The sequence below is a fragment of the Gymnogyps californianus genome, chromosome 1 (genome assembly GCF_018139145.2).
Source record: "Gymnogyps californianus isolate 813 chromosome 1, ASM1813914v2, whole genome shotgun sequence".
NCBI classification, from domain to species: Eukaryota; Metazoa; Chordata; class Aves; order Accipitriformes; family Cathartidae; genus Gymnogyps; species Gymnogyps californianus.
In genome coordinates this window covers 214905939-214976834 of record NC_059471.1, presented here as the reverse complement: position 1 = coordinate 214976834, position 70896 = coordinate 214905939, and the positions used below count along the sequence as shown (strand labels likewise).

The 70896-nt window shown below is 46.0% G+C and overlaps 2 protein-coding genes across 4 annotated transcripts in view; one reads left to right on the top strand and one right to left on the bottom strand.

Moving 5' to 3' along the window:
• LOC127029458 (interleukin-2 receptor subunit alpha-like) overlaps positions 1-23 on the bottom strand; it is a 15279-nt gene extending 15256 nt beyond the window's left edge. Inside the window, exon 1 of the mRNA XM_050915093.1 lies at positions 1-23. This exon is cut by the window's left edge and continues 38 nt beyond it. Coding sequence (XP_050771050.1) covers positions 1-23 — 23 coding nt within the window.
• Positions 24-24512: 24489 nt separating this feature from the next.
• RBM17 (RNA binding motif protein 17) lies at positions 24513-40125 on the top strand. Of its 3 annotated transcripts, none has more exons than XM_050911563.1 (12): positions 24513-24540; positions 25286-25426; positions 26951-27067; positions 27998-28164; positions 30724-30818; positions 31821-31877; positions 34481-34622; positions 36578-36729; positions 37437-37513; positions 37886-37984; positions 38312-38384; positions 38529-40125. In XM_050911563.1, exons 2-12 carry the CDS (start codon positions 25304-25306, stop codon positions 38630-38632), a joined length of 1206 nt encoding a protein of 401 aa, XP_050767520.1. In that variant the 5' UTR covers positions 24513-24540; positions 25286-25303; the 3' UTR covers positions 38633-40125. The 3 variants fall into 3 exon arrangements, with proteins under 3 accessions (XP_050767520.1, XP_050767504.1, XP_050767512.1); XM_050911547.1 differs by having other exon boundaries at positions 30721-30818; XM_050911555.1 differs by having other exon boundaries at positions 24520-24540; positions 30721-30818; positions 37440-37513.
• The last annotated feature ends 30771 nt before the right edge of the window (positions 40126-70896 follow it).

The following is a 70896-nucleotide window of genomic DNA, read 5'->3' as shown; positions in this document are numbered from 1 at the left end:
ATCAAAAGGCACTTGAGCTCCATGGGACTTGTTCACATCTTTTCTCCGCAACACTGAGGATGGTGAAGTTTCTCAGAAGTGATGGGCTGATGCCGACCAAGCCAAGGAGCCGTCTACTGCCTGATTAGACCGGTGGGGAGCGTCATCCTGTGCGCGTGGCAAGGACTTTGCTCTCTGGTCAGCAAATCGTCATTTCGCTGGCTGGCTCCGCAAGACAGAAAAAAGGCTGCTCTCTGTTCAGGTATTAGTAGCTTTTATCCAGGAAATCAAACTTAATGCTTAGTGTGGTGGAGCGTGCCGTCGTGTGTAGGAAGTGGTTTGACACATCAGAGCTACTGACTCCAGAGCTGTTCCACTACAGCTGGGGTCAGTAGAAGGGGGCAAGATTTTAACGGGTTTGTGCACCCACTCGACCCCAAATCTGTGGTTGGACAGGCATTCGAGAGGGACCATCTCTGTAGGATAGTTATCTGGTGTATGACAGCGGACCTCAGGCACCATCTCTGGGCTCTGCCTACAAAGAAAAGGTCCCACGGGCTATCCTTTTGGCTTTTTGGAGGTCTTCATCTGCTGATGATAAAGCCACACTCCATTCGTTTTTTGAGGCATGCGTGTTTGCGGTTTCTCTGAGTGACAGCTGAGCTTCTGAAGGATGGACAGTTTGATCAAAAGAATCTATTAGCATGAGGCTGGCAGGTTTGGAAAGGGTTTCTCTTGTTCCTAAATTGTCTGGGCTTGCCATGCTTCAGTGAAATTTGTTCTTCCAAATGTCAGTGGAAAACTGGAAATGATCAAGGAATTATCGCACTTTATGTAGTTTTTATTCAGCCATTTCCACAGAAATTATTATCTGTTAGTACCTAGAGAATTAGTTGGGATAGACTATGGAAAAACAGATTTAAACTATTATGTGGTATTCTATCATGATTATTACATGCTGGACATTTACTTCTCCTTTATAAATCCTTAATGAATGAAATCTTCTTAACAGACATGCTAAGAAATAGATGTGATCTGTTTCTTCACTATGAGGGTGGTGAGGGACTGGAACAGGTTGCCCGGAGAGGTTGTGGATGCCCCATCCCTGGCAGTGTTCAAGGCCAGGTTGGATGGGGCTTTGAGCACCCTGGTCTAGTGGAAGGTGTCCCTGCCCATGGCAGCAGGGTTGGAACTAGATGATCTTTAAGGTCCGTTCCAACCCAAATCATTCTATGATTCTATGTGATACATGTTTAAATGTTGCTATGGCTGCATCCATCAGTCGTAGCCACAGACCCAGAGGATGCTGTGTTAGTATCTCTGTTCCTTACTGTCAGACACTCTCCTGTCCTCACAACCGTAAGGGTGATGGTTCTGTGAAAGGCAGCTGACACAAGGGAGCCTCTTTTGAGTGAGACCCAACATAGAGCTTTTTGGGGGGTGAATGATGCCATATCTATGGGAGGTTGCCCAAATGTGCATCTTCTCCCCCAGCACGTGAAAAGGTGCAAACAAGACTTTAGGCAGTGCTCACGAGAGCAGCAGACAGAAGAGATGCTACCGATAGCAGGTAGATAAATCTCCCGTTGCCCTTTTCATGAAAGCTTTTGTGCAGCTTCACCGATGCGGGTGACAAGTCCTCTTGGAGGGTCTGTTGGCAACGAGGCTTGGGCCGGGAGATTACTGCCCAAACTCAAATGCAACAGAGCACAGAGAACAAGTAAGACTTCTGGAGCAACTACTGTGGGTAAAATGCTGCTCACCCCGGGGCTGCTCCATGCTCCACAGATATTTACTGCCTTTGCTTTAGTACCAAATAATCTTCCATATGTAATAGCATAATAGGAAACACTCATGCCAAAGCCCACTGAAGAACTTGGAGAGATTTGCTCTTGAAACATCTGTCTGAAAGTCTTCGACCCCAATTCTTCCCCTTTTTCCAAGATACCGGGAGATATGCAACTGCATATGCAGAACTGCAGCCATCTGGGTTGGTAAAATGTTTTGTTACATATTGCTCAGAAAGAAATCCCAGACTTTTTATCACAATTTGTCCTTCCCCTACTAAACATGGGGTCTGTTCTTTGGAGGTGCAGGGATTTACTCTCCAACATCTCCTTCTATTTCTTGCCTGGTCAAACTATTTAATTTCATAGCTATTTGCATGATGGAGACAGAGATGGGAGACCTTTTCTGCAGTCCTTCAGCTCAGTCTGCCTCTCTCAGCTATTCAAAATCCTGCCTGTCAATTAATGATTGCAAACTCTGAGCAGAGGGCAGCAGTTTGGACTGCAGACGCAAATTCTCAACAAGGTGAATTTTACCTTTCGCTGAAAAAAGGTCTTTTTTCAGCGGGTGACCTGAGATGCGCTCCCTCTTTCATGCAGCCATTTGCTTTCAAGCAGCAAATGTCAGCGTAGGTGGATAATAGCCACTAAGATTTTATTAGAAATGGTGAGTTTCTATCCTAGCAAGAACATGCAATGTACAGTCAGTTGTATTGGAAGGAACGGTGACCCCAGGTGGCTAATTGCTACAAGCACAGTTTGCACGAGAAAGACCCGTAACTCGGCATTTAGACCTTTTAAAGGTCAGAAAAAAACGGTTTCCACTTGTGAGAGCAATTAGTTAGGTCAGCTTTGTGAAATAGGTCAGGTTGCTGAACGATTCCAGGAAAAAACAGTGCTGCTTCTGCAAGCGACTGACCCAAAGCAGAGCGAGGCAGAGAAGGGGAGGGTGAGAACCGAGAGACCCAGCAAAGGGGAAAGTTATCTAGGCACAGAAAAAACCAGGGTTTTATGAGAAAAAAACCCATAATTAGCATTATAATTTAGATGATTAACATTAGATGATAGCAACAGAGGTGTGTGGCAATAAAGGAGGGGAAGCACTGTGAAAACTCAGGGGAAACCTGGAAAGTGATGGAGGGAAATAGGAGCACCTTGAGCATCTGGGAAGGTGTAGGGAGAAAAGAAGGTGCTGGCGTCTCTGTTGCTTGCTGACTTTCTTCCACTGATCACCAGAGTTTTGCTGCTCAGAGAAGTCCTCTCTTTCAGCAGAGAGCTGGGAGGAAAAGAGCCTGTCACATGGCCCAGGTCACCACAGACAAGATTGTGAAGATTATTTTTATACAATGCCACAAGACCAAGAAAGATGCAGAAATGGAGTTGCCAGGGAGTCAAACACAGACACAGCTCCAGCCTTCTTTAGGTCTAGGTTTAACAAGGGCCTTTTGAAATCCTGCAAGTGCTTTTAAAACTCTTAGTGCACAAACTTGTTTGGTCTGGAGGTTTGAGTAGCAGAGGCTATAAGCAGATTTTACACTGTATCATCTGGTGCAGTTTTATCTGATGGAAAAAAGCAGAATCATTCAGAAGCTGGGGAGAAAACAGAAATTCGTAGAGGTCTGTATCAAGATCTCCCAAGACTTAGGAGACTTGGCCCCTTTACATCACCATCTCAACTAAAACTGAGCGGTATTAAATTTTCAGTTGGGCATTGCTTATTTTATAAATCCAATGATGTTGCAAGCAAAATTAAGAAAGATTAAAGAAAGGATAACATTATGATCTTATTGCAACCCTTCCCAGTTCAAAGCAGTGGTAAATATCCACATAACTCATTAAAATAAGCAAGCTTTGTGTTTTCTTTCTTTAATTCAACTTTTCTGCTGTGAATCACTCTTACATGAGCCCTCTATTCAAGGGAATAACAATTCATATGGACCTTGCCGGGAGGGTGTGGGAGTGGCTCTGATAGCTAAGTAAACTCTGTTAATCAGTATGTTGCTTATACGTCCTTGAAATTATGGTAATGGTGGTTGTAAAGTCACAGTATTTATTTTTTTACCTGGGAGGAAATGTATTGGGAATTTTACCTTAAGCATGGAATACAGTGCTACTCTGTACTGAACAGCTGAAGCTCAAATAGCTAGGTTTTGCACTTAAATACGCCACTCTTGGCTTTCTTTACAGATTGCTGAGAGGACTATGCTTAGTATTTTCCAGAAAAGTCATTAAAGATGCCATGCACAAGGGCCCTTTCTGTCCTCCACCATAGCAGCACCCAGCTCTGCTGCAAAGCAGAGGTATGGGGAAGCCCTAGTTATACCACATGCTAGAAATGATCATCAGAAATTTTTCACCCAACCTTGTTATTTATAACGGTCAAACTGTGTTTAACTGATTTTTATTTCCCATAAAACGGAGACAGAGCTGACGTGAGGCACACAAATTTTGCATCTTAAATGGAGCATAATTGCAAGGTCAACAAAGATTTAGGTTCGAGCCAAGAGAGAGTTGTATGGTCAACATATAGTTGTCAAAGTTGCCCCTTGAGTCAATGCGGAGAGTCAACAAGTGCATCTAGACGGTGATTCACCTCCTCTTCTGGACATCTACATCCACCAGATGAATCACCCATCTGAACTTATCTCCCTCCCTCCCATCTGCAGACAACCGTTAAACCAGCATAACTAGTTTAAGCCAAACACAGGTCTTTTAGGCAGCTACAGACAGATCCACCCTGAAAATCTATACTGAATTTGAAAAGAGAATTTAAATTGCTTATTTGGTGACTGAGAACAGTCTTCCCTGTCAAACATCCTGGATGTGGTTCATTATACTTAACTATTCCTTTCACTGATGCCAAGTTCTGTGATAAATACCTGAGGACCATAAAACTGAAAGGGACCTCGAGGGTCCAGTATTCAGTGTTGGGCTAAATCCATCAAACAAATCACTTTATGTCCTTTATCAACTGATGATGCTCCATCTCAAAAGTTGGAGGAGATGTGTGCATTGAAAGGTACCTGGTGTGTTCCTACCCCTCAGCAGGTACCAGAAGGGTTTCACCCTCCAGTCCAAAGTGGAGAGCAAGAATCTACAGCTCTCCTTCCTCTGTGTTTATCATACTTCTCACATAGCTTTCTCCGTGAATATTTGTTATACTATGGCTTACTGCTATCAAATTAAGTATATGGGCCTTTAGTTCACATCCACAGAGATATAAGAAATTCCCTGGTTTTCTGAAACACAAAATGCTTTGAATCAAACTTGCTGTTGGACAAACAGCTCTGAGCTGTGTATGCAAGAACAGACTAGTATGAAGACCCCAGTGCGATGCGGCGTCCCTAAATACCTTTCTGTGCGAAAAGAACAAAACACAAAAACCAGCCACCCTCCCAGGCCAGTGAGTGCAAGCTCCTAAACCTAAAGGTTTATACAAATTAGTACAAGAAACATGAGAACAGCCTTGCTGGATCAGGGCAATAGTGCCTCTATCCAAGCCTCTTGCCTCCAGCAATGGCAGCAGGAGATGCTAGTCCAGGAGAGCACTTGAATCAGGCTACTTCCAATCCCATCATTTCTCCAGGTGTCCACAGCTTTTGCATTAAAGGCTGCTCTCTGCCGTGCCTTTTATCTGCTGTCCATCAATGGTGTCATCCCCGTTTGAACCTGTGTGCTGGTTTTGGTTGGGATAGATAATTTTCTTCATAGTAGCTAGGATGGGGCTCTGTTTTGGATTTGTGCGGAAAACAGTGAATACAGGGATGTTTTCGTTACTGCTGAGCAGTGCTGGCACAGAGTCAAGGCCTTTTCTGTGTCTCACCCCACCCCACCAGCGAGGAGGCTGGGGGTGCACAAGGAGTTGGGAGGGGACACAGCCGGGACAGAGGAGCCTGACCGACCAAAGGGATATTCCATACCATAGGACGTCATGCTCAGCAATAAAACTAGGGGGGAGGTTGGCAGGGAGGCCGCTGCTCGAGGACTGGCTGGGCATCGGTCAGTTGGTGGTGAGCAATCGCTTTCATTTGCATCATTTGTCTTTCTTGGGGCTTATTTCTCTCTCTTTGTTATTTTCCTTTTCCTGACTTCATTATTATTACTATTATTATAATATTTCAGTTATTAAACTGTTTTTATCTGAACCCACGATTTTTCTCACTTTTACCCTTCCAATTCTGTCCCCCCCCATCCCGCTGTGGGGGGAGTGAGCGAGTGGCTGTGTGGTGCTTAGTTGCTGGCTGGGGTTAAACCACGATAACCTGCCAATACTATTGGCCTCCACAACCTCCTCTGGCCGCAAGCTAAAGGACCCATTGTGCAAACAAAGAACTCCTTTTATCTGTTTTAAACTGATGTTCTACTAAATGTCTCCTAGTTCTGTTATTCTGGGATTTGGTGGCTAATGGTCTGCATTCACCATATCCCTCACCTCATGATAGAGTTAACCTACCCACATCCTCCCTCTCTCCATGTTGTACAGTCCTAGACCTTTGCTGTCTCTCCTTGTAAGGCAACTGCTCCATCCCCATGATTATTTTAGTTGTCCTTCTCTGGACTTTCTCCAATTCCACTACATCTTTTTTGAGATGCAGAGACCACAATGGCACCAGCTACCCCACATGTAGGCCACCAAGGTTTTATGTGGCAGCAAAATTATCTTCTCTGTCCCATTCCCAGTGACGACACCCAGCTTTGCGTTGACTTTTTTGGCTGTTGGTGCTGTTCTCCAAAATCATCAGGTTAGTATGCAGCAACAGCCAAAACATCCCCTAGTATTTCCCTGTGGGAATCAAACACTAAGCGCATTGTTATTAAAATAAAACAGTGTCTAATGAGCAGATCTGGAGGAGACTTAATTTTTGAACTTATTCTCCTCAGACTTAGTGTCTGGCTGAGCTTCCGCTTACATGAAAAACTCTTGATATATTTAGTTTCCATGTAGTGAGTACTGCCACAACTTCATTAACACAGCGATGCCTAGATTAGGTTCTTTAATACTTCCCCACGAAAATACAGCTGCATAGTACAGATAACTTTCTTCTATAGATATTCTTATTTGCAATCATCATTCCTCTGGCCTGAGCAGAAAAATTTCAGGACCTTAAAATAAATTGATAAATGAAGTATGTTATTGTGTGATCATATTTGTTCCTTCCCTTCTCCTTTTTACTACCATCGAGTTATAGTTAATCCTGTAAAGTGCACAAGTCTTAAGACAGCCTCTGTAGTGACCTCCTTACCCAAGACACTCTGTCGCTTTGCTTGACTTTAGTAAGAATTTTTAAACTATCTGTCAAGTCAGGGAAATATAACCTAGTTGAATTACAGGGCGAGTACAAAATTGATTGGAAAATCCCTGAAAAGAAAGTGCCCTGCAAATGGTTCAAAACTGTGTCAAATGGAAGAGCATATTGAGTGGCACCGATTAACTGTCAGAAAAGAAGGATGTATTGAAAGGTGTTCCCCAGGTTATAATGTGGGACTTAGGCTATTCAGTATTTTCAAGTTATCTGGATGACAAATATAGACAATCTTTACTGCATTTGCAGAAGATACTAAGCCAGGAGAGACTATGCATATGTTAGAGGGCAGGAAGGAAATTCAAAGTGACCTCAATACACTGGACAAAAAAATTAGGATGCAGTTTAAAGAATAAGTGCAAGTATTATATGTAGGCAGAATAAAACAGCCTGTGAAATAGAGTAGTGGCATCACTGATCAGATGATAGCTGTTCTTCTGAAAACGAACTAGGGCTTACATGCAGAAGACAAATTGGCAATGACGATGTCACACATTGAAAATGTAAATCTAATTCTGAAATGTATAACACGTGCAAAGCAATCCCTTGTTTTATGCTGTGACAATAGAGCCATGGATAGGATGCTGTGCCCAGTTGCAGGCACTACACATTAAGAAAAACATGGACCAGGAGAAGACAGTTCAGAGGAAAGCAATGAGAATGACAAGGGGCTCTAGAAAACGTTCCTAAAAGGAAAGACTGAATAACTTGAGAGTGTCTGAGGAATGATGATGGAGAAGGGGACAAGATAACAGTCTTCAGCAGTGATAGAGGTGGAGCTGATTGTGCCTAGGCATGGACTAGATGACCCCTCAAGTTTTCTTCCAGCACTAGAGTCTAGGGTCTGATAAGGATTGTGCTCTTCCTCCTCACTTTCTAGACTCACAGCCCAGCAAGCTGCAACCAGTGCTCTAACCCTATAATTTATAGTCAGAGAAAGCCCTTCTGCATTATCATTAGCTCTTATTGTCATCTAACCCACCTCTCTGGGCAGTCTCAGAGTCTGACTGATTTTTGTACCAATTATACCTTCTTTAGCCCAGAGAAAGAGCTTCGCCTTCAGTTTTAAAGCAGTCTGTGACCGTACTGGGGTCTAAGACTAAATGAACAAATGCACATTTTGCGTAACATAATGGAATTGTTGCTGTAAAAGTCAGACAAAACTCTTCATTATATCCATCTTGGACATTGGATATGTAATATCTGCCTTTGTCTAACCAAGAAGGCTTTCTTCCCTGTCCTGGTTTCGGCTGGGATAGAGTTAATTTTCTTCTCAGTAGCTGGTACAGTGCGGTGTTTTGGATTTAGTGTGAGAATGATGTTGATAACACACTGATGTTTTAGCTGTTGCTAAATAGCGCTTATCTTAAGTCAAGGATTTTCAGTTTCCCATGCTCTGCCAGCAAGCAGGTGGCACAAGAAGCTGGGAGGGAGCACGGCCAGGACAGCTGACCCGAACTAGCCAAAGGGATATTCCGTACCATGGAGCATCATGCCCAGTATATAAGCTGGGGGGAGTTGGCCGGGAGGGGCAGATCGCTGCTCGGGCATCAGTCAGCGGGTGCAACTGCATTGTGCATCACTGGTTTCTTTCCTTCCCCACCCCCCTTCTTTTTTTGTTATATTCCTTTTCATTACTATTAGTATTATTATTATAATATTTCATTATTATTATTGTTAGTATCATACTTTAGTTATTAAACCCTTCTTATCTCAACCCATGAGTTCTACCTTCTTTCCCGATTCTCCTCCCCATCCCACTGGGAGCGGGGCGGGGAGTGAGGGAGCGGCTGCGTGGTGCTTGGCTGCTGGCTGGGGTTAAACCACGACGTTCCCTATCTGATAACTAGACACCAAAGGTGGGAGTTATAACACCTTTGGAGACTCACATGGGAGACAAACACCTGAGCTGGCTGGCTAGACTCCTTTTACCGTCAGTGAAGACAAGTAGGCTCAACTAGGGCAGGGCTGTATCTTAGAAAAGATGTTTTAAATAGGTCAGATGGAACGTGCCTTGTAAGTATTGGTTTTTCCCTGTTGAAAATAAAGAGGATCTAGATGATAAACTCACACATAGATACCCTGTATAATAGGCATCTAAAATCAGAGGAGACGAACCTGACCTCCAGCAAGTTTTAAAGCACAGACTGTTACATTATACTACTCCCATCCCACCTTTGGCCCTTATATTACCAAGTGAACTTCCCATGGTTGAAGACCACCATTAGAAATCTTTCTGCTGCATGTCATAAGGCAGCTGTCTACATCTTCTTTAGTTTTATGAGTGGGTTAGATGCTTCTGCTTAACAAGGCACAGCTCAGTGCCTTCCTTTAGTTCAGTGAAGGCACGGTTAATCTCAGCTGTATGAATTTTGTTGAGTCAGCTCTGAATTTACCACCTCATAGGAAGCTGTTGTAGATGTTCCAAGAACTGGGGCTAAACACTATGCCACAGAAAAAAATGTAAACAGTTGCATTTCAGTTCTTAGATGATCTTAATCTAGAGCCTTTTCCCTGGGAGTGAAAAAAACTTCTGAACTGTACAGATTTTGAGGATTCCTTACAGAAGTGCAAAAAGAAGTACTTCTAAATGCAAATAGTAGTGGTAGGAAATATTTAGAAAAGTTCTTCAGCTAGAGTAACTTGGAGGTTTCTAAGTCTAACCACTAACCAAGAAATGTTAGTGTGAGTGAGAAAATTGGTGTGGTCCTCAGGAAGGAAGTACAGAGTGAGAAAATGAAAAGCTGAATGTAGAAAGGTTAGGATGCATTTTGCATCAGCCAGGCTAAAGAAACAGAAAATGAGTTTTTCCTCCTTGAGCATACATTATTAAAGCTGACCCTTTTATTCACTGCAGAATAAGGGTTCATGCCTTGGTTTTTTGCTCCTAATGAGGCTCAGGAGTTCTTTACATCTTTTCGATGAGTCCCCAAGCCTCTTCTTACAGTATCAAGAGCAATCCTTCAAATTATTGCCGGAGTAACTCAGGCTGAGCTTATGTTACGAAAGTCAGACCTCATGATTCGGGACATGATTTTAAAATCATAATTTCCTGTGGTTGCTCTAGGATTTTCTCTGTAGGGTGTTTTTCTAATGCACATTCAGCCGTCCTCAAATACTGCAGTGACACCAGCATTCAAGGGATTGTAGATGAAGGCAATCTAAAATGGGGCAATTAAGCATTGCTCTGGCTAACAAGGGAGCACTGATGCTAGTCAACAGAGCTGGACATCTGAAGAGAGAAACTTATGGGTGAAATATTAAATAAAAAGCTAACTGGCGGGTATCTTTTCCATCGGGTTAGATTTCTGTGACCCATTTTGTTGCTGTTACCCTAGTACTGTTTTCATGGACCGAGCACTATTTGTGCAGTGGAGAAGGGTGGGGTTGGGATGGAGACCTTCGGATTAGCAAATGACCACGAGATGATGGATGTTTGAGGTGCAAAGCTCTGAGTAACCCAACAGGCCTGTTGAGGATTTCAGAGCACTCCATCCCTTTCTCTAGAGAGAAGCTTGACTGCCAGACAAGAAAACACTCTGGGATCAACAAGGTGGTTTTCACCTTTTCTCACTTAATATTAGATGTTGGTGTAGACGCAGACTTTTGAGCTAGTCACCCGTCTGCCGTCGCAGTCAACAGAGAGGAGTAGGAGCAGCTCAGATGACCTATTTTAAATGTCTGCATTGGAGTGAGACGAACTCCACCACAGAATTGTCTGCTTCTCCACACTGGCTACAAACAAGCCGAACACCCAAATGCTGCAGATATCACATTCGGTCTGTGGATACCCACCAAACCTCCCACCTGGTTTTCAACTGTCGCAAACAAACTCCACCTCCTGTAATTAGCAGTGAAAATTGCCCTGCGTTGTCTTGGTGTCTGTAACTGCCTCCCAGTGCTTAAGGACCTTGGCAAAAATAACATCCCTACCATCAGATTTATCCCCTTCGCTCAGATGAGCTAGGACATCTGTGAACAGTCCTGGAACCAGACCCTATCACCAACCCCACCATCTCTCTGGCTCTTGTGGTGTTGTGCACAGGTTATAAATACTGGAGCACGGCGGGTTTTGGGGCTGAGCACTGGGCAACTTCACTCTTGAAGGTGAATGCAATTAAAGGTGAAAGCAATGAACTGCAGCTGGCAAATCTGTAGTATTGAAGGGTCCAAGATGTCCACACCAGTCCTAACACTTGGGCTGTTCAGGGCCTCCAATGGTCAGTGCCTCTCCAGTGCTTGGGAGGAAAAGGAAGGAGAAAGGTGACCTAGACAGGATCAAGCTGACTGTAAAACATGCTAATGGAGTGCAGGAGTTATTTCCATAAAGCAGTTCACATTTCATGCCCTGTAGCTGTTCTTCAAAAAAAACAGCAGCTATTTATCAGGCTGTTCACCAGAAGTACGCTTACCCCGAGGAAGTTCTCCTCTGACCCTCATAAATTGAACTGTCCACACTTTACAGCCAGACCCTATTTCATCACCTGCATCCATCCAGCCAAGGGAACTGCCTCGTGGTTGGCTTTGGAGGTTGCAGAGGACTCACTCATGTGGGGCAAATGGCCTCAAATTTTCTCCCCGAGGCCAGGACAAAGCTTACTGTAACTAGAGAGCATTCAGTGCTGAAAAAGCGTCCTCACCACAAGACTCCGAGCTCGGACAGCGAGTGCAATTGGCTTTGAATCTGATTGCATTTCCCAACTGCACAAGAAATGTGCAAACTTTGCTGGAGACCACTTTCATCCAGCAGAATCCCATCATGTGTGGGGCGGTCTCGTGCTTCGAAAGGGTACGGCAACACTTACTGCAGGCAAGAAATCGGACGGAAAAGCAACATACGGGATCTTTTATATCTCGTCTGGACATACACGCACTCTCTTCTCTATTGATACCTCTGATTATCACAGTTCAGCCCTTCTGAAGTCCTGTCTATTTTGATCACTGCATGTTGATAACCACAGACAGCCGTATAGGAGAATAGGGTCCTATGAAGAAAGTATTAAACAATCTTATAATTAAAGGCTCTGTCCTAAGGTGCATGCTCCAAGCTCCTAAATTTCTTTATTTCTAATTCCCAGAAATCAACATTTCCTCATCTGGAGAGTTTGACTTGCAACTGTAGTTTTCTTCTAATATAGGAAATTATTCAAAAAAAATTTTATTTTCAAAGTAGAAGAAAGAAGGCTCTGAAAGTGAGGATTTGGGGGGGTGGTTTCACATGGCCTCATGTTACACAGAGGCTGATGTCACTTGTGTTGAAGCAGTGAAGAGAGGACAAGATTTCCCAGGGCTGATTTACTTCGTATCCGTCAGACTCTAACTGCCCCTTGCTCAGATGCCCTCATGACTGTCTCCATTGCATCTGTTACCTGCTTGATACAAAGAGTAGCACTCAACAAAAAATAATCTCATTAGCTGTTTTCATGGTAAGCAAGTGGAAAACCCGAAATATTTGATGTGACTAATAAAAGCCAGACACTGAGCCTCCTCAATTTGGAGTGTTTTGTCAGCTCATTTAAAGTTAGAAGAGGAAAGTACTCCAGATGCCATGCCAGATATGTGCAGCTCAGATACTATAGAAAGAACAGATAAAGGATAATATGAAAATATAAAGTATACTAGAAGGATAGTATCTACCTGCTTGACTGTTTAGTGTTCAAACCATATCCACCAAGATGATCATATCAGTATCATCTCTCTTAAGTGGAATTAAGAAGATTGAGAAACTAAAGATTTGCATGAAGACATTAAAATGAATGGTTTCTTTCCCAGTTCTTGGCCCAGACATTGTTATGTATAGCTTGCTCCTTTTTTCACCTTATCAAGTTTTGCAGTCTGACAGAGTCCAGACTTGGAGTCTTTCTGCTGTGTCTTCAATAGGCACTGCCCTAGAGCTTTGCTAAATCAACCATACAGGGAGGGGAGAGAAGAAAACATGGTGAAACTAGACAAGTACCAAGGATATAGCTTGCTTCACCTCGGCACAAAACCAGCACCCTCTTCTAACTGTGGCTCAGTGTGGCCAGCAGTGCCAGTTAGCGTTAACATACGGAATAATTTTTAGCAGGAGAAACTGAGAAGAAAAAATTCTCCTTTGGGTTTCAGGAGGGAGGAGGTAACTGCACCTGTTGTAAAGCAATTGGATTTGCACTCTGGTTGCTGTGGCATCCCAAACGGCCATGCACAGCCAAACCTCAGCTTCTCATGCTCCCCGAAAAGTGACATTGTCAGAGCAGAACTGCTGGTACTGACTCATCGCCACGAGCATTACCACGAGATCCACGTGGTGGGACAGCCTGGCTCTGCCCTTGGAAGGCTCCATCCAAGCAACATCCAGCTTCAACACGGGGCTTGAAAATAAGAAATCGTAACCAAGAAATGTAACTGAGAAACGAGGTGAGCTAAGAGAGGGAGAGCTTCATGAGAAGGACCTGCCGCTGAAGGCAACAAGCATCAGAAGGATGAGCCCAGAGGAGAAGGCTAAGAGCACCTCATCGTAATTTTGGCTCTTCCACTAACTCCAAATGTGGCCTGGAGAAGTCACTTCCTTGCCTTCCCCCCTGCCCAATACCTGTAAGCTGTTGGTAACAATAAATTTTTGATAACAATCTTGATTGTAACTGCAGAGATGTCTCTATGTTCTTCTGCTTAATGTCATGCAGTCTTTGAACAAAGACAGTACTTTAAAAGTCTTCATTTGGAGCATCACCTCCTAATTCTGAATAGCTAGAAAACAACTGAACAGAAGCTTAGTTGAAAAGTTTTCTAACTTATATTTAAAAAGAAAGAGAGAAGAGCTTCATTTGTTTTTGCTTCAGGAAGCTCTCCGTACCAACAGAGAAGAAAGTCCCTTTCTAAAATAACAAGAAATTCATTAGCACTTCTTGTACTTTTTTAAGGTCACCATTATAGATATTTTTGATAACACATCCTTTTACGTGCATGTGGTCTGCTCTGACGGTGGAGATAATGCTGTTTACAAGGCTGTTACCTGAAGAGCAGGTTGGGGTTTTTTTTCTGATATCTTCCTTGTTTTTCAGGAACAGAAGGATGGACGATGTCCACACCTGGCCCTTGCTTGCTTATGGTTAAGGTCTTGGTTTTACATAAATTGGGAAGAGTGTAGAAGGGAAAACAAGAGACATGGTGAACATTTTCATATTTAAAAAGATGAAAGCTCAGCATTCCATTTTCTTCATTTGCCTCCCATAATGCCGTGGGACCAGATCATTAAGGACTTTAGGGTACTCTATCTCTGGCTACAGTGCTTTTTCTTAAGAAATACAGCAGTTGACTGGCTGGGCTAGATTACCCATCGATGTAGTTCAGTATCAGGCCCTTTTCCGATAATCAGGATAATACCTCCAAAGGAAGAGGCAAGAAATCCTACCTAGAAAAATGCAGAATAATCGGTCCTTGTCCTTAATCTTGTCTTAACTTCCAGTCATTGGGTTGTTTTATAACATACAAGATGATAAAAGTTTTTCTCTCTTGCATGAGATGGCATACTTTGAATAAACACACAGCTCTCTGTTTCTTACTACAGCAGTATGTTGTGAATTGTAGAGTTACCAAAATGCTCAAGGCACACAAACTTTTTTATAAAATTAAAACTATGAACAAAAATAACTCCTGGGACATAAGGTGGAATATGGAAAGTGTCGCAGTAAATTAAGAAAGTGCTGTTCCATGGACTGTCTTCTAGAGATGATTCACCTCCTGGCCATAGCCCATGCTTGAAAACTTACTGGGCATCTCAGTGTTAGATAGCTAAAATTGGTTGAGCTGAATTACACTATAATTGTATAAGACACCTTGCCTGATCTTATATGTCCGTATAGCCAATATATACAGTCCTACTCTGGTCTGGGAAGTGTCATTGCTAAACAGCTGGAAAACGCTGCCTGGGGCTTGCTGAAGGCCTGAATCCTAAAGCAGAGTAGCACCATTTAGACCAGACTGGTCCATTCCCAACGTCAAGGATGAGGGTGTTCCAATATAGCTGTCCCTGTTTGCATCAAGCACCTCTGTGGCAGAGACAATCTTGAAGGGTTGATGTGTAAGTTCTCCAGGACTCTCCAAGTCCTCTAGGACTACTCCAAACCAACAGTCCTTCATTCAACAGATTCTGAATATCACAGCTTCATCTTAGCTTCAAAAATTCACCTCAATGCTATTTATTTGGACATACTTTAGGGCCAATGATACTGCACATTCCCCCCACAGGAAGAAAGCCATAGGAAAAACAGATCAGAACATGTCCCAGCACAAAAGGTTGTAACATGGAAAAGAAGTTGAACTTCTGTTTAAAAGTTGGCAATCCATTGCACAGTCTAGGTGAGATTTTGTGATACTCCTCACAAGAGCAACCTTTACATTATGTGAAATCACCAGCTTGGGTAATACATCCCATAACTGGAGACCAGCAATTCCGTAAGGAGACCTGAATCCATCCTAAAGACCACGGACATACTGGAGACAGTCCAGAGAAGGGCCACGAAGATGATGAAGGGACTGGAGCATCTCACATATGAGGAAAGGCTGAGAGAGCTGGGACTGTTCAGCCTGGAGAAGAGAAGGCTCAGGGGAGTATTATCAATATTTATAAATACCTGAAGGGAGGGTGCAAAGACAACGGAGCCAGGCTCTGTTCAGTGGTGCCCAGTGACAGGACCAGAGGCAATGGGCACAAACTGAAGCACAGGAGGTTCCCTCTGAACATCAGGAAACTCTTTTTTACTGTGAGGGTGCCTGAGCACTGGCACAGGTTGCCCATGGGGGTTGTGGAGTCTCCCTCCTTGGAGATATTCAAAAGCCATCTAGACATAGTCCTGGGCAACTGGATCTAGATGGCCCTGCTTGAGTAGCCAGTTGGACAAGATGACCTCCAGAGGTCCCTTCCAACCTCAACCATTCTGTGATTCTGTGAAATCATAACAGTTGGGCTTGCACTAGGGTGTTGGATTGTGTAAGATCAGTATTACTATGTTGGATGTAGGCTGAGGATCAGAAATGGGGGGACTATTTAGGTGGCCTACACCTTTTAGATGCCTGGGTAAGATAATCTGACAGGATATTTTAGGACAGCCATCTTAAGCGTTCGGGCTCTCCATGTGGTCACTAGCAAGAATGCAGGGTATTCCTAGAGTGATTCAAAGGGTTCAAGGGAAATATCCAGCTCTCTCCATTGACCTAACAGGTCTTATGTGGACATCTGACATGCTGCTCCTCTATGGAGAACAAGGTGTCACCTGGAATGAGGCAATAGGAAATTCACTGAGGTGAGGCTGAGCAGGTGGCTGATTCAGGGAACACAGCACGTGCCACTATCCACTTGCATTTTACAATACTCGTGCCCTTTCTGAGCTAAACCACTAATGGAGGAGGAGGAGGAGGAGAACTCCTTTTGCACATTTCCCCAATGATCAGAGCACTCGGTCAGTAATCCAGAGCAAGCTTGGATGCCAAGTCCTTTCCTTGGTCTCTGCTCTCTGGAGAGTTATAGCAAGTAACAAAACCATAGAAATAATCACAAACTCATAGAATAATTCAGACTGGAAAGGAGTGGTCCAACCTGCTGCTTAACATAAGGATGATTATGAGATCCGAACCGGCTTTATTCAGCTGGGTCTTGAAAACCTCCAAGGATGGAGACTGCACAACCTCTCTGGGCAACCTGTTACTATCTATGAACATCTTAGTGCCCATCAATGTGTTATTAATACCAAATAATTCTGGTTATGCCAAGAATGTCATGATGGCCATCATAATAGGAGCTCAGAGTATTCTCTTTGAACCTTAAGTTCTTGGATTCAGCTGTTTTGGACTGAAAACGGTTGTTCATAAGAATTTGATAAAATCTGCAGCAAGCAGAAGGGTAACCTCACCTATCTGTAAATCATCAGTACAGATGCATTTCCAGAGTGATGTCGTATCGCTCAGTAACAAACCAGAGTTCTTAGAATTTAATCTCAAATCCAGAATTGTATTTCAGTTCAAAAAACGTACCTGTAAATTTGGAGGGAGCTTTCATTCAGATGTTTCAACTGATGGTGAACATTGCTGTCTGAGACTCCTTCTGTTTTTGAGTACTCAACTCGAGATATTTTCATTTGCAGAGAATAGATGCCCAGAATCCCTCAAATGGTCTCAAGTTGGGCTCTCAAAACCATAGGAAATGCATTAGTGTCACTATTAAACCTGCAGTAGATTGAAGCAGTATTTTAGGATGGAAAATCGAAGGGGCTAAATGATTCTAAAAGGGAACCAGCCCTTTTACACGGCACAAGGTTCAGTGAATTTAACCAATGGTCTTTCCTGGCATAAAATCTTCAAACCTGGAGACAAGTCTAATAGCGAAGGATCTCCGCTGTTGCAGTTAACATCACCTGATCTTTAAAAAGGAGTGGAAGCTACTGAAATTTTTGAAAAAAATAATGGTTCAGCCAAAGTTTGGCTCTGATATAAGAGAAAACTAAAAGAAAGATGGTAACGCTAGAGTGAAAGCTTTCACCGCAGGCACGCACAGTAATGGTTGGGAAGGCAGGCAAGCCAGCTTGTAAAGCTGATTTTCTCCTTCTCTTCCAAATCCTCCCTCACTGTTTGCCTTGGCTTCCAAAATCTTTCTCAAAGCTATTAGTTTTAAAGCTGATGACCAATGCAATGGAGGTTTAACTCTTCCCCCCCCCCCCCCTTCATTTTTGTAAAATCATAGAATCGTAGAATATCTCAAGTTGGAAGGGACCCATAAGGATCATCGAGTTCAACTCCCAGCAAACACAAAACTCCTGAAATCCCTCTGATTTTATTGACGCCCCAGACAGTGGGATTTTAAGCTTGTAAGAAACCTGCATTTTTGGCACAAAGAGCCTCTTTATGGCTAACGCAGGAGGATCTGAATAACGTCCTATCCAAACCTTTCCTCTAGCAAAGCGGCACAACCATTTTTTTCTCTCAGTGACGGCAGACGTCCCATCTGTACTGAGTCTAGTCTTGTGTAATATTTTCACTGTTACATTTTCAACATGTTTTCTCAGTTCTTCCAACAAGCTTGAGACAGTGACAGTAGGACAAAATGGTCATTTCCTCATTCATAGCATTTCTTTCCCCATCACTGGCCAAACAAAAACACTCCACTGTGCAGTGTCAATAGCAACGGAGCTTTCTTTAGTTGTGATCAAAAATATTGAATTATGTGTGTCGGAAACTTCATCTGTGATGAAATATTTCTGTTCTGAGACACTTCTTACTCATTTTCGTTATGGAACTCAGCCAAAATATGAAACTAGGTAAAAATGTGAAGTAAGTAAAATCTGGGTGAAAAAAAGCCACAATTTTCTGGGGTTTTGGGTCATTCTATATATGGCAAAAATACGCCGTTTTCTTCATTGCTGTCATAGTGGCATTTTCAGCTGTTCCCTTCGCAGAAGAAAGAATATTTCAAATGCCTTTCTAACTATTTTCAATTCTTTCAGGTTGTTATGCCTTCAAGTTGTTTTTTTTCAAGCCAGCAAACCAAAGCCAATCTTCCCAAGTCTGGATAAATTTTCTTCTGGCACTTCCCTCTTCATATTTCATTTCGCCATGTGGGCAGTGCTGAAGGTCATTGGGAAGACGGCAGTGATAATCAAGCAGGTATTTTCGGGGGGGGGGGAGAGAAAAGAAAAAGAAAAGAAAAAAAAGTCCAGAAAGATTTGAAGGTGCTGCCAGGACCACCACAAAAAAATGTGGTGTGCAGCGGGATCGGTTCTCCGCTTGGGACCTCCACCATTGGCTGGAAACCACCATCTGATGGGATTTAACCACTTTTTAACGCTGGGATTTAACCACTTTTGAACTCGATCGACACTTCTCTGAGCAGTCCTGATGTTTTGCTTTCGTGCCACGTTGTGGTCCCCACCCTTTCCCACCTGCGTGGGTGGGAACCGCTCTGCTCTCCTGATCCCCAGTGGGTTTTGGGGGGGGTTTCCTGCAACCGCGATTGCCACCCCAAAGACCTCCCATTAGGTTGCGACGCACTGCCCTCTAATGCCATTTTGGCATATTAGCAACCCTCATCCTCAGTGGAGATCTGTAACACGTAATACAAATGATCCACATCCAGCAAAAACTGCTATCAAAGCTGAAAGGAAATTATATGAAATGAAGCATTCAAAAGGCTGCTTTTTTTCTCCAGCGTTGCTTCATTTTACACCTTCTTAGAGATCACCATCAGGGAGAAAAATGAGAGCTCCCTGTTTGCCTTTTCTATACCATTTTGGATGCTTGATGCTTTCAGGGTCCCCTTCAGCTGTCGCTTTTCAGCCAATACATCTGATTTCTTTAAGTTTTTGTATCGCACTGCTGCTTCTTGGAGGTGATGAGATGCCCAGGAGTGCAGATGGCCACTCAAAAGGTGCATGTAAATGTTGGATTTATACTGAGAATGTTTTCTGCTTTTTTTTTAATTTTAATGCTTCCTAGCAGCCTGTTTGCTTTCTTGCCTCCTTCAGAGCACTGAGTAGGCATTTCTAGAAAATTATCCACAATGAATGCAGCATCTCTTTCCTTAATGGAAGCAGCTGATTTAGAGCCTGCCGCTGTGTGTGTTTTGTTAGTGCTATTTTCTCTTGCGTGCATTGCTTTGCATTCATTAACACTGGGTCCCATCTGCCATCTCATCACCCAGCCAGCGTTATGCCATCCTTCTGCAACTTTTTGCTTTCAGCTCTTGGCTGATTACTCTGAATAATTTGGGATCCGCGGCAAATTTTCACACCTTGGCTGTTCACCTTTTCCAGGTTGCTTGTCGGTATGATGAGGTGTCCCAACCAAGGCTGGTGGCAGTTCTCGCAGCGTGAAAATCAAGAGTTTATTCACAGCCTTTTGGTCTTGCCTGTAACCCCATCTCCATAATCCGCCTCCTCTCCTCTCCCAGGAGTTCAGGAGACCCAGCTGCATCAAACTCATCTCAAAACTGCTGAGAAAATTGCTAAGTTGGGAGAAAGAGCTGCAAGAAAAGGTACAGAGCAGAGCCAGGCGAGATAAGAAAGACAGGTACAGAGGTAGGACTGCTGAGATGGCGATCTTTAGTGGGATTCAAGAGGAAAAACACCGACATGGAAAGGTTTAAAAACCTAAAGGAAAAAAATAAAGATAGTTGCAAGACCAGACTTCAGCATCATTGAGGGTCTGTTGAGGGCGCAGAGCTGGCCAATGCTTCCCCACGTTTGCAGATAAGCTGAAAAAGAGATTTCAGGCACAGTTATTACCTGCCTCCAAGATGTGTAGTGCTGGGGATGGCCCCGCAAATGTCTCCTCTGTTTCCAGTCTGTCTGGGACCTCTAGACTTGGCAGCTGGGTGAGATTTCTCTACCTGCCTGCAGCATTCCTGAATTTAATGAGATGGATTTTGTTGGCTTCTTTGCTCCTGTACAGGTGTGTACAAGTATATTGTGGTTATTATTACAAACAGTGATGGATAAATTTTGATCCATGCCTAACGCACTTTCCAGACTTAACCAAGAGCTGTTTCTCTTCTTGTGAATTATCTGATTCATTGCTTTAATAGGTAGTTATTTATGGGTCTAATAATTTAGCCTTTGTCCTCCCTGTTGTGACTTGTTCCTAGACGGAATTGAAATCTCCCATTATTATCGTGTTTTCCACCTTTGCAGAGTCTAATCTCGTTTCAGTTTTTCCCGATGACTGTCATGCTGTGATATTGCTCTGCGACATTTCAATCCACAGTGATTTCTCTCAGTCCCTTTTGATGCAATTAACTATTTGAATCCTTCCTTTAACATAGTATACCAGTCTTTTCTCAATGGGAATCTGTCACTGTAAAAGTAGCATTCAAGTGTCCTGCTGATTTTTTTTCTTCCACAAAGTTACAGAGGTGTGAATCGTATCAATCCCTTCCTTTAAAAATGCAGGCATTACGAAGGCAAGAAACCAAATGAAGATATTTGGGAGATCCTCCATAAATAAAGTGAAGAAAATTTCTTCTTACATTTAAGAAGCTTTCACTGTAACTATGAAAATAGACCTGTCTGTAAATGCACTGCCTAGAAAGATTGCCCTAGTAGAAAGCAGCATAACTAGGAGGGAAGAGTCTAGTATAGTCCAGAACTTGAAATCAGATCTTTATTAAGTAGTAACTTTACTTACTAACACCATTTTTTCAGCTAACCATGGGGAAATAAACTGCATAGCAGCACAGTCGAAAGCAATGCTGGAGATAAGGACTTTCTGATTAATATATAGTGCTTGTAGTATTTTGAGGTTGAAGTGACAATGCTATCTGCTTTGGGGTTGGAGGTTGTGCTTTGCTTTGCAGACAATGATGTTGCATGTTTATTTGCACCGCTTTATCATGCGGTGCAAGTGGCCATAATTCTCAGAAATGTCACCTCATCCGATTTGACATGCTTGGAACAAGCTGGAGATACATCTGCCCATTATAAGCAAAAAAGAAAATCCATTCTTGCCGCTGTCAAAAAGAAGACTGAATAATTAGTGCCAGACTGCAGGGTGAGCTAGCTGGAAAAGATGGGGAATTGATGTGGTTGGGTAAAATCCAGGCTCAGACAGGTACAGAATTTTAGAGATTGTTTTGGAAAACAAAAATGATTTCTGCAGCTAGACGATCAGAGAAATCAACTGATCCAGCCCACTTTAGGCCCAAATGACATAAGGCTATAAGTACGTCTAACAGCCAAATACTTCGCAATAACACGATTACTCAGTGACCTCAGTATTAGTGGGAGTGATGGCACAGTGAAATGGTAACAAACATGCCTGAATAGTACATGGGGATGTTTGAAATACACTTGATGGCAAATGAGTATAAGTTTTCTTTCTTCTGAACTTTTTCACTACGACTGTGTTGTCAAACTCAGAAGAGTCTCATATTATTGTTTCCATTTTTTCCCCCCAAAATGAAGGTGCACTTGGTAAGTAATTGGAAACGCTGAATGCCCAAGGAGACAAGCTGCTAGATTACTCATTCAAGAAGCTACCACAGATTTCTTAGGGAATTAGAAATACAGTATAGAGAACTGTGATATAACATAGAGAGAAAATACAGTGATGGGCATAAATACAGTCCTGCCCTCTGCCGATCGAATTCCTAAATCTGCTTCAAACTCCACTATAGCTCCAACTAAATAAGGGTCAGTGGCAGCTCATCATATTGCAGGGACATATCTCCATGCTGGACTCCATTTCCCAAAAACCTCACAATTCAGCTATAATGATTATTTCTTCTGTCCTCAGCAGCGACACGGGCTCTTAAACCTGAAAACCCTGATGGCTCTTAACGATCATTGAAGTGGCTGTCTTTATGTGAGCTACATGGAGCATCTGACGGTACTTGCTGTTTGGCGTTAAACCATCCTGCCAAAATAAAGTTTACTTTATGTTTAGTGTTGTTTGTCTCTATTTCCACGGTTTCACGCACCTTCTTTAAAAGGGTTGTTGCAGGGATCATTACATAGAGCTGCCAAACATCACATGCAGACCGGGAGATGAATGACTCCCATCTCAGTCAGCTCAACTGGAAACTCCTCCGGAGTGGGTCTGTGATCTCCCACCACCACAAAGGATTCAAAATTCTGAGGTTATCTCGATTACGGGGGACACCAGCCCCCACCAGCATCGGGGTCTCGCCCCATCGCAGGACCCACAAGGCACATCAGGGACTGGATTCCCGGCACGAGGAGGGAAGCAAAGCTCAGAGCGCCGATTACACTGGATGTGCACTGTGAAAACCAAAAGGAATTTGGGTTTCTTTGGGACTGAGGAAGCCAGGAGCCCAAACTTCACACCTGCGATGAAAAATCGGGTGTGCAACTAGCTGTCAGCTTTCTGCCCTTGCAGAATTCATCCCCGTACCCGACTTGGCTGCATCCTGCCCTGTCCTGCCTGCCAAAACAACGTGCTATGAAGTCTGAGGTGTAGGAGATGTGAGGTGTAGGACATGTGAGGTGTAGGAGGTCTGAGGTGCAGGCAGGCAGGGCACAGCCCCGCTGCACCAGGCAGGTAAAAGGGGGCTCAGCTGTGGGTCTGGCACCTTAATTAGGGCTGCAAGTGCAGGGGGAGGTCAAGAACCCGAATGCTTCCTCCCTGCCCTCCTTGTCGGGATCAGAGCACCTTTCCCCAGCCCGAAGCTCCCGGCAATGGGCGGGGGGGGGGGGGGGCGGGTAGGATGTGAGGCTCCCTCCCCAGTGCCATACTGGTGCGCACTGGGCGGGGCGGGAGGGAGCGGGGGAGAGGGGGTGCTGCGCCCGCCGCCCGCCGCCAGGGGGCGGCACAACGGCGGCGCTGCCGCAGCGCGCTCTGCGTCCATTGGCCGAGCGGGGCGGGCGCGGCCGCCGCGGGGCGGACGGCAGTGCGCAGGCGCGGCCGACGTGCGGGGCGGCTCTTCCCGGCTGCCTTAGCGGCCGGCTCATGGCGGCGGCGGCGGCGCGGTGACGGGTGAGCGGCGGGCGGTGGGCCCTGGCCGGCCGCGCCCGCTCCGGGGAGGCTGCCCTGGGCTCCGGAGGGGTGTGGGGAGGCAGGGAGGAGCGGGAGGCGGGTGGCTGTCCCACCCTCGGCGGCCTCGGTCGTGCGGCTGCTTCCCTCGGAGGGATCTAGGCCCATGTGGAGAGGGGGGGGGTCAGGGCCCCTCAGCCCCCGCTGCGCGGCCCGTCTGCGTCCCGGGCCTCGGCCCCTTCCGTCGGCTTGGGGGGCGGAAATAACAGCCCGCTCTTTCTGTTGGCATGGTTACAGCCCCTCTGCTTTGCTCGCTTGTGCCCCCCGGCTGTGGTGCACCCCCTCCCCTCCAGGCGTTGAGGCACAAAGTCCCTTTCCCGCGATGGCAGCACGCTCCCTATATCCATACGCGTAGCATAACATACCCCGAGTGCATCATATCTGCCCCAGAGTAGCTGCGCTCCTACTGTGTAAACTTTATTCCCCTGTGGCAGGTGGGAGTTGTTGTAGTGCCTTGTCCTCATCCTGTTCCCGTATGCATTATAATGTTCCCCTATATGTTTCATCCCCTGTACCCATATGTCTAATAATCTCCAGTGAATGCAACTTCCTCCATTTTCTTGCAGCGAACTCTGTTCTGCTGAGGCCTGGTTGTTCATATTCCACCGCAGGATTAAATTGATGGTTTTTTTTTAAATTTTTGCTGAGCTTGCCACCTTTTGGAGTTGTAATATAGTTGCTGTCTGCTTCATCTGAGACTTTTTCCACAGGTTTAAATGCATATAAGTTATATCTATAGCAACAGTCATCTCCTATACGTTGGGCAGGTTCCCTTAAATATAAGTATCTGTCAAATCTGTGGGATCAAGATCTTGCTGATGAGTCTGTAAGCTTTTACTGCAGACCGTTAATCAGTCATTTAATCCTGCAGTAAATTAAGAAATTAAAGTTTTGGGGAGAAGATACTGTAATCCAGGCCTATCAGAGACAAAATAATGGGCTTACAGGTTGTTCCACAGGTGATATACCTCTCATTACAGTCAAGTTTTCTCTTCTTCTGTTCATGTCTGATGTAATACCAGACAAAGTGATACATTTCATGTCATGTTATTGATGTTGTTACCTAGCTAATTTTATGTATATATATCTATATGTGTGTGTGTGGTGCATGTGTATGCATATATAGGTGCTATGTATTTGAGAGGCCTTTAAATGTTGTGGAAATAGTTGCTTAATAATACTCTGGCAAGTATATTTAGTATAAGAAAGATATTCCTTTACAGTGATGCAAGAAATAGTGAAATTTAAGAAGAGGATTAGAATGTAGATATATTTGTGTGGATAGTTTTTAAGGTCAGCTGAGACAATAATTCCTTTGTGTTTGGTTTGGAAGTCTTGAGGCTTGTGTGACACATAATGTTGAATTTCTTTGTGAACCTCAAAATACCAGTGTGGACTACAGCATAAGTTCTTCAAAGCCTGAAATGATTGATATCTAACGCTACAAACGTAATCTTAGGAAGTTTCCAACACCTGTTAACGCTTGAACAGTATTCATTACCTTTCAAACAGTTACTTTTGTACAGCCTTACTGTAGTCATGTGTATCTGCTACCAGCCAGAAAAATGTTATTACTTTGAATTTTCTCTGGCTTTGGAAAAAAGATATAGAAAAACAAGGTGTACAGACATATGCAAACTAGTAGCAAATAAGCCCTGGACATAGGTTTGTTATGTCATCTGGATTTTTTCTTTTGTCTTTTAGTTTTAAATTGAAGAGAAAATGTCACTTTACGATGACTTGGGAGTTGAGACCAGCGATTCTAAAACAGAAGGCTGGTCCAAAAATTTCAAACTACTACAGTCTCAATTGCAGGTGAAGAAAGCAGCTCTCACACAAGCAAAGGTATAGTCCCTTTGTGTTTTTGCTTTCTCTTATTCAAACTTCTTTTGTGTTCGGAGCACTGAGGAAAGTTTGTGACCTTAGAATACCAATTTGGGGTAATTTTGCTGGGATTTGTCTATGAGTTTGTAGCGAGGAGCCTAGCAAAAGTGAGGGGGGAAAAGGTGAGATGCATGTTTCTTGAAGTCTGTTAGAGGGAGTCTTGCAAAATTAAAACTGAATGAAGAACTGATGTGTGTGCTGCAAACCTCAGATCTTTTAACTAGCAGAGCCAAAAGCTGATCTTTAAATCTAACTTTAAAGATAACGAGATTAAGCTTTTTTTTTTTTTTAAGTAAATAAGGGTCATACTGTGACTGATAGTTGGCAGTACTGGCTGTTGGTCACTCTTGGCATTTTGCATCAGTTGTTATTTGCATGTTTGCATCATTTTATGCTTGCTATTTAAAAGGCTTTTGGTGCTAAAGTGCAAATCGTTGTGCATTAGAAATTTTTGCAGAAAGTATTTCCAGTGTACGTGAAAGGGAGAAGGAGCACAAGCTAATTCCTTGAGCTTAAACTGTGACAGAGCTGCTTTTTATTGCTGCAATATTTCACCCTTTTTCTTTAAGCAGTGTCGATATTTTGGTTCAGGCAGGACACGTGTGTTCTTTGTGGTGTGTAGGTTCTAGAGTGAGATTACTTGATTAAAAAAGTAGTAGCAGCATAGATACCAAATACTTAAGTAGGCACAGCATTTTTTCACTGGAATTACTCCTGATTTATGCTGCTAAAATTGAGGGCAGGATTTAGTTGATAATTGGAACAACCTGCATGAATGAAATCTAAATGGCTACTGTATTAGATATATTCTTTGTCTATAACTGAATATGCAGTGTATGCATAGACTAATAGAAGAATAGGATTAGAAAATTCAGAGTTCAGAATAGATGAATACATTTTATCAGATGATAAAATATGAAGAACAGTAGATCTTTGGAATAAGTCTGAGTCCCTTCTTAAAAAAAACCCCACTCGGTTCAAACTCATCTGAAGAGATGGTCTGAATTTTTCATGTGTGTTTCTGGTCCTAGTCCAAACCGAGGACCACTCACCTGCTACTGTATGTTCTAGTGCATGCACGAGCAAAGTCTGATCTCACTTGCTTAGAAGGAGGAAGGTATGCACTGGTTTCACTGAAGTGTTCTTTGAAATATTGCATCAGATCTGTATTTGTGTAGCAGCTCTTTAACCATAGTTGGCAAGCGTCTGCCTCAGAACTGAGCAGCCTTTGCCACGACTAAAACATGACATAAACTTAGTTATCCACGTCAAAGTTCATTAGAAATGTTGAGAATTACCGTATGTTGATAAACTGAAGAGAAATAATATATTGAGCTTTGCACAGTGAAGAATTTGATACAGTGGTTTTCATCCTTTTTTAAAAAAAAAATGGAGATACCAGCTGCGAGTATATAAAGCAAGCTGCTTTTTAGAAAACTATTTTGTTATCTTTTTTAGACATTTTGTGTTTTGGTGATTTTTCAGAGTCAGAGAACAAAACAAACAACAGTCCTTGCTCCAGTGATTGACCTGAAACGAGGTAGCTCTTCTGATGAGAGACAGATTGTGGACACACCACCTCATGTAGCAGCTGGGTTAAAGGTAAGACCAAGACAGCTAAAAAGTCCAGCTGTAAACAAATGTTTTGGAATTGGAATTCTTCGACTGCAGTCTGTATTTTTATTTTTTCATCGTCTTTCCTAGTGGTCAAAGAAGGGATCATTTACTGAAATTGATTTCCTCTGCTTAGAGGTTCTCTAATTAATGAACGTTTCAACTTTATACAGACTTGCATGTGATACAACATGGAATTACCAAGGTTAACGTGCAGTTAAATTAAAACAGTGTTCCTAGCGTATTTCTCCTGGACAGCTTCAAAGTACTTTGCAATACAGCAATTTGGTCAGGTAAATAATGAATGTAATTGTGATTGCGCCAGTGTTGGAACTGGACCTGTATAACAATCAACTTAAAAATAAAAGAAAAGCCACCTAACCTTTTAAAATGGATTTCTCGTGGTAAGGAATCAAAAGAAACTTTCTCCCTGAAACTTTTTCCAAGGTGATGGTTCTGAAATGGTTCTTTCAGATAAGAGAAGAACAGTATGTACACCTCTGTTGGTATTATACTAATAGCAGATGATGAAGACTGATGAGATTGTGTGGGAGGACCCCTTGCAGATGGTTGCAACAGCAAGATACCATAATACTTCTAATAATGAATTAATGGGTTTTGAAAAATTCTTGTCCACGTTGATTTCCTGCTGCTTTGTTTTTGGCAGGGGGAGTGGCTGGGGGTGATTCTTGCTTCACGGAAAAATTTGAGATAGTGAGAGACTGGGTGAAATAGTAGTTTTTAAGTAAAGCAAAGATTTCTTCTAGTACCGGTGGAATTAGGATATTACCTGCCATTATAGAAGTCAGGAGTTGAGTTTTGTGTTGTTGGGAGTGAGAAGGAAGTGTTAAACTCTTAGTGTCCAACTGGACGTTGTTTTCAGATCTCAGCTGAAAAAATTCCTTTTTCTTTTTTAAGGATCCTGTACCTAGTGGTTTTTCTGCGGGAGATGTGTTGATTCCTTTGGCGGATGAGTATGATCCCATGTTCCCAAATGACTATGAAAAAGTGGTAAAACGTCAGAGAGAGGAACGACAGAGGCAACGTGAGCTGGAGAGGCAAAAAGAGATTGAAGAAAGAGAAAAGTAAGGCTTTTGTTTAAACTCACGACATATGGACAATTATATAAAGAATAGGCACATCGATTTGTTTAGTTTTATCCCTCTAAACAGTTTCAGGGAAATTCTTAAAGGTTTTGTGAAGAATATTGTATGCTTGTAGAAACAAGCACAATGTTTTTATTAATATGTTTTAATGCTCTTGCTAAAATCGCCTAACAATGCAAAAATTATAAGAGTTATCATGTTTACAGCCTCTTTGGCTGAAAGACATGTGTCAAGTTTTTCTACATTTACTTTATTTTGGTAGTAGCAGCAGTATTTGGGTACTTCATGCATCATTATCAGACTTTGACCTTGCAGGTATTTTAGAGTATTTGTTGTCAATACAACCTGACTACAGAAATACCTTTCAACACTGAAGGATAAACCATCCTTTCTGCTTTTAAATACTCCAAACTGATACATGAATGCATTTCAGTTTTAAAGATGTAGCTAGCACAGCCTTTGAGAGGCATAGTTGCGTTTTATTTTTTAATATTCTGCATTCAGTTTAAGTAAGTTAATTGTGTATTTATTGCTCTCTTGTCTCTGGACAAAGGAAGATATACTTATTTTTAATTACCTTAATGCCCTTTCCCTGGAATAAGAAATCTCTCTAATCATATTAAAGAAGCTGAGTGCAGATTCAGTGTCCTATTGAAGTAGGTGGTAAAACATCTGCCAGCCAGGCAGTAAGGTTATATTTGCTTATTTTAAGTGAAATTAATAAGCCAGCTTCATCATGGTATGAATCATCTGAAGTCTGTGGAATTACAAGGGGGATATTCTGTTGCTCTGTTTAGATTGTGGAAACTAATTAATATTTCTAGTCATCTGGACTTCTCTGTCTTCTCTCGGTTATATCTGCATTGTTCTGGCGGAGGAGGAGGAATGCCTGAGGCTCTATCATACTTTAACTAGCATGCAAGATCTCAGAAATCCGAGCTGTCATTTCCACGGCTTCAACGTTGATTGCTATTTAGTCGTGCTTGTAACTTTTATGTGAGCCAAGAGGGTAGTCTATATATATAAAATTAGAGAGAGGAAGTGAAAAATACATAATACATTCTGATTTAAAATTGGGGAAGCGATCTCAGCCAAACCTGCATCAGGTATATCCTTTGTGATAACCCAGGTGTTTGAACAGAGTGTACATTCATTTTAAATTCACAGTGTAGAGATTCAGAAATTTTGTCTGGTTCCATAGTAGTGCTGTTTTTAGCATCTTGTAGCACAGTTCTGATGGCTGTGCTGGTGTCCTGGTTTCAGCTGAGATAGAGTTAATTTTATTCCTAGTAGCTGGTACAGTGCTGTGTTTTGGGTTTAGTGTGAGAATAATGTTGATAACACGCTGATGTTTTAGTTGTTGCTAAGTAGCGCTTATCCTAAGTCAAGGATTTTCAGTTTCCCATGCTCTGCCAGCAAGCAGGTGTGCAAGGGGCTGGGAGGGAGCACGGCCAGGACAGCTGACCCGAACTAGCCAAAGGGATATTCTATACCATAGAACGTCATGCCCAGTATATAAACGGGGGGGGAGTTGGCCAGGAGGGGCGGATCGCTGCTCAGGCATCGGTCGGCAAGTGGTGAGCAATCGCATTGTGCATCACTTGTCTTTTCTTGGGTTTTATTTCTCTCTTTTTTTTTCTTTGTTATATTCCTTTTCATTACAATTATTATTATTTATTATTATTAATAATAATAATAATTAGTACTATTTTATTTTAGTTATTAAACTGCTCTTAATGTCAACCCACAAGTTTTACTTTTTTCCCCCGATCCTCCTTCCCATCCCACTGGGGGGAAGGGGTGAGTGGCTGCGTGGTGCTTAGTTGCTGGCTGGGGTTAAACCACGACAGATGGGAATGAGATCTGATTTAGGCCCCAAGCTGTGCTCTTAAATTTTTGGGAAAAATACTTTTTCTAAAGTACTAAAATGAATAATTTTGTGATCATAATAAGTAACAGCTGAAGTGCAAACAATTCTTGAAGCATTTCTCAGCTAAATATTAAAAGTTTTAATAGACTTGCCTGAATCTTATTTTAGTTGCCAAGCTAGCTTCTCAATAATCTGGTTATTTAAGTGTGATGATATTTTTTTAATTGACTGAGTAAATGGTATTACTCTGTATAGCCTGTGATGGTGAATTCAAAAGGGATTCTGTTCAAAGCAGGGTGATTGATTAATGTCTCTGTTACCTTCCTATCGATTCCATCCAACACCTCTTCCATTGTAGTCATTCAGTCACTGTAGTCAGTTTGGACTAGATTTATTGAGATGCTTCCTCACTTCTGTACATTCTCCTTGGCTGACTTGCAAGTGGAAAATAATCTTGCTTTGGATCATCTTACATTTTACAAAAAATACTGCATGAGGATAAAAGCAAAGAAACAAAAAGTAAAGGTGTTTACACCTTCATGGAAAACAATATAAAATGCCAATTAGAGTGTAGCAGTATAATTCACACTGCAAAGGTGATATCACAAATTAAAGCAAAGAGTTAACTTTGATGGTTTCTTATCCTAACTTACTGTGTCTCCTAGAAGACGTAAAGACAGACATGAAGCCAGTGGGTTTTCAAGAAGACCAGATCCAGATTCTGACGAAGATGAAGATTATGAAAGGGAGAGACGAAAAAGAAGTAAGGGAGCTGGTTGTTTCTTTTTTTTTTTGATGGGGAAAGAGAAGAAAAAGAGCCGGCGTGGGGGAATTCACAATCCTGTTCCTGTTTCATGGATTCTGTATTTCTCTGTTCTCAGCTGAGAAGTATACTGTTATTTCTGAGCCTTTAGAATAAACCTAGCATTTTATTACATCATAACTGTTGTAATGCAGAAAACTTCTTTCCATGGAGGGAGATGGCAGCTAAATTATCTGTGGAAAGATCTCTTTTTATGTTAGTTTGTAGATACCTGTTTTAAGTGTCTGTGTGGTGTAGGTTCCAGGAAAGGGGTGAGGCGTGAGATGAAATCAAGCTATGAGAATCACTGTTGAGTTTTCACTATAAAAGCTTACCATTCCTGTATTTGTTATTTGAATGCCCTTAGAACTAGTTAGCAAAATGTGGACCTGGGTGATGAGATATGTCTTTGCATAAACAAAATTAAACTTTATTCTCTTTCGGCAGCAAAGTTACAGTAAATAATTCAGGTCTGTTTTTATTTTAGAAAAGAAAATTTCTGACAGGACACTTAAAATATTTGTTCTGCCTTGGAAGTTTGGGACTACATTAGAATATTGCTTATTAAAATATGGAAGGGGCTTTGTACTTTACTCTCATGAAAGTGTAGTTAATCCTGAACAGACTGTCTTTTTCATTGGGTGTAACTGAGCAGTTTTAGAACTGAAGATTTGTTTCACTGCAGTCTTTACTTTTGAAATCCTATGAAACATGTTTATGATAGACACCATATGTAGTACATGACTGCAGTTTGGTGTTGTCTCCCTTGATGTGCCTTTCATTCATTTCTAGTTTACTACTATTGAAACTTCTCAGACTGCTCTCTTGCTACTTTTCTGTTGATAGGGATGTATGTTAGGAATTGGCTGGTAAGGAACCAGCAGCTGTATTAAGATTCAGTGAAGCTATTCTGAGCAGCAGAACCTAATCCTACAAATGTGTTGTCTTCCATTTTGCTCATAGGTATGGGAGGAGCTGCCATTGCACCGCCCACTTCTCTTGTTGAGAAGGACAAAGAACGTAAGTACACCAAAATCCTGTTCTCTAAAACCAAGCAGTGGTGTTTATTTCTCACTCAACCTTCTATTCAGTTAGGTCGTCCTGCCGCTCTTCCCGTACGATTCTTTGTTGCAGAAGAAGTTGTACTAGTTCTTTGTTGATGGGGGGAAGCTGTGGGGAACCTGTGATACTACTGTGCTTCACATCTCTGTTGTAAAGGATTCTTTCTGTATTGCTAGAGAAGTGGTTTGGCAAGCTGGTCTGTTACAACCATGTTCAGTTACTCGTTTCTGATGTGAAAGAAGAAATGTTGCACACAGGTTTCTCTGGGTAGACTTAGAAACCTCCACAGCACGGAGAGGGAATTTTTCCATTACCCTTTGCTTTAGGAGGTACTTTATGAATGTGTTTTCTGAAGGGGTTATGCCCTGCAGACAGAATTTTCTAAGTTTTTGAGGGATACAGTAGTTGCTAGAGAAATGTGTGTGCACTAGGGTTTCCCTCAATGCAGATAGCTGAAGATTGCGGTTGTCCACTAGATGGCACAATCTTGCTGTAAGAACAAAACTGTTCCCTTTTTTTTTGCATGTCTAATTGTCTTAAATTTTTAAATTATAATAATGAACAGTATGTCGTGTATGTTAAAAAATAATAAGAAAAAAAAGAATCTTATGCACATAAACTTTCCTTTCGGAGTCCTGATTTTGTTTATGAGAAGATTCAACTAAAAAAAAAAAAAAGAAGCTTGGCAGAGTAAGTGAATGATATAATAGTGAAAGCATTTGAAGTGTGTAAACATTAAAAACAGAACGAGATTGTTTTGAGTAAATAATTAAGAGCAATTGAGCGGTGTCAAGGAAAAGTAAATATAGGCTGGAAATGGTAGAAATATCCTGAGGGGGAGAGCTTTCAAAATGTGACATGATCTCACAAGGAAGCCTTTGTACGGCTTGTTACTTGATGCTCAAAGCTAGGCCGGAAAAAGCTGAGAAAATATTGCTGTAGCAGAAGTCACATAGTCCAGTCCATCTGCTGCTTAAATAGGGATTTTGCTCCTCATATGACAACCCCAAACTTCACGTCTGACATTTTATTTGGTAAGATACAAGCACTAGTTCACAAGAAAATAATCTAAAATGAAGTCAGTGTAAAAGTCCATAAGTACATTCAGAAATGTGTTCTGCGTATTTCCTTTAGTGTTCAGTAGGCTTTTTTTTACATTTTGCCATTTGACTTGTCAGTGGAAGGTAGTTTGATAATCTAATCAGTATGATTGAGGTATCTATATCTATGTTTATATATAGATGTGGAGATACATGTCTCTCCATCCCCCAGGAAAAGTTTCAGTTCAAATTGTCAGTGAGATCTCTTAAGATTGTATAAATACTTTGTTTTGAGTTGCATTCATTCTTTTTAGTAGACTGATTTCTCTTTTGTGTAAACATACAGTGTACTTTTCTTTACAGTCCTCAGGCCCCAAGCTGTGTGCATTGATCCATTTTTGTCATAATTCTGTTCCTGATGAATGGGTCTTTTAAGTTTGCTTGCCCTCTGTCTGGATAAATTCATTGTCGTGCAGGTGGCCTCTTAATGTTTCTTTTCTCCATTTGATAAGAGGTTAATAAATGCATTATAGACCTACGGATACAAACTCATTGTATATCCTATGAGGAAAATCCAGAATAACTCAACTCAAATCTTGTTTCTGAGAGAGAGAGAGATAAGGGGATGTTAAAGCAGCATGTGTTTGGTGGATGAAAAGCTGAACATGAGCTGACAATGTGCGCTCGCAGCCCAGAAAGCCAAGTGTAGCCTGGGCTGCATCGAAAGAAGCGTGGCCAGCAGGTCGAGGGAGGTAATTCCCCTCCTCTGCTCCACTCTGGTGAGACTCCCCCCGCAGTACTGCGTTCAGCTCTGGGGCCCCCAACATCATACGGACATGGACCTGTTGGAGTGAGTCCAGAGGAGGGCCATGAAGATGATCAGAGGGCTGGAGCACCTCTCCTGTGAGGACAGGCTGAGACAGTTGGGGTTGTTCAGCCTGGAGAAGAGAAGGCTCTGGGGAGACCTTATAGCAGCCTTCCAGTACCTAAAGGGGGCCTGTAAGAAAGACGGAGACAGACTTTTTAGTAGGGCCTGTTGCAGTAGGCCAAGGGGTAATGGTTTTAAACTAAAGGAGGGTAGATTTAGATCGGACATAAGGAAGAAACTTTTTACGATGAGGGTGGTGCAACACTGGCACAGGTTGTCCCAGAGAGGTGGTAGATGCCCCATCCCTGGAAACATTCAAGGTCAGGTTGGATGGGGCTCTGAGCAACCTGATCTAGTTGAAGATGTCCCTGCTTATTGCAGGGGGGTTGGACCAGATGACCTTTAAAGGTCCCTTCCAACCCAAACCATTCTATGATTCATGTGCAAAGGAAACATTCTTCTGATATGAATTTATGTGGAAGACTCTTTTTTCGTAATTTGTTAGTATTAAAGCAGAAAAAAGTACAACTTGCAGATGAAGAGCTGTCTGTAGATGAGTTAGATTGAAGGCATAGTACTCTAGTGTTCGTAACAAGTAGGGAGTTCATGCAAAGTGTTTCATTGAAAAAAGCAAATGTCTCCGTTTTCTTCAGCTGTAGCATCATTTCCATTTGAAGAGGAGTCAAGACCTCGGGCACCATCTTCCAAAGCAGCTATTCCTCCTCCAGTGTATGATGAGCCAGAAAGACCTCGTTCCCCCACGGGACCTAGCAACTCTTTCCTTGCTAACATGGGGTAAATGATTGACTTATGCACAGTTTGTGGAAAAAGGTGTTAGAAGGTAGTGGAAACCAAAAGTTAAAACAGTTTGTCAGTAGAGAAGAACAGAACCCATTGCATGTATGTGATTAGTCTGAGTGCATATAGTCCTAACTGGCAGGATACAGAAAAAGCAGTGGATTTACTCGATCAAGAGAAATGCATTTGAGGTGGTTGCATTCAAGGCAGAGCTTTTAAGCGAGTTCTGAAGACATATTCCAGTATAAAGTGTTTATGGCTGGTACAAGCCAACCTAATGTAGTATACAGGAAAACACAGATGGCATGTTAGTTCCTCTGGGTTTCTTTTCCAGCTTTGTCTCAAATTTGCTCCATAGCAGTGGGCAAGTCATTTCAGCTCCGCTTTGTTTGTTTGTTCAAAAATTCAAAGCGTATTTGCATGACTGTGGCAGCTGTGGCTGCAAGTTTGTCCATTTACTTTTCTGCCTTGGATTAGCATTGTGTATAATGCTTGTGGCAACAAAGCGAAGTCGAATTTATAGTTAAAAACAGCTTAGAGACCTCATTTGAAAGGTGTAGTGGTTAGTTATGGCCCTCTTATCAATCGCATTGGGTGTTGTGAAAATGCAGCGTCACTGTAGTCAAAACTGTATCCAGGAGGAACACAGATGTAAAAGTGTAGTTTATTACATTATTACACTGCATTTCCATTTTGGAGACAATTTTTCATGCAGTTTTTTTATAGAAACACTTTTTTTTTTTACATTGTCCAGAAAAAGTATAACCAAACTCAGTACTGTTGGACCAGTTTATGCATTGTTACCACCGCTAATCAGCAATACCCTGGGACCTTCACTTCATTGAAGGAAGTGCTAAAAACATGACCTAACCTGCCTTACTTTGACCACACAATTGGCTACTGTCTATTCTGTGACTTAGTGTTTTAACCTTTCAGCATTACAGTGTCAGACTTTTTGGCCTTTTTTAATGTGTCTTTGTATGTTTCGTATAGCATGCTTAGGAAATAGTCATGTAGTCACTGATCCTGCATTTTCTGTGTAATCTTACATGCCTATTGGTAAAATGGGGGTGACTGAGCATAGAATATTTACTGTGGTGTAAACGACTGTACCATGGCATATCTTTTGTGTCTTGGCCTATCTAGCTGTGGTCTCCAAAGAAATGTCAACACGTGTAGGTATATTTTGATTCTATCCATTTAGTGGGAATTTCAAAACGTGTCAGTGGAGGTGCTTTTTGTAAGATACTTACAAAAAAAAGGTACCTTTAAATAGGTTGGGGACTTTATTGCCTCAATACGTTCTTGACAATTCAGAAACATGAGAAGTGTTTAAATTAATACTGAGGATATCCAGATCTGTTACAGGAAGGGCTAGCAAAGCCATGTACTCGGGAGCTTACGCCAGCTTTGAACTAGTCGATAGTGGAATGTGATCTGATGTGGGAAGTAGATACTCTACATTTGCCTTTTCTCTCAAGCTTTTGATGCCAGCCACTGACAAAGACAAGAAACTGGACTAAATAGACCTTGGTCTAATCTGTTTTGGGATTTACTGTCAGTAACCTGATCTAGTGAAAGATGTCCCTGCCCATGGCAGAGGGGTTGGACTAGCTGATCTTTAAAGGTCTCTTCCAACCCAGACCATTCTATAGAGTGTACAATGCTGACTTGCACTGCTAATGGAAGTTGAGTTGTATTTGTAAAAGTATGAGCAATTTTATTCAGTCAACTTCTCTGACAACTTCTCTCTGTAATTCAGGGGTGACACTTTTCATCTTCACAGGGTGCTGTGAAATTGCTAGGTTGTAAAGTTGTGTAGAAGCTCTTAAGTTTTCAGTCTCTGTGTAATGAGATTTTTAGGAGGTAGGGTATTTGAGCACTCAGGAGAAATGCAATGTTAATGTTTTCTGTAAGAAACCTTTACTAACTGATGCTTTTTCTCTTTGCAGAGGGACAGTAGCTCATAAAATCATGCAGAAGTATGGTTTCAGAGAAGGCCAGGGGCTGGGAAAGCATGAACAGGGGCTGAGCACAGCACTGTCAGTAGAGAAAACGAGCAAGAGGGGTGGCAAGATCATTGTTGGCGATTCTGCAGAGAAAGGTAATTTTGTCCTACACCAATAAGTTTGTGAAACATGGTCAGGGAAAAATAATAGTTCAGGCTCAGTGGTAGCTCCTGGATTTTTTGTTTACCATCTGTCCTTGCAGGAAATAGAGTTGGAAGAATGACTCGTGTTCCTTCTTGTGGAAATTTATCTTTTTTATCTTTTTTTAAGGTAGTCCTCCATTAATTATTTTAGCTCATCCTCCTGCTCCCCATCAGTTGTCCTCCTTTAGTGTTTGGAAGCCTCTTCTCTTCAAGGGGTGGTCCTGCTCTGCTTCTGCTGGCTTTCTCCCTATCACGTGCTTTGGATATTGCTCTCATTTCCCTGCTGTTGTCTGATCTAGAGAGAACACCTACGCTTACTGGAACAGCACCTTTGCCTGAGCACAAATGTTGGAAGTCAGGAGATCTGATTGTTAATTCTTAGGGGATCTGATACAATTCTGAAGTTATGAACTATTTCCCTCAAAGAAATAGTATGTTGTCAGTGTTCTAGCTTAATTCACATTCTGTAGCAGTGATTTTTCTGCTTATTGTCCTTCCAAATAGCTATGAGTTCCGAGTTCCTCACCAATATGAAAGTACATTTTGTGGCTTTTATTCCATTGTTTGATAACAGTAAGATTCTGCTAAAAGCCCCCATACAAGGTTTAAATGAGCTTTAATCTTAAATTATCCCATGATTCACTGTTGTATCTTCATAGCAGAAACGGGCAAGAAAGCGGATTCTAACCCCTTGACTGAGATACTGAAATGCCCAACTAAAGTGGTCTTACTAAGGGTAAGTTGGGAATAAGGGAACATGTCTTGGTATTTGCAGCATATGCGACTGGTGGAAATGTTTAACCCTGTGTTCCTGTTACAATGACTCTGTAGAGTTTGAACGGTTCTGGCCTGCAACTACATGATGCTTTGTGTTGTGGAGAAAATATGTGTCTTCCTGAGAGAGAAGTTGTGACTGTAAATCAACACTGCTTTAGATTATACAGTTACCTTGTCTTAGTACTAGGGAACTGTCTCCTTCCGTGGCTCGTGACTGGTAAACAGAAGCTTAAAGTATTCGTTGTCACAGTTGCATGCATCCGTGATTTGTCTACATAATTGTCTGTACAGACTACATCCAGTGAGTTGGGTTTATTCTTTTAACTTTCAGAACATGGTAGGTGCTGGGGAGGTGGATGAAGACCTAGAAGTTGAAACTAAGGAAGAATGCGAAAAATATGGCAAGGTTGGGAAATGTGTCATCTTTGAGGTAAGAGAAAATTTGTCTCTCTTTTTGGCGACTCTGAAAGTGAACTGGGCACTTGTCCCTCGTGACTGGCTTACCACTGCCTTAGAGAAGGGGCACAGGTTAGAAGATCTCACAGGGTCCTTTGCTGTGTTGGGATTCTCTATTTTCCATATCTGAGAGATACAAACTTTTAATGTCAGAAACTGGGCAAAAATCTCTGGGTATTGTGCTTTTGGAACCTTTTTACTGTGTTCTCTTCACTACTTTTGTGAAGAACGGCAATTTAAAACAGTATTTTCACTACTGTTCTAATTACTTCTGGGTTTGGGGTTTTTTGTTTTGTTTCAGATTCCTGGTGCTCCTGATGATGAAGCTGTAAGAATATTTTTAGAGTTTGAACGGGTTGAATCTGCCATCAAAGGTAGGATTCTAAAATGTGTCCTGTGAACCTCAGAGGTGACTTCTGTAGAGAGATTAAACAGTCTCACTGATTAGACTATTAGCTAAAGAAATGTTTATTTTATTGAATTGCTGCTTGCTGACCTGTTCTTGGTTTCAATTCCAGCTGTTGTGGATCTAAATGGAAGATACTTTGGAGGCAGAGTCGTGAAGGCTTGTTTCTACAACCTGGACAAGTTCAGAGTACTGGATCTGGCAGAGCAAGTTTGATTTTAAAAATCTAGCTCGAGGTGTCACTGTTCCGGCAATCATGTTTTCAGCAGTAGGCTGGGAATAAAGAAGAGAAAAGTAGCTTTCCTAGCAAACTGGAAACAAGCCTCATTGAATGGATTTTTCGCATTCGTTGTGACTTACATTTTTTTGTAATATAAAGCCCTTTGAAAGTAAGATTCACGTTTGTGTTTTTGAATTGCACAATTCTGCTTATTGCTCTGGGGATCCTGGGTTTTTTTGAGCTTTCAGATGACTTCGTTCTTTTGAAAACCCACTGCTGAGGAGATGCTTTGTCTGTATTCCTGCTTTCCTTGTTCTGGTGCTTCATCATGGAGTCCCTGTGCTGCATCCACAATAAGTGGGAAGCTTTGGAAAAGGACTGTGTGCTATCATACTTCTCTTCCCTGATGGTATCTCTCAGAGTTACAGCCTTGCTCTCGTAAGTCCTCCGTCTCTGCACGCCAGAGTGATTTGGGGTCGTTGGACAGTTGGCAGCTAGTTTGTTCACTCCTGACTCCAGGACAATACTTTCTATGCCAGATTGGAGACTAAAGTAACAAGGAATGAGTCTGTCTTTCTTCCCAAATCCAAAGAAAATACACATTTAACCCAGGGAAATGGAAGGAGGAAGGAATTTAAAATGCTTAGCCATTTGAATCAGAATGAGTGGACTGTTAGCAGGAGCTCTGTGCTGTCAGGCGGTCTTTGCTAGAAATATCCAGGGTTAACTGATTACAGGTCGTTATTGAAATGCTATAGGTAGAACTGAGGGAAACTCGTTCTTCTATCTGGCCAGCTGTCAGATTCTCACTTCCTCTAACATCACACATAGGTAGGTAACTTCTTGTTTAATTGATTCAAACCTGGCATTTGCCCTCTCTCTCTCTATTTCTTTATTTGAGGTCAAATAACATCAGTGTTAGGCTTTTGGTTTTTTGAAGAGTGCCAGTGGAAGTTTTCAAAGTAGGAGGCGATGGAAGAAAATTCTTGTATGAAAATCTGAAGAGTTGACAACTAAAACTACTAAACACTACAACTCTTTTTTTTTTTTTTTTTCCCTATCTGATGTAAAATAATACATAGCGCACTGCTCCTGACTTTATGTTTGCTTTTAGTTTGGGAACAGTATGTGACAAAGAATTGGCAAGAGGTGGCTATGCAATGATGGCAGTTGTCTCTCTGCTCCATTGCACCTAAATTGTGCAGATGTTAAGATGGAAGTGATCTCTGAGGGCATTTTAATTGTTTGAAAGCTGACGCTGGATGTCTTTTTCCTGTTATACACATGTATCGGGGGGAGGGGGTATAGACCTGTAGTTGATCAACGCTGTGAATATCTCCAGTTTCTGCCCTTTTATTGAGTTTTGGCTGCAGATCTGTATGACAAACCCTTGGTCTTGTGTTTTGCTTATTTTGTCTGCTTGTGATCCACCAACCTCTGTACAAACATTTGCTTGTAAAACAGAAAACAATTTTTAAAAAAACTTGTATTTTACCTACTGTGTGTTGGCTTCCTTACCGTCCTCTTCTCTTGCACAAGACCTTCCCAGAGAGTCGGGCACTCCTACGCCACGTGTGCTGCTGTTGGCAATAGTTGTAATCCGCCATTAGAAAACCTCACTGCAGCAGAGGTGAAGAACCGGCCTGACTAATACTAAAACCACAGGACTTGGGGCAATAACAGGATCTACTTTCTGTTATTGGCTCTGCTGTTAGTTTTCTGTTTGACCTTGAGCAACACTTTAAGGCTTTTGCTACGATGTAGTAAAACAAAGAAATTAGCCTAATACGAATTAGCATAGATTTGCTTATAAGAGTCATAATTTGGCATGCTGTAGAAACTTAAGTGCTGATAACTGATTTAGTATGATCTGAACTTAGCTGGAAATACGACTTGGCTTTAAGCAACATCATTTATTTATGGCTCTTATTTCAGCAAATACTGCTGTTCTGAGTGACTAGCTGTAAGCATTTCCTGAGGTATACAGGCTGGTTTTTGTGTCTTCTGACCAGCTGTTCTGCTGTTTTCTCTGTAGTACCAGCTTCTGAGATTCCAGTTTGATGAGTTGGAGGTCTTCCATTTGCTGAGAATTGCGTTACTGGCAAGTTTTGAACCATTTAGTTCTAAAAATCCTTATTGTGATTGAAGATTTATGGGTAAAGGTTATGCCTGGAAATGTAGGGGAGAGGACTTGTTCATTTAGTGTTTTGTGTAGGAGATTCATTCTATAAATAAAGTGTTTTTTCTGTACCGTGGGGTCACCAAGACAGCATACCTCCTTCTAAAGTGTTAGCAGACCTACATTGCCTTAGTTTGATTTCTTTGTGGGTACTTGCTTTGGTGGGTGCTGCACAAATACATAACATTGGAGCCTGGTTTGTAAGCAGTTGTCCTTTAGGTGCTGCCCCAGTAAATGCAAACACGTACACAGGTGTGGAAACTTGAAAAGGATCAGACATACTGACTGAGGTCTTTAGTCAGACCTTACTTGTCCCAGATAACGTAGTTAGGAGGAAGCATTTTTTTTTTGCAAATGCACATTCTTCCACTTAGCCTGTGCTGATGTGTTGGCTCAGGCTTTCTCAGGTATGGCTGTATCTTGCATGCCTTCAAAAATTTGGTTCTGAATTCTCTACTTCCCAGCTCCTCTGGAATCTTGTTACTGACTTATTTCTATTTCTAGTAGTTTCTCAAATTACTTTTTATTTAACATCTCCAGCTCTTCCTGCTTACACATCCATCTTTTTTTTCCCTCCGTGATCCATCAGCGCCCTCTCAGAAGGCTCAGCAGCACTTGATTTGGAGTTCTTTGTTGCAGCTACAAAGTTCTACTTGTTTGTCTTTGCATACTTGGAATTGTGCGCCCACCTTTTTCTGTAAGGTACATACTTGTAACTGTGGTCTGAAGCAATGATATTTTTGTTTCTCTTTTTGTGTGGTGCCTTAAAAGGTGATGATTTTACAGAAAATGAAGAGGATGGTGGCCTGTTAAGATACGTTTGCCTTATTGGCAGTACCGTATAGGTGGTACTGCTTCAGATGAAGCATTTGGTATTTTTCAGGCCTGTTTTCCTCAAGCTTTAATTCCATGTTTTAAGTACCCGTGTAAATACTCTGATTCTCTAATGTGCTGAATAACTGAATCTCCTCTCGGGCTAAGTATGAACTGTTCATTACTTCCGGGAATCTAGATTAGATGCCTACTTAAGAGAGATTTGGCAGTGTCCTGAAGCTAACAGCAAGCTGAGAGGGACGTGTAGGACGTGTCAGCCCGGAGCTGAACGAGGTGTCTCTAGTCCGTTCTCAACCCTGAAGTCTTAAGAACAAGGATTTGCATAGTGGTATTCGCTGCTGCCTTCTCTTCCTAATTTGTAACACTGGCTGCTGTTTTAGCAGTAGGGAAGTATTGACTTCATGCTTTTGTAGTTGTTGGGGAACATTTGATTTCTGAGTGGTAACAGCTATTTCAGAGCCCACCGTTACGTACGTAGATGATGATTGTATTTTCTTAGGTGCACTGCTCCGCTCTTAACCTACATTGAATTTCAGCTGTCAGTTTACCACTTGCCTACTCGGTGTCAGACTAAAGAAGTCTGATGAGGTGGAGCTCGCAGGGAACATAATTTTAACATTACTCTTGTCAAAATCTAAGCTTGCTTTGCCAATATTATATGAAAGGTGAGAGTTGTTGCCCCAAAGAACTTGCTGTCTGAATAGCCATACGAAGAGGGAGGGAGGCAGGTACAAAAAGTGTCTTGCCCAAGGACATGCAGAAGGTTGGTTGGAGAATTGGGATTACTCCTTATTGCCCTATACTTGCAACTATGCAACCAAAACCCACATTCCTTGTGGAGTTGCTTTTTATTTTAACAACAGAAAATGGTAAGTGCTCTTAGCCCTGAACTTTGGCTTGTGAAGCGAATTCAGCTGAGGAGGAGGAGATGTAATTTGTGTGCCGGAGTCCGTGTAAGCGCTTGCCTTTTGAGGTGCTTATCTGAAATACAGCTCCTGTGGTAGGTTTGTCTGAGGGTGTCGGAATATTTTACCCTTGTGTGCAGGAGAAAATGTGCATTGTAGCCCCACATAGTTTTCATAAGGATAGAAGGAAAAATATGGAAGGCTTCAAAGAGGTTCTTAAACCTCTTAAATATTTCTTGCTCCGCAAGCAAAAGTCTAATGAGGAAGTACTTTCTGTCCTTACAGCACTTATTGCAAGAGGCCCCAAGCAAGACTCAGATTCATCCCATATTAAATTAAATCAACTCCTATGTTCGTGCCTGGGGTTGTTCCTCCCCGGGTACAGGACTTGGCACTTCTTGAGCTTCGTGATGTTCCTGCCAGCCTATTTCTCCAGCCTGCCGAGGTCCCTCTGGGTGGCAGCACGACCCTCTGGAGTATCAGCCACTCCTCCCAGGTTGGTGTCATCTGCAGAGGTGCTGAGGGTACGCTCTGCCCCGTCATCCAGGTCGTTAATGAAGATGTTAAACAGGACTGGACCCAGTACAGACCCCTGGAGTACACCGCTAGTTACTGGCCTCCAACTAGACTTCGTGCCGCTGATCTCCACCCTCTGGGACCGGCCAGCCAGCCAGTTTTCAATCTACCTCGGTGTCTGCTCATCCAGCCCGTACTTCAACAGCTTCTTTATGAGGAGGATCTTGTGGGAGACCATGTTTGAAAGCCTTACTGAAGTCCAGGTAGACAATATTTGCTGCTCTCTCATTGTCTACTAGGCCAGCCATTTCGTCGTAGAAGGTTATCAGGTTGGTCAAGCATGACTTCCCCTTGGTGAATCCATGCTGACTACTACTGATGATTTTCTTGTCCTTCATGAAAACAGTTTCCAGCACTAGCTGCTCCAGAATCTTAGAAATAAATGAAAATTCTCTAAAAATTGGAAAAGAGCAAGAGCATCCGTACAGCTGAGGGCCGCTTACAGATGCATCTAGCATTGATAATGTGTTCCTGAGTGGGTACAAGACTATAACCCTGTTCCTTTTCCCCATAAAGCAAGAGCTGCTTGTGATCACGGAGAACTTACTACGTTGTTTACAAGCACTTTCTGTACCAGTAACTGCAGTACTATGTGGTAATGATTGACTCCTTTGGAGAATTAGTGCCTTTAGGTGATGAGGCACTTGTCCTTGAAAGAGGAATAGGGATTGATTGTGTTGGCACTGCACTGTCTGTTAATTTGCTGTCAGCTGAGCAACGAGGGCATACAGCCTGTCTGCAACTGGAGGGTTTATTTTGCTACTTTGAAAACTCCTGTGGTTTTTCAGGTGCTGTCTGGATTTCTAAACCTTACATTTGCATTCCTATATGGAAGGAGACCCTTCAAGAGAGACAGGCATCGTGGTGAGTTGTTGCACCACCACTTCTAGATCCACTCGCTGGCCAAACCCCGGCTGCTGCTTGGTGGCAGCCAGCACCTGAGTTTGGGCTTCACCCCTGTGCCAGAGGAAAGAATTGAGCTTTCGTGAAATTCTGGATCTGTCAGCCAGGAGATTTGGCTTTCTGCTCTGCTGAGCTGTGGAAGAGGTGGGTTTTTCATAGATGGGTTTGAGAGTAGCAGCTGGGCTTGGGAATTTTTTTGGTGTGTCCTATAGGCAAGACTTCTAATAAAGGACTTCCCTCTTGCCCGGTGATGCTGAAGATGTTATTCTAGCTGCACAGCAGTTAAAGAGCAATCCCAGAGCCTTTATCATCTGATCAGTTTGGCTTATGTGAAACTTCATTTTCTTTTCTCATGTCCTCAGGGCCTGCGCTCTCCTTTGAAACCCCTTATGGATTTTCAGAAACGTGAAGGCTTTGAGGTTAGCACTGAACTAAACCCATCGACAGGGAGGCACTGGTGGGCAGCAGGTAACTGACTCCTTACAGCACGTTCCTCCAGAGTATGATGGAGACTACAAGACAGCAGAAATACAGACTGGTCCTTGTATCTGCTCTGTGAATAGAGGCTTCTGCTGTCCAAGACTCCAGCACTGGTTTCTCTTGAATCCTGTACACCAGATCCAGACCTTTTTGGGAGAGCTTATCTTAAAACATGAATATTCTGATTGATATTGCGGGATATCAACCGCTGTTGATTCATATTGCGGGACCAGTCACGAGCGAGCCTGGTGCTGTCTGATGATGGAAGAACAAAGCAATTCCTGCAGAGCATTGCTCACGCACCACCGCCGACTTCTGGTTACGGCTGTAGAAGGGACTTTTGTGAAGTCCAGCTGGAGATGATCAGGCAGCTCCTGGAGGGACACATGATACTCGACTGGGTGTTTAATATGTGAACCCCATCTGTGCCCTCCTTTGGCCCAAACCCGCATTTCAGGCAGATGTTTTTTACCTGCGATGTAGTTGAGTGGATAAATACACCTGCTTGTCCTTTTTCTGAATGTTGGCTTGCTGTGGTGTTCTGGAGAAGCAACTGTTTGAGCTAAGGAGGTAGGAGTTGCTGGTGCTCAGAGTAGTGCATGAGTTTGTTGATTGAATAACTGGTCTGTGTGTGAGAGGAGACAGATCTTGCGGGAAGCGTCTCATCTGTGCCTCTTACGCATTTGCAGAGTGAGCTTGAAAATGAACCTTTTCCTCAAAGGACTGCAGTGACATTTCATGCCTCATAGAGGATGACAGGGTTTTTCAAGGATGCAAGAACTGGCAATTATATGAGTTGCTTATGAAGTCAGCCAGCTCCAGAGCCTACGGGCCTTAACCCCTGGGCAGCTCTAGACATAATCATAGATATTCATGTCTTGTGTCAGGAGCAACAAATGAGTAACTGCTCCTTTCTCCTCCTCACCGAAGGATCTGTGAACTCTGAAACTTTCTTTAAACGAGCACTTAGGTTGGTAAGTTCGCCTTTCTCTTTCTGCAGGTCAGTGGGTTAGATGTGCTGCTTGCCTTGAATGTCCAAGGTGATTTTACCTCCTATTTACTGCAAAAAAATCTTTTGTGTCACTTGAGATGCAACTCAGCAAGTTAGTGGCAAGGAGGAGAAAATGCAGTAAAGTCTGCAGGACTTTTAACTGCTGGGAAAAAAGGTGCGCAAACCTAAAGTCTTCCACTTTTATGTTCCTTAAGAGAGAGAAATGGATGACAAAGTCCCTGTCCGTATGCCTGTGCTTGATAGCTTACCCTGAATTATGCAATTAGCGGACAATAAATATAAATGTGGTCCTGTAGTGAGCTGTGCTCCTTTAGTGATCTTGCTGTCTGTCTGTGTCAGGTGGGGCTGGGCACTGCTCGTGGCTTTCTGCACACAGGAGCAAACCCACAGCTTTCCATATCAGTCAACAAAGTCCTACCTGAATGGGGGGAAAAATGGACATTGAGGTGGAAAAGCTGCAATGGAAGAGCAGAGACCTGAAAGCCAAAGAAAACATTGCAGTTAACTGGAGAAGGGATAGCGTGTGTACTTCTGCAGATTTTTCCTCTCATATCTGCTTTCTCTGATTTCTGATCCCTGCTGAGCTCATGATTGCAGCTTTACGGCATTTTCTTTCTTTTCCTTTCCTTTTTAGCATCAGGAAATAGGGAAATCCCAAAGTACAGGGATTCGTGACGCGTTTCATTCTTGTTAGTATAGAAATGTAAGAGCACAGCCTTATGTCCTATGTCCAAAGAGCGTTAATACACCCTGAGCTTTCAGCCCCGTAGATGTGAGCAGCAGGGGACAGGGAACCGAAGCTCTGCTCCACCGGACCGTGCCTCCTGTGCAGGACGCCCTGCTGCCCTGCCCGGGCAAGCCTGAGGGCTGGTGCTTGCCTGCCCATCTCCCAGCAGTTGTGGCGTGCTCTCTCCAGCACTGCATTCGGTTTGCAAGATCAACCAGCTAACGCTGGGGATGGCTAAAGCAGGCGCTGGAGATTTTGCGAGGATGCTTTAAGTGGCACATGCTTAAAGCCCAAGGCAACCTCAGCTATATGGAAAACAGGATCTTTCCCAGGAAGATGACTAACCCTTTCCTTGCTTCTCTCCTGCTTCTTATTGCTCCTGTAGGAAGAATGTGGTTTTTTTTCCAAAGCAGTTTTTAAGCATCTTACCACTTCATAGCCCTTGAGTTGTTCTTCCTCTCCCAGTCTGTAAGGTGTGATCTCTAGCCTCCACTTGAGAGCTTGCAGCAAGTCAACAGCTCAGGAATCCATGTGGTCCTGCCAAGACAAAGGTCTTCAACTCATCACAGATTTCTCCGCCTTTTGCCGCGTGCAGAAAGCTGGGTGGCTTTTTCGGACTTCGCTGCTTTGAACTTGTATGGCAACTGTGAACCAAAACTCAAATGATACTCTAGTAAAACACACAAAGCTCCTCCAGCACCCGCTCCTCTTGCAAGGATGGGGAAGAGAAAACCGGTGGGTTTTGTGTCATTTGAGGCACTTCAGGGAAGTGCTGGGTTTCCGCAATTGTAGCGATGCAGGGTCGTCACTGGGAGAGGATATGGGCTGGAGCAATTCCCGATGACTCTCCTTCCCTCTCTGTAGGAGAGGGTGATGCAGTCACCCAGCAAAATTTAAAGACCTTTCTGGGGAAGTAATCATATGGAAATGAAGTATACTCAAACCAGGATTCGGGTGTTTGCTTCAAGCACACATTTCAGAGGAAGACCACCTCCCTGTACCACACCGGTTAAAGCTCTGCACGTCACCCCGTATAACACAACACAGTTGCTTCTGCAGATACAGTCCCAAAAGTATCACATTCACCTGCAAGGGTTCAGCTCTTCCGAGGAAGCTGGGAATTTAGGGCTAATAAGGAAATCCAGTAAGTCCTGAAAATATGGCCAGCCATCACAGTGCTATTCAGGTATTTCCTCCCCCTTTCTTCACTTCGCTTTCTACCTGATAATTTCAAAGTGTTTTGCTTAGTTTTATTTCTGTCCAGCAGCTTGCTGTATTCATGGGCAAAGCCTAATGGTCTTTGTTTTTGCTGCAGCATTTCTGCAGGCAAAGCTTGGGGAACGTAAAAGCCTCGGAACTTGAGGCTACTATCAGTTTTTATATTAAAAAATAATGACGTTGGCATCATAAAATCAATACATACTTTTTTTTTCCCCTTATTTAAGGAGGAAAGAAAAAAAAAAAAGAATTTAACCGCATGGCAAGGATTTGCCTCACCAAGCCTGGACTGCGTGAAACAGAATTGATTATTTGTCGCTCTGGATGCATCAGAAGAAGGATGGAGATGTTTCTCCAAATGTGACAATTTCTCTTCGGTGCCGGGTGTGGTAGCAGTTCAAAGCCATGGAACTCAATGGAGAGGGGAGGCTCAGGTTCCTGCATGGGAAGAGCAAAATCACATTTAAAAACCTGCTTGAGCAGGCAGCTGCAGAAAAGCCACCAAGGTATGTATCTGACAGAGAGTGGTGCTGCTGCAGTAATTACTGCATGCAAATCACTCCTGGGAAATGCTGTCTGGTTCCTTACCGGGACCTTTCTCTCCAAAACCCAAAAGCTGATGACTGTGTGCAAAACGGGAGACCAGGATCCGGAGCTGTGCAAGGGACCAAGAGTACCCGGTCCTAAGTCTTTGACCTGCATCTCTCTAATCCAATCTTATCTCGGCACCTTTATAGAGCACCTAATCTTTGTGATATGAAGATGCCAGCTCTAATACCAGAGGTTAGCAAAAAGTAATCTGTCTAGGTCAGGCTGCAGTGCACGTGGGGGTTGGCTGGAAAGTTTCCAGAAGCTCGTCCTTCCCAGTCCCTGCTGCATCTTAAGCCCTGATGACCTGGTTGTGCTGCCCGCTCTCCCAGCAGAAACGGCATTGCCATTGCTGGCAAGAGGCCACGAGCCTCTTCGCAACTTTCCCTTCTGCTAAATTTGCAAGGCTGAAGCGTCAGGCTGACGATCGATGCGTGGGGAGAGCTCGCTCTGTGAAAGGGAGCTGGGTACCAGGTGTCTCTGGCTGCTGGAGTGTGGGAGGATTAGCAAAGGCCTTGAAAACGTGGGGATGGGCTGAAAACGGAAGCCTCGGGGCTATAAAGAACTCGCTGGTGGTCAGTGACTGGTCACTGAAGTGCAACCTTGAGAGATTGGCTTAGGCGTAACAGCAGCAGCTCAGCAAGAAAAGAGCTGAGCGGTGGGATAAGGGGCCTGATGCTGCCCGGGGAAGCAGCATCTTCAAGCGATGTGTAACCCAGGGGGTGAGGCTAAGAGCCTGCCTGAGCTCTCAAACATCTTATAAAAGGACAAAATAGGATTATGCAAGCCAGATCGATCGTGTAAGCGCGTCCCACAATATACCCAGCGCCAGCAATTACGAGCACCCTCGTCTTTCTTGGGTTTGTGCCACGCAAGCTGTTCAAAATGTTATAAATATTTTAAATGAGCTGTTTGCATTATTTTTTGCTTGTAGAGTACAACCCTAGTAGTGAGGGAGATCCCTGTGACTGATTCTCGGGCTGAAACAACTGTGTGGCTCCAGCCCAAGAAAAGCACGGACATCCCTGTCTCACAGACTGCTTACCACCCATTACCTTACCGTACCGCTAACTGGAAAGGGAGGCCAGTTTCCTGGCTGGGCAATCGCTGATATGAAGATCTATTCCTCCCTGTATAGGTAAAGATGTCTCTGCTTCCCTTAGGTATGTGCAGAAATGCTGAGCAGCTTCGCTTATCTCCCGGGCCCCTTGATACGAAGCCTGGTTGTGCACGCCTATTGATTCGGTGCGAGGTGGGGAAGGCAAGTTAAATCTTCACCTCCATCGTGGCCAAAGAGGGTTTTTCTGGGGTTAAGGATGAAGCTGAGGGCTGCAGTCACAGCATCTCAGCCAAATACGGGTTTTAAACCTGGGAGAAAGATAAAAGGACCCACTGCTGGGTCAGTTCTAACTGAACAACCCCCCTAAAATATTAATGGTCATTAAATTATGCTTTTGTTTCCTTCGGAGACAGCTTCCTACAGGACACGGCTGGGAAAGGTGCTGGCAAACGTTGCTGCTCCGAGTGCCTCTCCCACAGAAACCAGCACTTGGGAAGATCTCGAGAAGCCATCTGGACCATCCCTCAGCCCCGGGGCAGGATCAGTACTGGCTAACACCGTTCCTAGTATGTTTGCCCAACCTGTTCCGAAAACCTCAAGTGATGCTGAGCCACCCGCCACCCTCTCTGACCGTGCAGCCCGGCGTTTGTGCTCTGCCAAGAGGAGAGATGTCCTCATTTCACCGTCCTGGACCGTATTCTGTTTAGTTTAATCTAAACCTGGTTTTGGGACCAGCTTGCTTCTCAGAGTTCTTCTTTTTTAATTATTATCGTTATTGCTTTTATGTTGCCCTTTTTAGATCCCAGACAGAAATGCTGTTGAACAGTGAGTAAGGGGTGAAGATCCTAGTGCACTAGAAATGCCCAGACTATGTTTGAAGGCTTCCCTGTTTATTTAAACTGCCTGGCACCACTGAGATGCCCGAGGTGCTTTCTGTGGGTGAATAACAATAGTATCTAATATAGGGAACGAGGCAATAAGGTGCTCCAACTCCTACCATGGCCTTGGTTGGAGCTTGGAAGCTGCTTTCTAGAAATTGCCCATGGGGAAAACAGAAAGCAGATGTGTGGAGACCAAGGATGGTCCCATCTGAGATCTTTCTAGGCCAATGCACAGAGCGACCGGAGCAAATCCCAATTCTCAACCAGACACGTTATTCACTTTAAGGTGATTTCCCGGGGACCAGATTCAATGGAGGATGTAACTTGTAAGCCTCTTCCCTTGACGAGCAGCTGGGTCCTGGGTGAATGGCCTTGGTTTTGCCCCTGGGATGCAGGGGAGAAGTAGGTGCTTCGCTGCTGAACGGGCACCTCTTAAATCCCGAAATGCTCCTGGAGCATCAGGAGCAGCCCTCCATCCGCTCGGCTGCCCTGAGGCTGGGTGCTCGCCCAGGGGTTATTTAAGCCTTTGCACCATTTCATCCAAGGAGGTGGCAAAGCCTCTCTGCCTCCCTGACCGGGTGATGGAAGCACCTTAGCGGGGACCTTAACCACCAGCCTCTAATACAGGACCTGATCGCACCTACGATGCTCTGAGATGCTCCTACTGGGAAGTTTTTGGAGCTGAACTGAGAGTGTCCAGGAAAGATCAATGTTGCAGAAAAAAAACAACCGAAGAGTTAGGCACCTTCCAAGCTGAGCAGGCACCGAGCAGCATGTTATGGACAATAAATTTGGACGTGAGCATCCAAACATGGATTTTGATGGACACGATGCCCAAGTTCATTATTGGGTCTAACCCTGAGTATATCGCATCATGTTTCTTTTGCCAAGCCCTGGACTCATGTGCTGGAAATATTCTTCCAGAGATGAACTGCTGATCTGCATTTATCCTGGGCAATAAACCTGTAAAAATCTGGTTTTCTGTTTTACAGAGCTTTGGAAGCTCATCACTTCAAGGAACATCACTCGTTTCCCAGCGTACAGCACCGGGTTAGAGTTGGGCTCTTGTTCCTGCTGCGGGTGGATCAGCAGAGCTCCTGGGTGGCAGACAGGGAACGAGTCCAACAATTCGGGGGGGAAAAAAGTTTTAACAGCAAGATGACAGCGTGTCCTCCACGATGCCCTGTGGATCCAGAACACCTGGAGACGCAGCATTAGGTCAAGCTGCCAACCCTCACAGGAGATGCCGGCCCTGTGCCTGCCTGGGGCCAGATCCTGCACAAGGACCATCATGGGTAGATGCTGGTACTTGGGCGCAGCCCTGCTCGCTTGGGCTCCCCGAGCAAGCCGGGGCAGTGCCGGGCTCTCCTCCCTCTCCCTTTAGTTGCTCCCTGTTGCTCAGCCACGAGCTGTGCTGAGATGGCTGCAAGGAGCAGCCAGGGCCGTGCAGAGCAAGAGCCTGTGCACGGAGCGGGGCTCAGCAGCCTCCAGCAAGGGGTGGAAGGAGCTTGAAGGACACAAGAGGGGCTTCGCAGGCCGTGGAGTAGCATTGGGGCTTGTTGAACTGCCTCCAGAAAGCGCCGGCTGCTGCTGCTGCTGGAAAATGCAATGAAAGGCAGGTTGCTGTCATGCTGCCCTGGCCTCGGGCATGGCTGGGGTGTCCTTCTCTTGCACGTGGGTGTTGGGCCACGTGGAGCAAAGAAGGATTCTCCTTTACCTGCTGGGCTATGTCTGGCAGCGGCACGTGGACGTCTAGCCCAGCTGCCTTGAATTTTCCCAGCCTGTGGCCCTTTAGGGTTGCTAAATGTCCTGGGAAATTCCATTTTTGGATGATTTTTCCCCAAGAAAATGTTTGCCTGCTCCATTTGCCTGGGCAGAGACCCAGTCCCAGCCTGTCCTGCCATGTTCTCTGGGGGCAGGGAAGAAACCAGCTGCTGTAAGTGGTTCCAGTTGCTGGAAGGAAGCCCAGCAGCGCATGCCACCAAATCTTCTATGCTTTTGTCCCTCACACAGTGCTGAGGCTCAAGGACATCTCCACATGCAGCAGCCATCACTCCCAGAGCAGGGCAGAGGCAGCAATGCCATGTAAGACATTGACGTCCCTGCCATCCCTTCTAGAGTTACAGCTTTCCTGCCAGAGCCCAGGGGACATTTTTTGGAGTCCTCCTCACCCACTGGCTTAAACAGGTTTCTCCAGGGAGGGTTTAAGCCAAATCTGGCAGACTCTGCACTGGAGCGGATGAAGAGCTTGAGCACCATGGTGGTCTGAATGGGGCTGGAGCCTGCCATAGATTGGCAGGGAGGCTTTATACCACCACGGCCACCGACACAGGGATGGTTGGAGGAAGGTCTTGGTGACTCCAGGAGGTAGGAACAGTTCTGCAGGGAGCGAAGACACAGCAGAGAGCTCATGGTATCACCGTTAACCACCAAGACGGAAGGACGGTGTCCAGCCCTGAGTAGCTTAAGGAGTTTCTCTTGAACTAGCTCCAAGCCAATGCCTCTTTCTACCTCCAGGGAGGGCAGTAAAGGAACCACAATAAAAATAAACAGCTCTCCCAGGTGATAATGCTCCACCTTCGCCTCCTGCTGCAACCTGAGCTGCAGGTTGAATGGGAGAGATGAAGCCACACAGACCTGATTGCACTCCAAAACTCTAGGCTCAGCTCACGGCTCATCCCAGCCCCGTGCCGGCTGTCTCTGCTGCGATCCCAGGAGAGGGGGATTTGCACATCCTCAGCATGGGGCTTAGCACAGCAGGATTTGAACCTCCAATTGCCTCAGCCTTGGATGGTCCAGCCTCTGCAAGGGCAGACGGGAGATGCTAAGCAGGGGGATCTGAGTTTCTGGCTCCCTGGTGTTGGAAGCAGTTGAGTTTTCCCAGCTTGGCCCAGTGCCACCACAAAGAAGATGAAATGGGTGCTCCACTGAGCGCAGAAGATTGGCAGAGGTGATGTGGGAGGCCAAAACCCCATTATCCCACTCACATCCATTACACTCGCTTCTGTACTGATCCTACCAGGAGAAAAACCACCACAAACCAAACCCAAAACCAGTTCCCAGTGCCTTCCATCCCTTTCTAAGCCCGTCAGCTCCTTCTCCTGTCCCTGTCACCTCTCTCCCAGCCCTGCTGTCTCCGGGAAGCGAAGGGTTAAAAGCTCCGAAATCGCAAGAACTTCCTTCTTTCTGCAGTGCCTGCCTCCAAATGACGCTGGTTTCTGCCGGGCTTTGCCCAAATATGTCCGTTTCCTTCTAAAATAAGGAGGAAGAAGAGGAAGGAAGAAAATATAAATAAAGAAGAAACATATATATACATAGATATAGATATAGATATAGATATATAAAAGAGCAAGGCATCCGCGACCGCGGAACCCAGGCGTCCGAGCGCAGCCCTGCCTCCCGCCCGCCCCATGCCGTTCCGCAAAGGTAGGGGCTGGATCGGGGGGGCAGCACCCCGGGGTGCTCCCCAGGCCGCGAGAGGGGGGAAGGTGGGGGGCCAGGGCTGGGGCTGGGGTCCTCGCCCCTTGAGGTGCCTCCTTGCAGGGGTGGGAGATGGGGGCTGTGCCCGGCTTTGCTGCACCGCTGGTTTTCGGGGCGGGGGGAGGAAAGGAATGGGGGGCACCCCAGGATGCTGGGGTAGGGGGAGTAGAAATGCAGCCTGCAAAGGGCAACTGTCTCCCCTCCGCCTTCCCTTGGCTGTGGGGTTTTTCGTCTCTCCCTGCTCTGGGGGGAATAAATTGCTCTGGGTGGTGCAAGGGCTGAGGACGAGAAGGGAGCAGGACGTTTCTGGGCAGGGGGGTGCTGCTGGGGGTTGGTTGGGGTGATGCAGGCTGAGAACTGGCAACCTGCGTGCATTTGTGGCGGCCCTTGGGAGATGCTCAGCTGGAGGAGCTGTGCCATTGAGAGCCTGGGAGGAGAGACCGGGGAGGTAAACGGCTTTTGAGAGGGGTACCCCACCTGGGCAGCCCTCTTTCACGCCGTGGCGCTCTCCGATCTGCACCCCAAACCGTCTCTTTTCCCAAAAACTCCATCCCAGCAGCTGGCAGAAATCCCCCCTTGCCATCCCCTGGCTTGGCAACGTGGGGCAAGAAGGACCCAGCTATGAGCCCTAAAGCCCTGATAGCTGCTCCTGTGCTGCCCCACGGGGGGATGGATGAGTTTCCCATCCTCTCCGGGCTGCTGCGAAGCAGAGGCCCTTAATGTCACCTCCTCTTCATCCCAGAGGGGTATCACAGTGCGGGCATGGTGGGGCACAGAGCAGGATGCTCGTGGTGGCCCCTTGTCCTAGCAGCTCTACTGGGAGGAGAAACGGAGGGGAAAAAGTCTTCTCCAGGAGAAACGGAGGGGAAAAAGTCTTCTCCAGGAGACACAAAAGCCAAAGGGAGGCAGGGTTAAGTTGGGATGTGCAAGGACGTGGGGCGAAGATGCTGGTCGGCATCTAACCCAGGTGCTTTGCCAAAGTGGATCGGTGTCTGCGGACCGGTGGGCAGCTCAGTGCCGTGCTGGGGGCTGGCAGTGCTGGGGCAGGGGCAGAGGGTACCGCTGCGGAGATGTTACACACTGAGGCTGGCATGGCATGAAAGGGCAGCAGGGAGGGAATGAAAAATTGGGAGGGAGGGCTGGATTTGTTTTTCTCACCTCTCCCTGCTCTGGGGAGGATGTTTTGGGTGTGTGGCAGTTTGCCCGCAGTGATGTTCACACAGCCCATGATCTAAGGCGCGGAGATTTATGTTGCCTTTTAAGGCTCAGTGAAGTGTGATGTGGTTCACACCCTCGTATCCTGACAGCGCAGCAGACTTCAGGTCTTGATTTAATTTTAGGTGATGAACAGATTCGTTCAGAGCAGAAGGAGAGATGCTGGGGGGTGGGCGCTTGGAGGAAAGCAGAGCGTGTCAGGCTTTAAAAGCGCTGAGCCCTTGGGGGTGAGCACGGAGGGCCGGGGGGAGCTTCCCGTGTTGGAGGGGAGCTCGTGTGGCCCCGCTGCAGCCTCAGCAGGGATCCCAGTGATAAATACGATGGGCAGGTCTCCAGCGCTCGGGGACACACGGTAGGTTTGCAGTGATGAGGATGCATTTCCATGCTGTCTTGCCCAGCACATCTGAATTGGGGAGAACCTGTTTGTTGGGGCACCATGCTGTGCTTGCCGTCGCCGCTAGATACCTGGGGCACAGCTAACCTGCAAGTCCTCGGGACCCTGCTATGGGCAATTCAGTTCTGCAGCCACTGTGTCACCCTCGCAGCCATAACTCCTCTAGAAACTTCCTCTAGAGGTCAACCTTGAAATGCCAGAGCAGCCGCCAGCAGCTCCTTCCATCAACTTGCAGCTCCACCTTGGGAAGATCTAACGTGGCACAGAGGCCAGCGTGGATGGGTTTTGTCCATCGCTTGTGCACGTGCATGCGCAGCTCATGCTGGAGACCCCCCCAAGGACCCCTTCTTCTTGCAGATGGAGGCTGTGAGACTCGCTTAGACTGGAATAGACCTGTGTGAGTTCGGCCACGACAATGCTTGTAAGGCCTGGCTGCAGTCTGTGTAGACTTGACCCCAGCTGAGAGCATCCCATTGGGGTGGTGGGACCCCATGTCACCAGCCAGGCCCAGAGCACTGCTCGGTGGCTGCAGCTGGGCTGCCTGGGCTTCCCATGGGCACATCTATAAGCCACCAGGCAGGAGGGCTGTGGAGAGCACAGTCTTCTGACTGCCCTTGAAAAGCTGCACAGAGTGAGCTGTGCATATCCTTAGTTTGCAGGAGGGTCGGGCATGAAGATATTTTCCCTGTAGTTCAACTTGGTTGAACTCAGCATTAAAAATCCTGGCTGAAGGTGGTGGCCTCAGCCTGATTTGGAGTCAGGGTGCCTGCCCGATCCTCCTAGAGGAAAACAAGGACTCCATCCAGCTCAGCGAGGAGGCTGTGCCTTTCCTTTGGGAGCCTTTCGGGAGCAGCGACTCACTCCAGGGCTTGCTCACCGCCACCCAGATCCGGGGTGTGAAGAGGAGGCCCTGCCTAAAGGCTGCCGCTCTGCAAACTCCAGGTAGCTTGAGGCACAGGGAGACTTTGAGATGTGCATTTTGGAGGCCCTGAGCTGTCTTTGCACACCCCTGTGTGTGGAAATGGAGTATCCTGGGGTGTAAAATGCAAACTCCACCCTAGCTCTGCTGGCTTCTCGCCGCGTGCAGCTTTGGCATCACTTTCCCGGGTCTCCCTGACAAGTCTGTGCTAAATCCTCATTGCCTTGACTCTGTTCTGCCTCCTTTCTCTCTGGGCATCGTAGCCAGTGGCATTGCCCCAGGATCTGCACTTCATGTCTGTGCAACAGTTGCCATTCAGCCGACCTCGAGGCATTTGGCAGTTTCAGATATTAAAGAAAGGTATTTCTAGCAGAGAAGCTCGAGGACAGCCAGAAGGAATGAGCTTAGGGCAGGAATTAATTTCTTACGGCATCACCGCATCACCTGGGAGCCCTGGAGAAAGTCCTGATCCCCAAGCGGTGCCGTTACCCTGGCAAAGCCCCATCCGTGGCTACAGCTCTGCTGGCAGGAGGTGTCGGGAGCTTTCACCTGAAACGCCCTTCGCCCCGCCTGAAAAACACGATTTAATTACTGCGGCTGACGCAAGGAAGCCTGGGAGTGTGCAGGTAATAAGCAGCCGGGATATTGCCAGAGAGCAGGATGTTTGTCATTTGTCAAAGGACGAATGAAATCCTGGTGGTGTTGCTGGCTGGGAAGGAGCCGGAGATAAGACTGAAAGCCAGCGAGCAGAGATCAGACGCGTGATACTGGGAGCGACTGGCTCCCCAGGGTATGGGTACAGCCACTAAGCAAGTTGGCAAGGGCAGGACAGATGCATGGTGCGAGGTGCTTCCCAGCTGAAAAAAAGATGCGTGACACCATGAATATATTATTTATGGGTATATATAAAGGTGTAGGTTGGCTTCGAGCTGTTGGATGGGGGACCCACTGGGTGCTGTTTGGATCACCGGTCATCAGGGGATGTTAGGGCCGGACTGGTGTGAGCAAAGGATCCCGCCACGATGCATGGCTTGAATCGGGCAAGAAAGAGGACTCGGGGCTTGATGAGGGGGCAGATTCTGGAGTGGTTGGTGTTGATTTTGTCTGTTGATGGTCTTCTCTGGGACCGTCAAGGAGGATCACGCTGGTGGCAGAGGCGGGCCTGGATGGATGCGGGCTGTGGTTTGGAGAGGCGATGGTGGACACCGTGTTCCTACAAAGGGGCTCTGCTGACATGGACATCGGCTGCGGTTGTGCAACACCGGTACAACCCCAAGCAGAGACAGCTTGGATGACTGCAGCCAAGTGTGCTGAGCATGCTGTCTTTGCAGGATAAACAAGAAGAACTCATAGGTGGAGATTAGAAGAGCCATGGGCATGGTGGACCAGTGTTGGGATTCTGTGCAGCCTCTGGAGGAGCAGGCACAGCTTGCAGAGGCAAGAGAAGAAGGAGGGACACCGGAAAAAGCACAAGCACGGCGGTCAGGGAGCTTCTGAGGGGTCTGCGGCTGAAACTTGACCTCTGTCCTTCATCTGCTGGGCTGGCAGTGGGAAAGCAAGTGGTGCCTCGTGGTCGCTGCACACGAGCTGGATTAAACATCTCTTCCCAGGCTGAGAACAATCTGGTGGGCATCCTTGCATATGTCACATGGGGTGAGATGGCTCTCGCCTTCCTTAGCCCTCTGGAGTGAGGTGTACAGCATCCAGGTCCCCCCAGGAGGCAATGTACGGGCAGGCCCACAGGAGGGGGCTTTGATGATGGATGGGCTCAGCGGCCCCGGTGGCAACCTCTCCATTGCCATTGACCGCAAGGAGAGCCAGACACTTGGCTCCAAGGTGGCAGCATGCAGCTGAGATGAATACAATCGTCTCAAGGCTAGCAAGGGGCTGGAGGAGCTGAGCACCCACCACGCAGAGGGGAGCAGCAGGTTTGAAAAACCATCCCTAATATTCCCAGGGTCCTTCCTCCCCACATCGCACCTACCTCCACAAGGATTGATTCACTCACCATCAGCCAAGTTGTCTGGAGATCTTGGAGACTCTGTAACAGCAATCCCTAAATCCAGCCCTCGGGATGCTTTCAGGGCACAGGGCTGCTCTGCAGACACCTCACTGTGTGTCACATCTCCTGACCCCACTGCAGCTATGTTGTGTTGGACGTCCCTCATCCACCACATCCCAGCCACCATGGGGTGCTTGTCTGCGTGGAGGTTTGCAGCGTCCCACGACACCGGGTGGAGAAGAGCACCTGGTAGACCTGCACAAAGCCCTGCTGATGTCCACCCCCCCCGGCTTCTCTCTGCCGGTGGCTATCAGAGCAATCTCCTGCGAGCAGCTCCTATCCAAAGGCGGCAGAAGTTATTATACAGTGAGGAAACTGATAACGGGAGTTGTTTTGGCAGGAGAAATGCCCTGGTGGGGATGACGTTGCGGAGGTGATTTCTGCCACCAAGCACTGCAATTTCTAGCCGCGTGGTGGGAGGAGTGGGTAGACAGCCCGGCCGCTGTAACAATACTGCTCTTTATTAAGCCTTTTTGCTTTCTGTTAGCAGAAGTTATGCCATCTTCTGGTCTCATTTCTGCTTGCTGAGATCACGGAGGCTCTTGTTAGCAGGAGCAGAGGTGCCTTTTGCACGTGAGCATGAAGGGAAAGGGCAAGAGAGTGCCACATCTCGGCGTTATTATTTCCACTGCGTGTCCCCTTCGCTATCGAGCGCTTCCTTGATTTCACAACTCCTGCAGTCAGATTATAACACCCTCTGACGGGAAACTCTCTGCTTTTGCAAAGTGATCACAGCTAAGGATGGAGACTTCCCTTTCTGCAGCTTTTTGGTATTAAAAGGGATATTTTTGTCACTTTGGGATGCTTTCTGGCTTGCTGGCAATACCCTGCAAATCTACATGCTGCTGCGTTTGCTGGTCACATCACCCGTCGCTCCTCGATGTCGTGCTTTCCTGGCAGCCCTGGAAAACATTTTATCCAGCGCTTCCCGTCAAAGGCACCGGGGAAGATTTATGAGCGCTGATGAGCAATGCATCCGATGTGGAGAAGCCAAGTGGGGAGCCGGGAGCTGCTTGGGGGGACACCTGCCCGCTGTAGCTCCCCGTGGGGGCTGTCCCAGTGACGGTGACGGCGTGGGCGTCCGCTCGCAGCCGTCTGCTCAAAGGGCAGGGAGGAAATGCGCGGCAGAGCTGGCCCCGGCTCTCCTGACTCACCGGCTCGTGCCTGAGTAAAACCATCACCTTGTTTGCAATGAACACCTTTCCTGGAAGGCTGGAAACCTCCTCATGTCCTGCTTTGCCCCCTGGCTGGTGTTTCTTGCCGGGGTATTTTCCTTCTGGCTCTTGGTTTCGTTTCATCCTCTTTCTGGCCTCTTGAGCGAAACACGAGTAAATGACCCAAAGGAGCAGGGGTCTGTCCCCCTATCACACCCGTCCTGGCACGTCCCTGCTCCCTGCAGCTCCAAGAAAGTACTTGGTGAGCATGACCTCTCCACTGCCTCTTTGACATCTGTCCTGGTTTCGGCTGGGACAGAGCTTTCTTTTTAGTAGCTGGTACAGTGCTGTGTTTTGGATTTGGTGTGAGAATAATGTTGATAACACGCTGATGTTTTAGTTGTTGCTAAGTAGCGCTTATCTTCAGCCAAGGATTTTTCAGTTTCCCATGCTCTGCCAGCAAGCAGGTGTGCAAGGAGCTGGGAGGGAGCACGGCCAGGGCAGCTGACCCGAACTAGCCAAAGGGGTATTCCATACCATAGAACGTCATGCCCAGTATATAAACGGGGGGGAGTTGGCCGGGCGGCGCGGATCGCGGCTCGGGAACTAACTGGGCATCGGTCAGCGGGTGGTGAGCAACTGCATTGTGCATCACTGGTTTTTTTCCTTCCCCCCCCCCTCCTTTTTTTTCTTGTTGCATTCCTTTTCATTACTATTATTATTATATTTCATTATTACTATTGTTAGTATTATATTTTACTTTAGTTATTAAACTGTTCTTATCTCAACCCACGAGTTTTACTTTTTTTTCCTTTGCTTTCCTCCTCCTCACCCCACTGGGAGGGGGAGGGGGAAACGGCTGCATGGTGCTGAGCTGCTGACTGGGGTTAAACCACGACAACATCACACTTTCTTTAGCATTTACGACCACTCATGGAGAGTTTTTAATGGGTTTAAGGAGCCACCGTGCCTCGTGGTTGTCTTCCCGTTGGTGCTCATGGGGCTACGCACAACCAAGCAGCAAAGCCCACCACGTCTCGTGGCATTGGTGCAGGGGAGGACATGCCAGGCTGCGGTGGCTAGGTGGGACATCCTTCGCTTGCCACCAGCTGGAGGTGGAACCGCCACCGGACTTGAATCTATTGCAGGAGGCTCGTAAAGGGTTTGCAGCTCCCTGTGGGGGAGCTGTAAGGTCCAGTGGGGGATTTTCGGACCCGCTCTGCACCCCGATCGCTCCACAGAAACCATCTGGTGGGGAGATATCGGTTGTCACTGCCTCTCAGACTTCCTGAGTCTGGGAATTGAAACGACGTAAAGATGCAGCCGCTGATAGCATCTCCTCATCTCGTAACCTGGGAGCAGGCAGACATGCCTGTAACTTGCCTTTCCAGGGCCAGCAACCCACCAAGCAACTCGAGATGCTGGAAAAACCCTCCTTTTGGTGTCCTGCCTCCTTCCTGCATGGATGGAGAAGGACTCTGCTGTATTTAGATGGTGAAGAGACATCGGCATGACCCCGGTGCTTTCTATCCACGCCACCAGCTGAAGACCAGGCTCAGTGGCCATGTTACATAGGAAAAGCCCAGCTGGCTGGGCTTGGCCCATGAAGAAGGGTCATGTAGGAAGCTCAGTGTGGGCATTCCAGCATCTCTGACGTTGCCTTTGCCATCAGGAGCCCGTGCCGGCAGGGCGGCTGGCATGCCGAACCCTTCCCTAACACACCCTCAATGATGGAGAAATTCATCTCGGCATAAAACGACTCCAAAGGCTTTAAATCAGATGACCACGGGTTTTTCGTAGAGGGACGTGGGAGGATTTCAAAACCAGCAGCCGGCGAGGCGTGATCCCTGTTTGCCTGGTGCGTGCGTGCACACACGCACACGCAGGGCACGCACGTCTCTCCAGGGCACCCCGCTTTTTTTTCCCCTGCATAACCACATTTTAAGGCTAAAAAAGCAGGGGATGGGGGACAAGCCCTGGTTGGGAGTGAAGATCAAACCTACACAAGCAGTTTCAAATTTCCCTTGTGTTTTCCCCTGGGGGATTCTGTGTCCTCCCAAGAGGTATTTGGCTTTCCCTCATACCTAGACAACTTTTCCTTGCTATCGAGGACAGTTATCATTTTCTTTATAACATCCTTTTTCAGACTGAAAGCTGTTCCCACATTTTCCACCCCAGGTTTCTCCTTCCTGGACCACAAAATCGCTCTCATTTTGTGCTCTCCCATACATTCCGTTCTGGAAACATCTCCTTGGTGTTGCCTACCCCAGCCCACCCCAGGTTAAACCTCTTCCCAAAAGCACAGGGCCTGGAGTGAGATGTGCCCTTCCCTGGTGGTGAGGAACCAGCACCATCCGGGCCAGAAAACCCAACCTCCTGCATTTTCTATACCACCCTCATGCTAAAACACCCTGGAATTGGGCTTTCCTTTTGGTTTTTCATTATTATTATTTTTTCTCCAGGGGCACCGTGCTGTTTGTTCAGAGTTGGCTGCTGAGATTTTTTTATTCCCCCTCTCCCCAGTCCTTCAGTCCTCAGTGGAGGGTTTCCAGCTTTATCACTCGAGGCAAGGGAAACTGAGGCACAGGAGGGTGCAGCGATACGCAGGAGGCAGCTGTGATTGTGGCTTTAGCTGCTCTTATCTGCAGATCCAGCATTCTGCATCAAACCTCACCATGCCTGAGCCTCCTGCAGCGTGTCCCCCACGTTGGTGCATTTTGGTGTGCATCACTGGTCCAGACCTTACCGTAGCGCAACGCGGAGCTTCCAAATCAACCCCTGTGGGTAGGAGCGGGGTGTTAAAACCCCATCTGGAGAGATTTGGGTTGGAAATCGGGGAAAGGTTTGCTCAGCCCTGGAATAGGTTATCCAAGGACAGGGTGGGAAGTCTGAGACAGACAAATATCTCCCTATGAAATGGCTTGGGGAGAAACGATGCTGCTTTGGGGCTGGGGAAGGAGTGATGATAAATCCGCCGGGAAAAGGAGGTGCTGCTGTGTTCCTGTGCAGCCCCAGCCCCGCTTTGGGCTCTCCTTGTGGGGCTGGCAGCCCTCAGCAGCCGGCATTTGAGCAGGGACGCAGCGGGACTGGTGTTAAATGGCTGCAACCCTTCAGACAACTTGATTTATTCCCTTCCCTGACGCCTTGGCAGTCAGCTCTGGTGCTTGTTTGTCCAACCTGACGCAGGGAGAGCCCTTTGCAGGGCGGCGAGGTGAACTTGTTTACCGATTTATTTATTCTTTTTTGGCCGTGCACAGCCCGCTGGCACGCAGCTGCCGGCGGGAGCCCACGCTCGGCCACCCGAGAGGGATGGCATGGACGCAGGGCTGCCGGAGCACGTGCCGGCCCCGGGAAGCCGCACGGGCTGTGCATGCCCCGTTCGCATGGACGCAGGGAGAAAACGCTGCCGGGCTCTGCTTTCCTGACCTTGCCGTCACCCAGCACCGCCACCGTCCCTCCCAGCAGCTGCAGCCTCCTCCTCCGGAGACATGCGAAAGGGACGTGAGCAGCTATCGCCGGTGCCAGGGGACTGCCGGGCTTTCTGGCTATTTCTAGGCAACCTGGAGAACAGCTGAGCCTGGTAAACAACAGGGATAACACGCTGGGATGGGAGGTGTTTTTCTCCCAGTGGTACTGGGAGAAAAACTGAGCCTCCTGCCTCCCTCACCCAGATCTGGCCACAAGCTCCAAGTGGGGATGTGACTTCCCAGTTTCGTTCTCTCTGGAGCTGGGATGCTCCGGCTGCTTCTGCCGGGGGATAAGCAGGAGGACGGGTTGCACTGCGCGTGTCTTGCTCACGGGCTTGAAGGCAGGGACTGAGTGCCCGGCCCAAGGAGATTGAATTATTCTGCCCCTAAAAATGCAGACAGGCACTGCCGGGTTATCCTGCACAAGTGGAGAATAAAGGCTCCTTAGTCACCGATATAAATTTATTTGGAGATAAACTTGTCCCTTCATCCCAGGTATGATCCAGGCGAGCATCCCACCTTGATGCTAATAGGAGACTCTAGCATGCTCGGTGCAGAAATTTGAGTTTTTGACTTGTTTTTTCTCCCACTCACTGATTTTCTTGGAAATCCTCCTTATTAGCAAGGGATTTCTAACAGGAACAGTAGGACACAGCTGAGGCTGTGATTTGGGCTTGGGCAGCCCGATGAAGCCCCTCCACCGCGGGATGCTGCCCCGCTTTGTGCCAACACCAGCGCTCCAGGGATGGGTCCGTGCTTGCGAAACAACACTCCCTTTGCAAAAAAATTAAAATAATAAAGAAAAAAAAAGCTGGGTTTTTTTTTTTCCAGCCTGGGTCTGTTTCCCAGCTGGAGGGCTGGATCCCATTCACAGCTGAGGACGAGGCTTTGGGGTGGGAAGATGGACTCGGAAGTGGCTTCGCCACCGAAATCTCCGTGTTGTTGAACCGACCTGAGCAGGATGAGTCGAGACAGAAGAGGCACCTGCCAGCAGTGACTTTTGTGTGTGTTTGTTTCTCCAAGGTTGATTTGCCAAAGGCAGGGAATGGATTTCCACCTCCTACCAGCTGTGAAGAACATGTACGTGGGGGAATGCAGTCAGCAAAGCCTTCGGTTCTCTTAAACATGAAATCAGCTCTGGTTGCTGCTGTGTTTCCCCTCTCCTTTTTTTCTTTTCGTAATTTTTGGGTGCAGCTGAGCTGCTCAGAAACTAACCCGAGTCAAACACATTGGCGCCGTAAATGGGAGAGCAATTTAATAAACCATTAAACGGTTTATGGCTGTTGTAACGGCAGCAATTAGGGCAACTTCTCGGTGGAGGACATGAAGGTGGGAAGAGGTCTTTTTTGGGGAATGGCTTTACCAGTCCGAATCTTAGAAAACCTGAGGTTGCCTTTTCTGGCTTGGCTTTGGATGTCCTGCTACGCTGGGCTTGCAGCGATGGGGTTGGGTGGCCTTGGCAGCTAACGGCCCAACTGCAAACAAGACAAGACAAGGCAACGTGGGATGAGGCTGGCGTGTGCCAGCGCCGAGTCTTAGTCACCCCGTTTCGTCGATGACTGACTCTGTCTGAATGCAAAAGGACCAGATTTTTGAGTAGCATCCGAAGGCAGCAGCGGCACGGGCTGCCAGGGATCGAGGCGGTTGCGTGTGCTCCTGCACGTGTCCGAGGGAACTATGCTTGTCTCGGCGTGGAGGGCTGGATTGGACCCTGCGTGAGATGGATTTTCAGGGCTATTCAGCTGGTCAGGTCTGGAATGAGCATCTGTGTGTAAGGCAGGACAGGGAGGGGACACGCAACACGTCCGTGCTCAGAGCATGTCCTGCAGATCTGGGGGACTGCAGCCACTGTGATCCTCTGGCCGCCTTTGCCTTCACCCCAAACCCATGCTGGTGGGATCCCCATTAACCACAACTGCAGAAAGATCCTGCTTTTGCATAGCTGGCAGGTTTGGGAAATGCTCTGGGCTCTGCCCATGCAAACTTCCGTGGGTCTCGGCACCCCGATGGGTGCAGACTGTAGCTCCTGTTGGCTCAACGCACAGGTCGGGAGACCCAACCATCCATCTGACCCACGAGGCACCACGAGCACCTTCACCCAGCAGTGGGAATGAGGTACCCATCATTTAGGTGCCTGGGACTATCCAAGCCCAGGTCATAAATGCACAACACAAAGCAAAGGAAAGTTGTGCCTTGAGCCCGAGCCCGGCTTTCTTTCTTTATTGGGAAGTTGGCAGGAGAGCCTGCCCGGGAGTCGGGTGGCCGTCAGATCTCTTGTTGACTCAGGCCACTCTCTAGCAGTTGTTTTAATTCAGCCTGAGCGCCGGGTAAACAGCCCGGGCTGGGAAATGTGAAACCCTCGCTCTGACCTTGCCATCGCCGCAGGCGTCAGCCCGGGGAGGTGCCAGCGGAGAAGCACGGACCCTCCGGCACGGGCCGGAGGAGCACGTGGGCACGGTCGGGATGAACATGTGGGGTGAACCCATGTCTCCTGGAGTCCTTTGCTTGGTTTTCAAGGAGCGAGAAGAAAAAATTGAACCTTATTTGGGGCGCAGAGTTTGTGCTGTGATTCCCTGATGAGTGGTGTTGCCAGAAATACTGAAGCAGACGCAGTAGAAGTGGTTTTCCCCCTTTTCCGTCGTATTCGGTGGGGACAACTCATGGTCAACGGCCAACATGTGCTTCCGTCTGTGCCATCCTCTCATGGCTCTGGCTCTCAGCTCAAGTAACAGCAGTTGTTTTGGGAGGAAACCGAGGCACTCCCTAGTGCTATGAAGCACAGCGTCTTCCCTCATGATCCCTACCAAACTGCCAGGTACCCAAACACCGGTTTGCTACTATATGTTAAACTTCAGGATAGAAATCTAAACATTCAGCTGAATTTTCTTTTTTTCTTTTCCAAGGAGCTGTTAACAGTTTGTCATTGCGGGCTGGAAAATTTAAATGCCTTTGAGAAAATATGTTGGCAGCAAGCTCCCCATATTGTTTCAGCTTGCCCCAAAATTCCAGAGAAATCTCCCGTTAATATTTTTCATGTCTGATTGGAAAATATTGGGGAAAGAAGAAACAAATTCTGTAGATATTTTTGGACAATTTTACTCTTTTTTTTTTCCCCAGCCAGGTAGGTCTCCATGGCATGGAAACTATTAAACAAAATGCACAAATTAAAAACATCTGCTAGGAATTAGATAAATGAAAATCTTTGCCCTATAAGCAGAAAAAATTTAAGAAAAACCTGATAAGAAAATCTGGTTATTTGACTTCTGCATTCCAGCAATCTGTGCGATCTGATTCCAGTGATTTGGCTCCAAAAATTGGGTAGGAGAATTGTTAGGAAATTGGAGATCTGAAAGGTTACCTGGGGGAGGCTTTGACTGTAGAGAGCTCCAGCAAAAGATATGGAAAGTCAAACTGACTCCTGCAGCTGAAAAAAAACCCCTCCTTGAGATGTCTGCTGTGTGAAGGGCAGAGCCTCAGTCAGTCTTTCATCTCTTGATCATTTTTGTTCTTGGTGCAGAGAATTCAGAAATCTTTGCCATCTCGTAATGGCTTTTCAATTGGTTGGTCCTTGGGCATTTTTCAGTGTAGTTGTGGACCTTACTATTCTGAATTTCAGCCTACTGACCACACGCTTTCTCTCTTAGTTGTCTTTCACAGACCTCCTAAAAGCAGTCCCTGCAGGTCTCAGGTTTAAAAGCACATGGCAACAGTCTGGAGAAGTGGGACACTTAGACCTCACCTCTTGATGCCCTGTGGTTTCCATCAGTTGAATGGAGAGGTGAACCCTTGGGGAGGCTGATCCAGGGAACAGCTCAACCCGAGGAGTAGTGTTGGTCCCGAAAGCGGTTCTTCTTGGCCAGAGTTGAGGTGCGTAGGACACTGTTGGGCAACCATCACCTGCCATTGCCTGTATCATCCCAGCCCTGCGAGGAAGCAGGGACAAGCAGGTTGTCGATACGGCAGACGTGCTCACAAGGGTGTGGGTGGCAAGATCCTCAGCACGTACGCGGTTTCGAAATGCATCTCCTCATCAAAGCTTTACTCTTCCTCCCTACGTGGGACTCTGGATTGAACAAGGAATTGTGTTTTGGGTCACCTTGTGCTGGAGTGCATCGAGATGTGCGTCCGATGGCTTTGGACATAGACAGCACTGAGGTCTCCCTCTGTGCTCAAACACCTCCAGGACACATCTCATCCTGGTTTACAATCAATATCCACAGCAGGGCAAGTGAATTGCTCTGGGAGTGCCCATTTCTCACCACGGATGGTAGAAGCGGTCAAAGGTGACCAGTTTCTTGTAGACACTCAAAACGACACAAGTCCTTCCCAAATACTACCCACAGCTTTGCTGCGGATGGAGGCAGACACAGCAGGAGTCGTGCGGGGCTGCGACGCCTCCTCCCTGCTCAGCATCCCCCAGGGAACATTTCCATCTGAGCATCCCAGGCCGTGCAGATCCTCCTGGGATGCTGCTTCGTAGGACGGCGGTTTATCACCCCTTGATCAAAAGCCCCTGTATCAGGAGCTAAACTGTTATTAGTGGGTGTTGACAGCAGGGATAAAAAAATACCCTTTTTCCTAGGCTATGATTAATCCGGTGCACGCTGCTGCCTACAAGCACCTCCTCCTTGATCAGCAGGAATACAAACCACCACGGTTTCTTCCCGAGAGCTTTGTATTGTAGCTTCTCACATTTCTTTGAAGAGATTCCCCAGCATCTCCCAGGTATCTGGCCTCATGACATCATTGCCTACAACTCTTTAGAAGCCTCTTGGTCACCATGGCAATGCTGAGGTTGTCATTGGCCTGGGCTTGTTATATTATAAGGTGAATCAGCCCCAGAATGAACGGCCATAGCCTTTGCCATTGTTTGATTTAATAACCTGCAATGATGAGATAAGGATCCAGGCTCTTAATGAAAGGTGGGTGTTAATAAGGCGTTAGGAAATAGTTCATAGCGAAGTCCATGGGATAATGACAGGCTGTGATTTCCGGAGGGTGACCATCTTCCATCTCAAACGGGTTGACTAGACTCATCCATTGGGGGTTTGGTATCCATCACCGAGGCCCTGCAGGCAGGAGACCTGGAGAGCTGCGTCTCAAATGCATCACTGGACTGGGAATTAAGCTCTTCGTGAACACAGCCAACTTCAACCACTGGGCACCCCCATGGAAATGGCTCCTCTAACAATCTGTGCTCAGAGGAAGGCTGGGATTTTAACTCCTTCCCGCTGGATGTCCGCCTTGCTGCATCGCTTTCCAGCACAAATAAGGTCTGGATCAGGTGTGAGCACATGGCTGTATTTCTCCTGATTTATCCGGAGAAGGCACCATGGTAACATATGCCAGGTTTATACTGGCAGCAGCAGGACGGGTAATATCTGATCTGGTAGCTGGAACAGAGTAACTCTGTAAACACACTTTTCTTTCAAACCAGCAGGATTTTTGTGCTGGATCGGTGCCTTGTCGCAGGTGGTTGTGGCATCTTGCTTTAGGTAACCTAAAGTCAAGTTTGACACCTTGTGGATTTACACCCTAAATCAATCCCAGGACTTTCAGTGGGGAATTTCACACCCTAAAAACACAGGGCAAATGGGGAGGTGTTCCTTCGGTCTAACTAAAAGTACCTGGGAGTAGGAGGCACAACCCACTGTCAGGCTAACGTCAACATTGGCTTCTCAGAGTCACGGACAGTGCCAAAACCTGCATTTTGGCTCCCTGACTGATCCGTACCCTTCGACCCTTTCTGTTGGGACCAAGCCTGAAATTTTGGAGCTAGATTTCATTTCAAGGAGAACCAGTATCAGATTCCCGAGACTGCAATATCCCCAACCTTTTGCCATCTAATTACCCTCTAACCACTTTTAAAACCCCCTATTTGTCTCTGCAACCTATGGAGTCAATTATTGCTATGATTTAACCCGTTTACGGGGTGAGTTTTGTTTTGCACTAGTCTTGTAAGGTCAGGAGCTTTCACAGGACATTGCTCATTCCTCCTGGACCCGTTTCTGATCAGACTTGCCAGCATTGAGAAATGTCCCCGCTCCAATGGGTGTTGCAGGTTCAGAACATTATTTCCAAATTTTTTTTTTGTTTGTTTTGAGAATTACAGAATGTAATTCTCAAAAATTACAGATGAAACTCCTTTCCTGGGATTTTAAATAAGGACATTGGTCTGGGAGGCTCCTTTGGGGTCATCCATCCTGGCTACTGGACACCCATCTTACACCTCCCCATCTCTGGCCTTGACCTTTACTGGAACTTCCCGGGGACTCTCCACCTGAGCATGGCCAGGGGTACCCACCTCTCTCTGGGGACGATGGAGGGATCCTTGAGTGATTTTGCTTCTAATTTGAGGAACTGAGATTAAATTGAGGTTCTCATCCTTCCTTCTTCCCTGTATTCAGCAGAGCCAGGCAATGTGTTTGCAACTCTCCCATTTCTTTTCCTATCTACCTTTAACTCACCCGATTATAACCGAACGCCTCTAGTTAGGGCACAAATCTGGCAGCTCAAAAGAAACTAGGTTTGAACCCTCACCCTCCTGCTTGAAGGGCTCCTAAATGAAAAGGAATTAAAAAAAATAAATTGCTTTTAGCAAGGCTGACGGCATAGCACGACAGAGGGTTGACTTCAGGCAGAATTTACCGTCCCTGAAATAGTTTCTGCGTTGCACCGAGTGCGACGGCGACAGCACGATGGGTTGCTCAGAGCAGAGGGCTGAGCAAAAGCAAGCAGGTCCCCAAGCTTGAATCGGATGAATACGGCTGAAAAAGCACTTAAAGAAAACTATAGGGAGCCCCTTTTTTGCCGGTGGAGACTGACATGATTTTTTTTTTTTTACTGCTGGGGTAGTACCCATCGTTGCAAGCGAGGTCCCGTGGACAAGAGCTGATTTTTGCTGCTTGTCGTTTGAGTGTTGGGAACAGCGGCCCTGTGCATTTCTGCAACCCCTTCGTGGCTTTTCCTGCCTCTTGGCTGCCAGGAAAGGCAAGATCAGCTCCCGGCACAGTGTTTGACTGGGGCTGATACAGCAGGGATGAGCAATGCCTTGTGCCTCTGCAGGGGTTTCCCGCTCTCGGGCTCATCACTTGTTTCTCAACGTCAGAGACTGAACCCCTTTGAATTTTCCCCTTCTCTGCTTGCAGCTATTTTTAAGAAAAGCTGCACCCAAAGGCATGCGTGCAGCAGCCCCGACTGCTTGCTCCGCTGGTATTTCAGGCTTGGCTGTTGTTAGCAACTAGCTGAATTTCTTACGATCGGGGAAGGAAGACGTTTCATGAGCACAGCAGGTCCAGTTACAGCGTGCAATAGTCTCAAAAACCGGACGGCTTGTCCCCGGCCGGGGGAACGGGTGTTTGCACCAGTGGGTGAAGGAAGGGACGGCTCAGGGGCAGGCCTGAGCATGCGACGTTCCCTGCTTTGCCCTGACCCTGCACCCTGGAAAAGGGTTCAGCCCTCCCAGTTGCAGACCCGAGAGGTGTCAATGGGGAGCTCTCTTCTGATTTCAGGGTAGGGGACTGCATGTCCCGTGCTGAGCAGCATTCCGGAATCAGTGCAGGAAACCCTGGCTTGAAATAATATCGTGAAGAAACAATTTTGCCTGATTTCTGTTCCTCTTTGGCCAGCAGCGGGGTTGATGCTGTTGAGGAGGAAAAGGAGTGTGAGATTGCAAGGGCAGGGGGGGTGAAAGGCAAGAAATGAGGAAGGAAAAACCATCTCATTAAGAGGAGAGGAGAGAAAAAGCTCTTTTCCGTGGCAGAAACACCCCGATGGGTTACAGGGGCTGATGTGGGAGCTCATCGCGGTGCCCCCGGGCAGCAGGGCTCGGGCAGGATGAGGGAGAGGGTGAGATGAGGAGAGGGAGCGGCGATATCCCGATGGTATGGGTACAGTTCGCACTTCGCTCCTCATTTATTCATTCTTGTAATTGAAATACCTGTGAGGGACGAGGGGGAGGGAGGCCACTGAAACTTAACGTGCAGACGCAAAGGACCGTGAACTCCAGCTGCCTCTCCAAGCCCAAACATTTTTTATCAGCCTTTGCAAAACCCTCCCCACCATGAGCCTGACCCTCAGCAGCTTTTGCAAACTTCGAGTCCCTGCAAAGAAAGGGCCATCAGCAGCGAAAACAGCTCAGCATCCAGCAGGCGAGAGGAGGGGGCAACCACTTGGTTTCCACCCTGATATTTTTGAAAGCCCTCGA

Coding starts and splice junctions, on each gene's coding strand:
- RBM17 (XM_050911547.1), top strand. CDS start 25,304: ATGTCACTTTACGATGACTTGGGAGTTGAGACCAGCGATTCTAAAACA. Junction 30,819..31,820: donor AAGGGAGAGACGAAAAAGAA/GTAAGGGAGCTG, acceptor TTTTGCTCATAG/GTATGGGAGGAGCTGCCATT. Junction 37,514..37,885: donor CTAAAGTGGTCTTACTAAGG/GTAAGTTGGGAA, acceptor TTTAACTTTCAG/AACATGGTAGGTGCTGGGGA.